General features: G+C 42.1%; 1 protein-coding gene across 1 annotated transcript; it reads right to left on the bottom strand.

The window, feature by feature from the left end:
• Nucleotides 1-43,909: 43,909 nt before the first annotated feature.
• On the bottom strand, nucleotides 43,910-44,618 carry LOC120220345 (heparan-sulfate 6-O-sulfotransferase 3; the record flags this gene model as incomplete). The annotated part of the gene is made up of 1 exon (XM_039217421.1): nucleotides 43,910-44,618. A coding segment is annotated over one exon (709 nt), but the record flags the coding sequence as incomplete, so codon positions are not given.
• Nucleotides 44,619-72,089: the final 27,471 nt, after the last annotated feature.

The following is a 72,089-nucleotide window of genomic DNA, read 5'->3' as shown; positions in this document are numbered from 1 at the left end:
TGATAATGCATTCATTAAAGGAATAATACAGAAATATTATGCATGATTTTGTGGCAATAAATTTGGCAACTTCCATAAAATAACACATTCCTCAAAAGTCATTGACCACCAAAGTTCATTCAAGAAGATAACCTAGGGCCTGGGTAGCTCAGTTGGTTAAGTGTCCAACTCTTGATTTTGGCTTAGGTCATGATCTCACAGTTGTAGGATGTGGGATCAAGTCCCATATCAGGCTCCACACTGAGCATTAAGTCTGCTTGGGGTTCTCTCTCTCTCCCTCTCTCTCTCTCTCTCTCTCTCCCTTCCTCTACCCCTCCTCCACTTATGCTATCTTTCAGTCTCAAAAAAAAAGTAACCTATCTTTGTATCTATTATAGAAATTAAATTCACAGTTAAAAACCGTCTTACAATGAAAACTAGAAGAACCAGATGGCTTCATTGGTGAATTCTACTCAACGTTAATGAGGAAACAATATCAATTCTACACAAACTTAGCAGAAAAATGAAGACAGAGAGAACACTTCCAAACTCATTCTAAAAGCCCAGTATCATGCATAAAATCTGACAAAGTGACTACAAGGAAATTACAGACTAATATTTCTCTTGAACACAGATGAAAAATGTATTAATAAAATCTTGGCACATGCTATTTAACAATATATAGAGGTACAATACATAATGACCTAGTTGATAAATCACATTAATTAGAATAAAGGAATAAAGTCACATGATCAGCTCAACATATACAGAACAACATTTTGCAAAATTTAACATCTATTTATAAATTAAAAAAGAAACTCAGAAAACTAAAGAGGGGATTTCTTCAATATGATAAAGGAGATGTATAAAAATTACACAACTAACATCATTTAAAGTCTGTGGGACTTACCATAGGACATAAGGAATTCTGTTCCTAGATATTTACTCAGTAGAAATGAAATAAGTTGTAGGGGTTTTTTTTTGGTATATTTCTTTGCAGTATTGTATCTTCTCTCACCTGAAGCTTGCATTTCTTTCTTGTAATATGACTTTTGATCAATAGGAATTCTTAATTTTAAAATAGTTCTACTTATCAGTCTTCTTGTTATTAGTTTTTATGTCCTGATATTAAAACATGATTACAAAAATGATTCTGTAGGCAAAAACTGAAAACAACTCCAAAGTCCATCAAGAATTTACTAGATAAACAGATTATGGTATTTTTACAGGACTATTACTAAACAAAGTGAAGAAACCAGGTACAAAAGAATTTATACTATATAATTAATTCTATTTATATGAAGCTCTAGAACAAAGAAAACCAATCTCTTCTTCTTACAATTAGAAGGATGCTTACAATTATCAGGGGCTGAGATGAGAAAGGGCAGGAAGGAGGCTTCTAGGAGGTTCTATATCTTGACTGAAGTAGTTGTTACACAGATACATGCATTTGTCAAATACCTTCACACTACATTTAAGGTCTGTGCATTTTACTGTGTATCTTTATAATTTAAAAGCATTTTTTGATAGTGAAATATTTATTTTTCTTTAAAAATTTTTAATTTCTTAATTAAAAATTTTTAAAAATTTATTTAAGTTCAAGTTAGTTAATATACAGTGCAGTCTTGGCTTCAAGAGTAGAACCTAGCGATCCATTTCTTACATATGATACTCAGTACTCATCCCCACAAGTGCCCTCCTTAATGCCCATCACCCATTTATCCCACTCCCCACCCACCTCCCCTCTAGCACCCCTCAGTCTGTTTTCTGTATTTAAGAGTCTTATGGTTTGTCTCCCTTTCTTCCCCCTTCTCCCCATCTATGAAGACATGTAGTAATAGGATCAACTTGAAGCTATGGCATATAAAGAACACACTGAGTGTGAATCAGACTCACAGAAATAAAAATGGAGAAGTATCTCATCTAGCTTTTTAGACCATGTGAATTTCTTACCTCGGGTACCTATAAGGAAATGCCTTCAGTAGGGAAGATAACTCATTATTGTTCAATGGTAAACATTGATCTTTTTAAAGTTTCTAGAGGCCCTTGTATAAAGGTCTTCCACTTTGTAGCCAAGAAAAAAGGGCTTGGGACTCAACAGACACTTGCCCAGCTGAGGCTTTGACGAAAAATCCAGTGTCAAGCACTACTTAGAGGAGGTGTATATTCTGTGGCCATCTAGCAAACAGGTAGAGGCTGAATGACTGCCCTTCTCTCTCAGGAGAAAGGGTAATCTACCCCTGACGTAAAATCCGATCAGGTAGGATTCCAGTGGTCCTTGCAGCATGACGGTCACATGGCTCTACAATTAGCCTTAACTGCAGGCGAGAGCACTGGTCATAGTTTCCAAACGTTCTCTGGAGGCAAATGCACTGGCTTTCAGCAAGATTTGACATGACACAGAACAAGGTGCTGTGTTATTAACTGCTTGGGAATTACAAATAGGTTTATGGTAGAACAAATCTGATTTGGAAACCGCATAAAATGGAACGATCTGTAAATTGCATTAAAACCAGAATTAAGAAAATACTATCTTGGCCTCTGTAGCTTCTGTCCTAAAGATCCAATGTACTGAGACCTCATTATTCCAGCTATACTTCAAAGGCCCTGGGTCTTCTGTCCTCAATGAGTCCCCTAGCTTCCCCAGTCAAGGAGGTGCTAACGTGGGGTGGCAGTAAGACAATGAGTGGAGATGAGGAGCAAGGAGAATTCTCTGGAGCGCCTGCTGCAAGGCAATGGTCAGCCCTTCCAGAGAAGACATGGCAAACCGCCTGTGTGATTCTGCTGCTTGGATGCAATACCATTATCTGAAGCTCCTCCCCTGCCTGCAGCTACTTTACTTATTCTTGCCGTGCGCAGAAGGCGAGCCCCAGAAAGCTACCATTTTTCAAATATGAGAACTATTACCACATGCCATAGATATGGAATGCAAATGACATAAATACTATTCATATAAAGGGCCTCTGTGAATCAACGGTAAAATACAACTAGCCCAGGAAAACAAGGCAAATAGCACAAACAGAATTTACAAAAGAAGAAATGCAAATCTCGAATCTACATTAAATAGACCCCTGTGTCACTAGTGAACAGTTTAAATCAAAATGTGCACTAGACTTCATGCCTCAGGTTGGTGAGGATTTGGAGAATAATTGTGAGTGTATGGTGAGACAGGTACTCTTAGGTACTGTTAATGGAACAGTCAATGCCATAACCTTCCAGGGAAGCAATTTGGCCACATATTGAGTGAACTGAAATGTTCTTTGCATCAGTAATTATCTTTCCATGGCATGGTCCAAAGGAAATAATCTCACCCTTGGACAAAGATGTATGTGCAAAGGTGTTTATCACAGTTAGCAAAAATTGGACATGACTTAAAGGTCTAATAAAAGAACAATGATTAATCAAGATATGCTGTATTATGGAATCTTATAAGCCCATTATAAATAATGTTCAAGGATGGTAAGAGAAAGGATTCAAGGTGAAATGTTAAGTGCAAAGATAGGATAAATGGTCAAAGCTATGAATAGACATCCCAAAGAAGAAGAAGAAGGTACATAATTCTATGCAAAAGCGTTGAAACCCTACAACAATCAGACAGATGTAAATACAAATTAAAATGAGACATTGATTTGCAGGCCTCAAAATAGCAAAAAATAGAAAAGCATATAATACAAAATGTCATTAAGTATGTGGGAAGATGGGGACTTGAACAACACTAGAAAGTTATATGTAGGCACTTAGAGAAGTTTCCTCTGTGAGGATCCAGGACCCAATAATTCCACTCACTCCTGGACATAGATCACAAAGACATTCTTTTTGTCTTAGTTTTTTTTTTTTAATGTTTTATTTATTTCTAAGAGAGAGAGAGACAGCATGAGCAGGGGAGGGTCAGAGAGAGAGAGAGATACAGAATCTGAAACAGCCTCCAGGCTCCAAGTTGGCTGTCAGCACAGAGCCCGATGCGGGGCTTGAGCCCCACGAACCGTGAGATCATGATCTGAGCCGAAGTCAGGACGCTTAACCGACTGAGCCACCCAGGCGCCCCTCACGAAGACAGTCTTATACCCATCCTTACAGGAACATGTAAAAGACATTTGTCATGATATAGCCTGGGGTGGCAAGAAGTTAGAATAATCCAAGTATTCAACATTGGGGAAAGAACAAGCAACATGTAGGAAATCTACACTACAAAATGACAAAATTTGGATTAGGTGTACATCAATAAATCTGTAAAACAAAAGGTTGAATGAAAAAAGTAAAAGCAGAATGAGATTTTAGTACAAGTGAATATTAAAGACCATATATGCAAAACAATGCAACAATATATTTTTTACAAACAGGTGGATTTATAGAAATTGGTAGGGAAGCATCTTTATCAGAAGGGAATCATAAATATTGTTACTATTATTAGTAGTTTATAGTTACAATAGAAAAGGATATTTCTATTTATTGTTTAGAGGGATATTCAGTGACGAAATAGTTCTATAACTAAAAGGCATGAAAAATTCAATGCTCTGGTACCTAAGATTTTAAAAAGAAAAGAGCAAATATTAAACTTCTACCATGTAGTTCCAAGTTTGTAATAAGTGTGCCAAAAACACTGGATGGAAAGAAAAACATTGAAGTGTTAAAATTATAACCTTTGAATGCCTCTTTTGTATCTGTAGGTGGAAGCCAAAGTCTGGCATAAGATGTGTCCAGCTGTTGGGATTTGGAGATGTTTCAGCACGTGGGGTAGGCTGAGCGAGTTAAGATCCCATTGGATCAATGTTCTCATGGAAGAAGCCTTAGGCACCAAAGGAGCAGTAAACGTCCTCTGAAGACTCATTCTTTGGACATGACTTGGGCCGAGAGAGAGGAGCCACAGTTAGAAGGCAAGATACGCTTCCCTAGTGTGCTAGGCACCCAGTAAGAAGGTCTGGCTGGAGAAGGAGTTGGAATTTGCTTTCCTCATATCTGCATGAAGCCTCAGGGGTTTAGTTGCATTGAATGTATTTTGGCAACTAGAGGAATCCAGAACTCCAAATCCTTAGGGAAGGAACTCTGAGTGGTCATGTAGAGAAGAGCCAAGGGGTCCCCTCACTCAGTTTTGTAGGCAACTGATGTCACCGAGTATGGCCAGATATGGAAGGGAAAGGAGTCAAAAGCCACAAATGAGAGGCCAAGCTAAGTTGTGGGCATCAGGCCAGTTGCTCATGCCCCTGGGGTTTCTCATACAATCTAGAAATAAGAGGATGGAGGGGACAATAATCAGTTAGGGATTCGAGAACTTGCACTAGGAGGGAAGAGAAAGAACCAGTGAAATATGAGTTATTACTATTACTAATCATTCAGGCTGATGAGTTGGGGAAATGTCACATATTTTCTCTATTTTCTGAGCATTTAACATATAAAACGATGTTTTTGTAATACAAATTATAATAAATTAGAAAATAAAAGTTTCAAGTATAAAGGAAAAATAGAGAGGCAAGGTATTTCTAAGAAAAATCCTAATAAGAAATTGTTCTTCTCATTCTGGGCTTATATCGTCTGTCTGTCTGCCCCATCCTAGGCTTCGTGTTGGAGTCTGGGAAAGAGAAGGAAAACACTGCCCTGTTTTCAAATGGCTCACAGTCTTGTTCTGGAAGGATGTCCAGGGCAGGAGAAATAAACTTCAAAATGCCTCCAGCTTGCAAATAAGATAGCGCGGACTCGCCCACCAGAATGGCTGGAATACAAAAGATGGAAAGTAACCAGCGTTGGTGAGGATGTGGAGAAATTGGGACATTTGCATACTGCTGGTGAGGAGGCAACATGGCACAGCTGCCGTGGAAACACGTCAGTGCCTCCTCTACAAGGTAAATATAAATATATTTATTTATTTTGAGAGAAGGGAAGGGTCAGAGAGAGAGAGAGAAGAGGCAGAATCCTAAGCAGGCTTTACACTGAGCGCAGAGCCCGACGTGGGGCTTAAACTCACGAACCATGAGATCACGACTGGGGCCAAAATCAAAAGTCAGATGCCTAACTGACCGAGTCACCCAGGCACCCCTAAAAGGTAAATATAGAATTACCAATCACCCAGCTATGCCGCTCCTGGGTGTACATCCAAAAGACCAGCAGTCAGGGACTCACAGATACTCGCACACTTGTTCACACAGCTGAAAGGCAGAAACAATCCACTCAACAGATGAGTGCATACACAAAACGTGGTGTATACATGCAGTACTGTATTATTCCTCAATCTTAGAAACTATCGGATAGAGGCTACAACACGGATGAAACTTGAGAACACTGTGCTAAGTGAAAGAAGCCAGGCACAAAATTGAGTGACTCCATTTACCTAGAAATGGCACATCTGTAAGACAACAGGTGGAGTAGCATCCAGGGAGAGATAAGAATGGGGAGTAGCTGCTTACTGCCTGCAGAGTTTCTATTTGGGGAGACGAAAACGTGGTAGAAATAGATAGTGGTGACGGTTATACGAAACTGAATACTGCTAATGCTGTTCAATTGTAATGAACGGTTAACATGGCAATGTTTGAGTTATATATAGTTTACCACAGTAAAAAGAAATCTAGGCATGTATATAAAATATGTAGGAAAAAGTATTGTAAAGATATGTCAGGGATAAATATAAAGTATGGCAGGGATTTTCTCTGGATTTTGTGATGTTTGAGGTAAATTTTAGCTTGTATATTTTGTAACTTGTTTTGATTTCTTTTTCCATTTGAGTATATTTTTGTATGGTTAAAAAAAATTATGTATGTATGTTTGAAAAGTGCTACTTTGGATCATAATGTGGTTGAAGAAAACCACCACAGTGCACATTCTATAATTCTTTTCTGAGCAAATATATGCCCCAGAATGAACCTTTCAGACTGAATCATGAGTTTTCTGTTGGACATAGAAAGCTGCTATCCTGTCCTGGCTTAGCCACTGACAAGTCACGGAGCACTGGAAAAGCCAGTGAGCTGCTCCGGGCCTCAGTGACAGCATCTGCGAAAGCCAAGTCGATAATATTTATGGAGTGGTCACAAGGCGCAAGACCCCAGGTGAGGCTCTGAGGGATGAGGAGCTGGTGTTGACAGGTTTGGTCTAGTGAACTCAGGATCCGGTTGAGAAGACAGGATGTAGTTGAATGGAACTGAAGGTCCATGAAAGACGACAGAAGCCAGAGAACAGAACCATCAATTCTGTCTGCGGAAGCAACACTTGATGAGGTGTGAGAAGAAAATTGATAGGCGTGTAACTGAGTCACCAGCCTTTGTGTCTTGGAGGTGGGGGTGAGGGCTGCCAGAAACAGTCAGTGCAATCGGTTTTTTTGGTTAGCTGGTTGGCTGAACCCTCTGCTTTGCTCCCTTCCATTCTCATAATCTATGGTTCCGATCTTAAATGCCTACAGGTGATTTATAGGGAGTGGGAGAGGTGGTGATCTATTCTCCATCTTTTGCATGGTCCATGAGTGCGTGCAAGCGCACACACACACACACACACACACTCCAGAAAAGGTCAAGCGTTTGCTTTCATTTCTCAGTGGTGGAGTGTCCTGTACAGAGCTGGAAATTCTCATGTGCTCATGTCTGTGCTTGTCCCAGCCCACAACCTTCTTGCACCCATCAGCCTGGTATCTCTACTGGCTCGTGGACTTTATTTAACTCCCTCCATCTCTTGAAGTCTTGACCTCCACCATTCTCTGGCTGGCTCTTCCTCACTGTCTCTCCTCGGTCTCAGAACCTTAGAAGTGCACAGGAGTTATTCTGTTTGCTCTTCCCTTTGTACCTGTGGTTGGGTTTGTCAGGAGGTGAGTGTGAAGAACTTTGAGTCTAAAAGCACAGGAAGCTAGAAGTGTCATTTTTAAAGATAGAGATTCTGAATGACAGCCTTTTTGTCTTTTCCTTTGTCATTACACTCCGAAGTCTCACTGTGTTAACTTTATTTGCCTGTTATTAATTTTTGACTTTTTCAAACTTAAACACTCAAAGGGCCATAGATAAAAGACCATCCCATTTCAGATACAAAAGAGGGAAGGGTATTTTTGGCAGAGAGAACAGAAGGAGCAAAGTGGAAAAGATGCATAGGACATGATACATCAAAGGCATGGAAATTGTCTAGTCCATCCAGTAAGTAGGGTCCTACATAGTGGTAGGAAATGAACTCTCAGAATTAAACTGAGGATTCTGTGAAAAGTCTTGAGTGCTTCAGTTAACATGGTAGCCTTCATTCTGTAGCTCAGGGAAACAACTGTGGAAAGGCTCAGAAAAAGCGATATGATTATGTCTTTGTTTTGTTAATTCGGATGGTTGTATAGAATGAATTAAAGGGGAGAGAATATAGGCATCAGCTTCTTCATTCATTCAGCAAATATTTGTAAGTTGCTTCAATGTTACAGGTATTATATTAAATGCTGATGCTAGACAGTGAACAAAATAGACAAAAATCCCTGTCTCTAAGAACTTAAAGGCTATGGTTAGAACGCTGAGGGTTTGTTGTCACTTTCAATGGAGCAATGATAGTGGGAATAGATAAGAAATAGGAAATCATATTTTGTTGTTTTTTTTTGTTTTTTGTTTTTGTTTTTGTTTTTGTTTTTTTTAAATATTTTTATTTATTTCTAGGAGAGAGAGAGAGACAGCATGAGCAGGGGAGGGTCAGAGAGAGAGGGAGTCACAGACTGAAACAGGCTCCAGGCTCTGAGCTGGCAGTCAGCACAGAGCCCGACGCGGGGCTCGAACCCACAAACCGCGAGATCATGACCTAAGTGAAAGTCGGACACTTAACCGACTAAGCCACCCAAGCGCCCCGGAAATCATATTTTGGAAGTTCAATTAATAAGATGTTGAAACTCGGAGAATGAGAGAAGGTGGTAATACAGTTGACTACTTTTAACCAACATAAGTTTCAGAGAATAAGAAGAAAGGGTTCAGAGGATAAGAAGAAAGTTTTCTATAGCTTTAAGGAGAGTGTGTTGTAGACATACTAAGTCTGCATAAACACTTAGTCATACTAAGTACTAAGTGTGAGTTTTTAAAAATTTATTTATTTTGAGAGAGAGCATGAGCTTGAGCATGGAAGGGTAGAGAGAGGGTGAGACAAAGAACTCTAAGCAGACTCTGCATTGTCAGTGTGGAGCCTGATGTGGAGTTCAAACCCACTCACCATGAGATCATGACCTGAGCTCAAATCAGGAGTCAGACAGTTAACCAACTGAGCCACCCAGGAGCCCCAAAGGGTGAATATTTTATAAGGCATCCCTGCGGCAGTATTCAGAAGGCAGCTGGAAATATGCCTGGAGTTTGGGGGGCAGGTGAGAACTACAGAAGTGAAGGGCATCAAAATTTAGGTGATAACTAAAGCCATGGGCAGAGATGGAGTCATCCAGAAGGAATACATAGGGTAAAAAGAAAAGAAAATCAGGCTCATAACTTATGAATTCAAGGCTTCAAGACAAGAAATCAGCGAAAGACTGAGAAAAAGTCACCAGGGAAGTAAGAGGAGAGGTAGGAGATATTTGATGCTTTGGAACTCAGAGGAGGGAAGTATTTTAGGAAGGGCTGAGCAGAGGTCAGTGTGGGAGGAAGCCCAAGATAACCCATGAGACAGGCAAGCCCATGTGGAAGCTTTGAGAGAGCTTCTTTAGAGCAGAAAGGTGCAGGGAGGGAAGTCTGATTTTATAGAAGGAGGGAAATAAAGGGAGTTAAAGAAAGACTATAAGGCATTCTCCAACTCTATGATTCTTAGCTTGAGTCTAGATACATTAGAAATAGTAGTTTCGATGTTCTGCGACTTACATGTTCTGTGCCACTTACATGTCACAATTCCTTGGCTATAATTGGTCCTACGAATTCAAAGAGACTAAATGTAGGCAATGCAAAAGAATCAAACTTCTTCCTAAGACCACAGGAAATGCCTGATTTGAAACAAGTCTTGTTCTCATTCCTCATAGAGCTGGGGGTGCCTAGGATTCCCTCTCCACTGTCCATAGAAAGGATTCCAGAATTAGTGTCTAAGTGCTATCCCAACATCTTAGGAGATGGCATGGACATGTTTCCCTATTTTGTAGCAGTAGTACCAGGTAGTGGCTTCAGATTAAAGATGAAATTCCCATGAAGGCTTCTTTGTGGTCAAAAAGCTGAGAAGCTTTTGACTGCAGAGCTCTTGAATGTCCTGCAGAAAACAGGGTCCCCTTGGATGTTCCAACATCAGTATTTCTGAGACACCATAAATCAGTAAATAATCTTTGGATCCGAATAAACTGAGTGAACCACAGCTGAGAGCTCTTAACTGGTCAAGGCCTGCAGGAGATTTAAGGGATTAATAACTCAAACTTCTCCCAGTCTACATGGTGACATGGCTTGATGCTGTCATAAGAACACTCGGTACCCCTCTTTATTTATTGGAGTCAGGTGCCTCTTCTTTCCCCCCATGGCAGTTTTCAGTGAACTCTGTGGCCAGCTCACACTAATTTATTTGATCAAGTCTGCCCCCTTCAGCTTTCCACAGAGGTTACAAAATTAAAAATTGTCAGTACCCATAACTGCCTGACCTTTTCAATTGGAAAAGTTCAGAGACTGGCCCACTGGGGCTACGAGGTAATTCTGCCAGAAGCAGCTGTGGCCTCAAAGAATCAATGTAAATATTTCAACAGGTAAATAATCAGTCAGAAGGCTTGGGCCAAAAAAAAAAAAACAAAAAAACAAAAAAACAAAAAAACCCCCCTACAAACGTTGAGCCAGATGCAGGATGTCAAAGGTGGAGTAAATTTAAAAGGAAAGCTACAAAAGTGACATTTCATAAAAATAAAACCTTGTCAGAAGAAGAGCTCTGATGTAGAATAATCTAAGTTCCAATAAATGGCTACTCTTCAAGGGAACAGATGGAAAAATGTATGAGGGCTTCCATTCATCTGGGACTTTGCACTATCAGTGTTACATCATCACAATGGCCAAATATATTATTTAAAAACCACACACAAAAATACCTCTTTTTAAGTTTTCGGGAGTTACTCTGCTGTTGGGTAGCACTCTAGAAAAGAAGCCAGGAAATGCTTTAGTGAATGAGGAAGGAAGGACAAAAGTATGATTACACGGCCTAAAAATCTCTCAAATGTCTTGTAACCAAGAGAAACGAGCAAAATGAAACTAAATGTGTCTGAATTCTTCACCATGAAAGTGATATAAAAATAGAGGGGTGTGAGCATTGAAAATGCACAGATAAGCCCATATATTAATGACCAATTGATTTTTGACAAGGGTGCCAAGACCATTCAATGGAGAAAAATAGTCTCTTCAATGAATTGTACAGGGACAACTAAACACCCCACATGGCAAAGAACTAAGCTGAACCCTGGCCTCACATTATGCACAAAAGTTAACTAATGGATCAACAGCCTAAATAGAAGAGCTGAAACTATAAAACTCTTAGAAGAAAACATAGGGCTAAATCTTCATGACCTTGGATTTGGCAACAGATTCTTAGCTGTGATACGAAAAGCATAAAAAATAAAGGAAAAAAATAGATAAATTGGAGTGCATCAAAACTAAAAACTGTGCACATCCTAGGATATTATCAGGTAGTTAAAAAGACAACCTATACAATAGAGGAAAAAAATTGCAAATCATCTATCTGATAAGGATCCGGCATGCAGAATATATAAAGAACCATTGCAGCTCAACAATAAAAAGATAGCCCAATTTTAAGAATGGGAAAAGGACTTCCATAGACATTTCTTAAAAAAAAAAAAAAAAAAAAAAAAAGCTATCCAAAGGCTTACATACCTTTAACTTGGGGCTCCGAGAAGGGACATTAGATAGTGACAGGCTTGTCAAGTAGACTCCTGCGATAGTATTGTACTTCTTCAAGTGGATTAATTGGACTCAATCTCTAAGGTTCAGCTTAAGTGTTACCCTAACATGAACATGAAAAATGTTTCACATAAATAGTCATTAAGGAAATGCAAATCAAAATTACAGTAAGATACCATTTCCCATCTGATAGGATGGCTATAACAAAACAAAACAAAACACCCAGAAAATAGTACATATTGGTGAGGATGGAGAGACTTTGGGATCCTTGTGCATTGCTGATGGAAATGTAAAATGGTGTACCTTCTGTGGAATGCAGTTTGGTGGCTCCTCAAAATCTTAAACATAGAATTTTCATATGGCCCAGAAATTCTACTCCTAGTAAATACCCCCAAAGAACTGAAAACAGATACTCAAATAAATGTATGACATGCATGCCATGTTCATAGCAGCACAATTCACAATAGCCAAAAAGTAGGAACAACCTCAATGTCCATCTGAGGATGGATGGATGAATAAATAAACTGTGGTATATACACATAAGGAGACTGTTATTCAGCCATAAGAAGGAATGAAGTACTGATATATGCTACAACATGGATGAACGTGAAACACATTATGCTGAATGCAAGAAGATATAAAAGGTTACGTACTGTAATATCCCATTTACATATATTCAGAATAGGTAAATGCTTAGGGACAGAAGGCAACTTGGTGTTTGCCTGGAGTTTTAGGACAGAGAGGCTGGGGAATAACTGTTTGATGGGGATGAGGATTCCTTTTGGAAGACGAAAATGCTTTGGAAATAGACTGAGGTGGTGGCTGCATGCTATTGTGAATGTACTAAATACCATTGAACGGTTTGTTTGAAATGGTTAATTTTATTCTATGTGAATTTCACCTCAATTTTTTTAAATAGAGACGTGTGGGTCATAATCCTATATAGAATGACTTGGGCTTGCTTTTTTGTTTTTTGGAAGCATTTGAGCCTAGTAATGTAAAAAAAAAAAAAATATATATATATATATATATATATATATATATTTCCATAGAGCTTAGTCCAAAGACATATATGAAGTAGCTTTTGAGACTTCTGTCTTCTCGTTTTATTGTACCAAGCCTGGGGAGGGTGAGGGTGAAGTCTTTACTTCACTGTCAAACTCACTTCCTTTCTTTACCCACCCCACACCCCAGAAGGGTCCCAAACAACCACCCTGAACTCTCAGTTTCATCCCTCCAGTCAATTTCACTTACCCTGGAGCTCAGAGACATGACACCAGATAGTGACAGGCTTGTCAAGTAGACCAGTAAATTCACTCCTGCTAGAGTACTGCACTTCTTCAAGGGGGTTAATAAGACTCATTCTTTTAGGCTCAGGTTAAGTGTTACCCCATCCAGGAAGCCTGCCCGGTGTCCGTAGGCAGAACTCTCTCTTCTCTGCTGACTAAGCTTGTTTATGATGTTGGTCTCACTGCTCCAGCCCTGCCAAAGCCCAGTGCCTAGCAGAATGACCAATGTATTAGGGATATCAATGCAAATAGATTGAAATACTTGTTGGATAATACATGTCAAACTCAGTAAAAATGTACTTATTCCTTAGCAATATATCTGTGTGTGTGTGTGTGTGTGTGATGTGAATTGGGCAGAATATATTCACTTGTGGAAGCCTTTCCATGCATCAGATGACCTCCTGCCAGTGCCTGTGGGTATATCAGCCTGCTACTACAGAATTTCTGCCCTTCAAAGAATAAATTTATGATTCAGAAACCAATTAATTTAACCTAATTCTATCTTCAAAATAAATCGGAAGCTGCTTTATAGGAGGCCAAGTCTCTGAGATGGAACTGGAGAGGGTCTGGAGGAGGGTATTTGACAAGCCATCAGTGACTGGAGGACTTGGAGGGGAACAGGGGGCAAGGGACGTCACCTGCCACTCTGCACCTGGCTGCGATTCTGTCACCAGGGACCAGCTAAGGAGGACTTGGACACAGCTGGCCTCTGGGAGGGGAGACAGGAGAAGGAGGCTGGGGTAACTCAAGAAAAGAAATGCAATCATGAAAGCAACAAGGTTTTCCCCCCAAATCCGGAGTCAACCCAATTACTTCCATTTCCTCATTATATAAACTCTCTCTGAACAATATCCGATTGCTCTGAAAGTGAATTCGGGACCACAGGTGGAATACAGCTGGTGGTTGGAGAAGAGGATTCAGAAGATAAGGGGGAGCTGCTAGGTCCTTAGCGTGTGGATTCGAGGCAACCAGATGAGGTGCTGCGTGCAATAGAGTGAGGGCCAATTAATGTAAATGAAAACACTAGGCTTAATACATAGTTGACCCTTGAACAGCACGAGGTTAAGCTGCGCGGGTCCCCTTATATGTGGATGTTTTCCAGCATACACAAGACAGGACTATAAATGCATTTTCTCTTCCTTATGATTTTTCTTAATAACATCCTTTCCTCCAGCTGACCTTATGGTAAGAATATAGTACATAATACTCATGACATACAAAAGGTGCATTTGCCACCTGTTCATGATATCAGGAGGGCTTCTGGTCAACCACAGACCACTAGCAGTTAAGTTCTTGGAGAGTCACAGCCACACCTGGAGGTTGTGACTGCACACGAGGTCAGTGCCCCACCTCCACATTTTGGAGGGCCGACTATAGCCACATTTCGCCGACACTGTTGGGCTGCCCCGCCCCACCCCATGCCATGGCACACTTTGGTCTAAGAACTTCCAAAGACCCTGAAGTGCATCCTTTGCGCCAACCCTCTAGGGAGGAGCCATACTCTGTGTGTTGCCCGTATGCTCTTCAATTGCTTCCATCGAATGCTTGTGTTGGGGTTTATAAGTTCAGACCACTGGAAATCATTTCATTGTGTGCCTTCCTCTTAGCTCATCTGGTTGGCTCTTCTTAGGAAAGCCACGAGGGAAAAACAAAATTTCATCGCGTTTGTGATATTGGTAAGAAAAGACAGGAAAAAGAAGCTGGAGACCCTCGCTTGGGAGAAACAAGGCAGAGGGAGGTGCTGGGGAAGCGGGTACATTGTTACTATACAATTTTGAAAGAATAGTAAAACCAACATAAGGTCAGTCGCATCCTTGCCACCACGTAGTGACAATTCTGAAGCACGCGGGGCAAATCAAGTCACTGGCTTGACGGTGTGACCAAAGTTAGCCTGTTCCTGAACTGGTCATTGTAAAATAATTTTGACTATAGAAACACAGAATATTGAGACCGAAAGACAGCTTAGGTATCATGTAATAATATCTTCTCATTTTTCCTTCACCCCGTCTTTCACTAAACAAAAATCAGAGTGGACCGCTGCTAGAGGTCACGGTTACCAAGACACGCCCCTGCCTTTGAGAAGCTTGTAAGTCAGGGAAAGAGGGGCTAATGACCTTCTCAAGGTCACATGAGGGCCACCAGGCTGAGTCAAAGCAGAATCCATGGTATTTTCAAATGGCCTTTCTCCCCGAGGCGGTCTCAAGAAGCAAGAGCCCAGGAGCCAGAGAAATGCCAGGTTCTTGAAGTACCTTCCAATCTACGACTAAATAAGAAAGAAGTTGAAAATTCCTGCTATTGTTTTTTTTTTCCTAAAAAATTGGTTCTGGGTTTTGCCTTTCCCCCTGGGGATACAGGTAGTTCCTGGAAGTCGGCAATGGCTTCTCCCAGCCCCCACCACTTAGTACAGGGAATTTTTCCAGCAGCACAATTGCGTTCTGAAGTTTATGCTTCAAAGCCAGTACTAACAGTGCTCTCCCTAGGTACCCCAGCTAAGGCAACTCCCCCAACACCACCTCAAATGACTTTTAATTAAATCGAACTCAGTCAGTCATGATTTATGCTTTGCGCTTCTGTTTTCCACATCTAAAGTTCTATTTATATACCGTTTAGTCATATGGGCTACTGGATTGGGAGCGTAATTAGAGCTGTATTACAGTGTGGCCGCCTCAAATATTTGCATCGCTTTGATATGAGGCAGGCGAATTAATTGCTTGTGAAGGACCGATTGTACTTCCCTTACCAGGTTTGTCTGTGGATTCCATCTCAGGATGCGCTCCCTCTAAAAACCCCAAACCGGGCACTACTCCTTGGCCGCCTCTCCCTGCTTACTGGCTGAGGGGTGCTGTTATGGAGGGAGAGGACAGCAGCCCCACCCCAAGCCTGGCCAGCTGCCACCGCAGGTCCCCGGTCGGTGTGCGGGAGACGCTGATAACCTTACAGCCTGTCGGTGGATCGGTATGGGAAGGCTTGGGCCCATTTCTCCTCCTGTCCTGGGCGAGAGCCAGGATTTAAATAAAGGAAAGAAAGAATAAGAAAAAGAAATCAAATAGAAATTCAACGACTGGAGTCAAGGGCAAGGGAAATTGATTTTAGAGGGCTGGCTTCAAGCCACAGAAACTAGGAAAGTTGAGATGGAAATGGCGCTCCTGTGCCTGGTTGAATCCTCGCCGCTGCTGAGGGAGAGGGACCCAATGGGAGAGGGGACATGAGTGCTTCATTTTTACCATGGCCAGCGCTCTGAACACGAAGACGGGGGCACGCTGCTTAAGGTTTGAGACAAACTGTCCCCAGAGCAGTTCTGTCTGCCTGAAATCTAAGCAAGAAGACACGAAAACCAGGGCAAAATGAGAGCGTGGTAGAAGGGCAAGAACAGTTTATATCTTGCAACTCTGTATTCTTCCTTTATTACTTGATTTCTCGAAGGTCGTATAATTTGCAGCATGTAAATAAGATGTCCAAGTTTGTTATTTTAATTCCACTTGTATCACCCACTGCAAACAATGTCAGATTTATTAAGAGGTGATGTTGCTTTGTGGTTAGGGGAGCTGGTTCTAGAATGCCTGTGTTTAAATATTTGCCACTTATTAGCTGTGTGGCTTCAGACAAATTGTTTGATCTCTCTGAGCTTCAGTTTCTTAATCTGTAATATAGGGATCATAGTAATAGTAAGTGTAGTACATAAAATGAGTGACATATATAAAATGTAGAGGGCAGTATTTGCACATAATCAGTGGTAAAGTGTTTGCTATTTTTGTTATTTAAGATGAATATTTTCTGCTGCCTATCCTGGTTATCTATTTAATCCTCCTCAAAAGTTATCAGTGCAGGGGCACCTGAGTGGCTCAGTCGGTTGAGCGTTTGACTTCGGCTCAAGTCATAATATCACGGTTCGTGGGTTCCAGCCCCATGTCAGGCTCTGTGCTAACAGCTTGCTTCAAGCCTGAGCCTGCTTTGGATTCCGTGTCTTCTTCTCTCTCTGCTCCTCCTCTGTTTGCAATCTGTCTCTCTGTCTCTCAAAAATAAATAAATGTAAAAAAAAGTTTTTTTTTAAATTATCAGTGCAAAATATCCAAGTGGGGAAAAATGAATTTTGACCTGGTATTATACTAATATTATATACACAAATTAATTCCAGGTATTGTAGGAATAAACAATAAAGTTGACACAATAAATCTTCTGGAGGAAAATGAAAAAATCTCTTTAGGGCTATGGTTAAGGCAAAAATAATTTTTAAGCAGGACATAAAAAGCACTAACCATAAAAAAACACTAAAAAATTCTACTTAAAATTATTTATGCTATGGAAGTTAACAAATAAATGTGCTAAATAATTTAACCCCTCAAGTCTTAACATTTGTTTGTAATCTATTCACATCTAAGTGAATTGAGCATGTGTGTGTGTGTGTGTGTGTGTGTATGTTGTTAGAATGTAAGTTCCATGAAGACAAAGATATTTGACTTTAAGACTTGCTGCTCCCTTCTCTGGCCACTTCAATAGTGTCTGATAGGTAGTAGGCACTCAATAAATATTCACTGGATGCATAAATGAATAAACGGCTTGCATTTGATAAATTAAAGGAAAGTTAATTTAATACTGTATTTGTGGGCCAGGGAAATGGAATGGGTTCCTTCCTAGGAGGTATAAATATTATGATTGATCTACTTTTATGTTTTCTCCAGCCAGTTTTTTTCAAGCAAGGTTCGTAATTGGAAGGAGTGATATATGAGTAATAGTCAACAGTGGGAACCAGTGTTCAAGGCCATGAAACATAAAGGAAATTAATTTCTGAGCCCACCGAGATATCTCAGTATCTATCACTTAACAGAATACATGCATTCCAGAAGAGATAACTCTAAAGCAATTTCTTTGGTAAAAGGAAATCTATTTTCCTATGGGAACTCTCAAAAGAAGTTGAATGAGTGTTTTCACAGGGAAAACTCTACAATGAATGAAAATTACCAAAAAAAAGTCTTTCTGTGAGAAAAGGCACAAGATTGTGGTCAGTTTCCTGACAGACTAGACATGACAGTACCTAAGACAGCTAGAGCATGCTTCTGGTTGTCATTTCCACCCTGTTTATTTATTTGCATAGATTTCCCAGTTTTTGCATTCTTTATATCCAATCATGGAACAAATTTCTGTGAAATTATGCATATAATTTTATGCATATAACAAAGCTGACATGTGATAGCATGGGTCACTTGCATTAATAGTGACATCACACTCTAGCTTCAACATCCTTCAAGTCTGAAGTCAAAGATTGTGTAAAACAAATTTTTATAGTGTTTTTTAAATGTTTATTTATTTTTGAGAGAGAGAGACAGAGAGCAAGAGAGTAGGGGAGGGTCAGAGAGAGAGAGGGAGAGAGATAATTCCAAACAGCCTCTGTACTGAGATCAGAGAGCCTGATGTGGAGCTCAAACTCACGAACCATGAGATTATGACTAAGAGTCAGACGCTTAACCGACTGAGCCACTTAGGTGCCCTGTGAAACAAATTTTTAATGTGGCAAATTCAAAATCAGGTAAAATAACTTTACTTTTCCTAATGGATGAAGTTAACTTGCATACATAGCTTCCAAAGCAATTTAGTGGTACCATCATCATCATCATCATCACCATTGCCATTTACATCCAGACAGACAGGAGGTTGCCAAGTGATGTGGGCCCAAGGGTTTTTGTCTGGATGGCTAAGAACTGGAATTGAGTTTGGACCTGAGACAGTTTAGCAGCCTGGCCTGAGGCACTGATCAGGTGGGGAGACCAGCTATTGTAGCTGCTGTTTTTGGCTCTATCGGCAAAGAACAACTCATCACCATGCTTTATAGTTCCATCTGCAAAATGGGGCTGTACCCCCATAGCCACTCACAACAGCAAGAATTTCCACACTACCTATCTTGAACACTGGCTATGGAGGAAGCAGAATTAGCAAGGCAATGGGGAGGTAAGAAGGCCCTTGGGTTGCTAGTTGGAAGCTGAAAGCTGGCTGGAGATAATTCTCTGTGATCTATTGCCTGGAGAATGTCAGGAGCCAGCTGGTCTGAGAAGATAAGAGAATTGTTCTTCTCCGCACTAGGGGGTACCATTACCTATCAAGGAGCTGGGCTAGATGCTTAGCAGGCTTTACTTTCACCATGTGCCAAAGTCTGCCCATGTTTCCTCTGGGTTTGAGAATTAAAAAAAAAAAAAAGAAAAATAAAAAAAAGCTCATGTTTTAAAACATGACTTGGAATAACTTTGGAAATAACCGTAGTTTTGCATAAATGCTAAATTGCCTCTCATTCCCTCCATCTACGGATATACCTGCTCTTACTATCACACTCTGCCTTCTCAGAAGCAGAGGCTCCACAGCTCAGAGGAAGAAGGGAAACAACTGGCTTTTACCCCTGCAGGATGGAGGCATAAGAACAGAACTGAGCATGGTGATGGGTAATTTTATGTCTGCTTGACTAGGTTGTGGTGCCCAGCTGTTTGGTCCAAGACCAATCTAGGTGTTGCTATGAAGGTTATTTTTCTAGATGTGATTAACATTTAAATCAGTAGATTCGATTCTGACATCAATTCCAGTGTGCGAGTTTTCCAAAGCCATTCTGTGATGCCAACAGTTCAACTTGATTCTCAGTTCTGACACTGAGTACCTGGAGATAAAATCCGATCAGGTTAAGGGTTCATTCCAGGAAAATTCCCCCCGCCCCAACACTTCCAGATGCCAGTTGTAAGCCCAGTTGCTACCTGACCTGTGCTCCTGACTCACAAGCTATAGGTAGGAGGTTCTCATGACCCCTCCTTTAATTAATTTGCTAGAGAGACTCACAGATCTCAGGGAAACATTGTACTTACTAGATTACCTGTTTATGATAAAAAGACATAACTCAGGAATAGCCAGATGGAAGAGATGCGTTGGACAAGGTAGGGGGAAAGCAGGGAGAGCTTCCATGCTGTCACTGAGCACACTACTGTTTCCACAGCCCTACATCTCCACTAACCCTAAAGCTTTTAAAGAAACTCCAGGAACAACAGACCAAGAAATACCACGGCTGAGACCCCTTGGCCTGAGAGGGACCCCGAGGTAGGGCCCCAGCACATGCTGGAAAGCAAGAAGAAAGCTATTTAAAATGAAAGCCAAGGGGCTCTTCATTCTGTGAATGTAAATGCAGACATGACATTAATGGCGTGATAACCCAGGAATACTAGCTCACTGCTGGTAATTAGACCTCGCACGTCTTTACTCTTTGACAGATGCAAAGGATTTCAAAACATAATTAAACCTTCCAACACCCTTGTGAGGAGGTGGCATCATATTCATTTTACAGATGGGTGAATTGAGGCCAACAGAAGACAAGTCTCTGAAAGTTAACTCCTGAATCCGGGAGAAAACATTAAGGAAATCCTGTGGTTCTTTGGTCCGCTGTGCTTCAGCTCCAAACAGCTCACAGCAGTGGTCTAGAATTTTTAAGGGAAGAATCAAGATTAAATGTTGTTAGGGAAAACTTTTCAGCCATATGTACCCACCCAAATATCTAAGGCAAATGTCTAAAGCAATAGAAGATAAGTTGGTTCATACAAGCATTTACCCCCTGTGTGAGTCTTACCCAAGGTTTCTGAAAACCTGTGTGGTCATAGGATACCCACAGGTGCTACTTGAAATGATACAGGCTTTCTGGATTCTCCCCTGGAGATTCTGATTGGCCAGTCTGGGATGGATCCTAGGAATCTGCATTTTGAACAGGTTTCCAGGTGATGTTTTATAAGTAGGCAAGTTTGGGCAACACTGGATTTGTCTTTTTCTAAGTACTTCTGAAGCCTATTACTTATGTGCCTAGCACTGTGTTGGGTTCTGTCAGATATACTCAGAGTATAAGAAAAAGCCTCTTGGGGCACCTGGGTAGCTCAGCTGGTTAAGCATCTGACTTCGGCTCAGGTCATGATCTCATGGTCGTGGGTTTGAGCCCCGCATTGGGCTCTGTGCTGACAGCTAGCTCAGAGCCTGGAGCCTGCTTCGGATTCTGTGTCTCCCTCTCTCTCTGACCCTCCCCCATTCATGCTCTGTCTCTGTCTGTCTCTCTTTTTCAAAAATAAATAAACTTTCAAAAAAAAAAAAAAAGAAAACAGCCTCTCGAGTCTCTTTCTCCCCCTTACTCAATGTCACGGAGGATGCAACAAATGTTTAATGCATGCCTACTCTACTGAAAGCCTCTGCTCTTGTGCTGGGTGCTACAGCAGTCACAAAGATCAAGAAACCAGGATGGACAGACAGCTAAACAATAATTGAGATCATGAAATAAGAATGTGATAGAGGTGTGTACAAAGTATTCTGATGGAGATAAGGCAGCAAGTAAATATAGCTGAAAGGAAGAGAGGGAAAATGCACAGCAAGAGACTTATGAGTTGGGTTTTGAAGGATGGATAGGAGTTTGTCCATTGGGAGCACATTACAGAAAAAAAAAACAGTCACATAAGCAAAGGAATATATGTTTACATGTATGTGTACACATATATTTTAATCCTGACTCTTTGGAGGAAGTGCAAGTGGCACAGCATAAGTCTGCGACAAGGTGTAGTCAGAGCTGGTGGCTAAGGGTTTTTGTTTTAGTGACCTTGTATGTCTTATTCATTCAACAAATATGTACTGGGTACCGGTTGGGTGCCAGGCAGTGTTTTAGGTTCTGTGATTTATCAGTTACAAACTAATTTTTCAAAATGCCTCTCCTTGTGAGTTAACACTCTAGTGGGGGGAGAAGATCAAAAGCCAAATGAAATATGTGGGATGTCAGATGATAATAATGGCCTTGAAGGAACACGAGAGAGGAGAGGAATAGAGTGTCCATGACAGCAGTTCTGCCTGCTCAAGGCTTTGCTCATAAGGGGACATTTGGTTTTGGCTCTGAAGAAGGCACAAGTGGGAGCCAAGTGGGGGACAGAGTGTTTACGTTAGAGGGGAAAGCAAATAGAAAAGCCTTGAGCATACAGTTTGCCTGGGGCCTCTGAGATATATAGAGAGGGCCAGCTTGGCGGGGATGGGGGGAGATGGGAGAGAGTGTTAGGAGATGAGGTTAACAGGGTGATAGTGTTGGAGACGACAGTTAGTGAGGTTTCAATAGGATGCTTGGAGTCAGAGTGAGCTATCAGGAAAGTCAGAGGCCTATCCCAGCAGCTCGCCCAAAACATAGCCACAAGAAGCCAGGTCAAACCAGACAGGCCAATTCAAAGAAGGCTGGAGACACTGGCCAAGTGAGGGAGAATAGGCATGAAACCCTGATGCCCAAAAATCCCCTCCCCAATATTAAGTACTCCACCCCCTTGGCTAACAACTGTCAATAATAGATAGAGACTCCAAGTCTAGGTGCAACTCTCCCTTGAGCTCACTTGCTCTAATATCTCAAGAGTGTACTCACTTTAATAAACTTTCCTGCTTGTACTTGCTCAACCATTGTATCTGGTCTATCCTTGAATTCTTTTCTTGCCATGGGACCCAGAATCTCCAGTGACATCCCAGGGATGGGCTGAACAGAGGCCTTAGGGTTGGGATTCTCCCCAGTCTACCCAGCAACAACATTAGGCAGAGAGAGGGGGACCTGATTTTGAAGGGCTCTCTAGGCTATGTTATGGGTTTTTGGCTTTTTTGAATGAGAAGGAAAACCACTGGAGGGTTTTAAGTAGAGGTGTGATGTGATCTGATTGTCTTTAAAGATGTATCACTCTGACTACCATGAAAACAGCACACAGGGCTAAGGGCAAATCAGAGAGGAGACTACTGCAATGATCCAAGCATGAGCTGATGGCAGCTTGGGCCTCGGTTGAAGCAGTGGAGGTGGTATAAAATGATAGAATTCTTGATGTTTTTTGAATTGTGAGAAGGGTGGATATAGGGCATGAAGGAAAGAAGGAAGTTGAGGATCTTGGTCTCATTCTAGAAACCAACGGCATTTGCAACGGCATTACCTGATCTCTGCTGCGTGAAATCTTTCTGGTTTTCACCTGGAGAACAGGCAAAAGGCTATTACAACAAGCCAGGAAAGAGGTAAGGATGTTTGAACAAGACTGGGTCTATGAGTTCCAAAGAAGGAACCATGGTGAGAAAATCTTCTTTGGAGGAACAAGCACAGAATTAGGTGACAAATTAAATGTGTTTTAGTGTGATTGGTGCATGATGGAGGCACAGAATAGCAGTCAGATTCATGGCAGGAGAGAAGATGACGTTGGCTTTGGCTTCTTGATCTTGAGATGGCTCTGATCTTTGGATGATCATTAGAAGCCCAGAGGCAATTTAGCTCCACCACTTGGGAAGGAGAATATGGCCAGGAAGTTGTGGAGATGGCTAGTAATCTTAGATATTGAGGCTAATTTTAAAGCAAGTCTTCTAGATTTTGCCAAGGATCATGATTTTTACAAAATGTAGTGCTCATCTCTCTAAATTTAAGCACAGGAGCACTTAGAAAATGCTTGGAGATGCAAATAGTCCAGTAGGATGAGCATGAGTGCTGGGGGTGGGTGGAGGAGTGTAGTGTGGGCTGCGAGAAATTCCCCAGCCTTCTCGGATTGGCCATTCTCTACAAACAGACTGCATTACTTGTGAGTTTTGTCTTTGCATAAGTGCATAAGTACATTTATAAATTGCCTTTTCATTTTTATAAATTTATTTATCTATTTTGAGAGAGAGAGAGAGAAGCAGAGAGAGAGGGAGAGAGAGAATCTAAAGCAGACTCCACACTGTCAGTGTAGAGCCAGATGCGGGGCTTGACCTCAAGAAGCGTGAGATCATGCCCTGAGCTGAGACTGAGTCAGGTGTTTAACCAGCTGAGCTTCCAATGCTCTGCTTTGCATTTTTAAAGCATATAACAGGGGGGTGCCCGGGTGGCTCAGTAGGGTGAGTGTCTGACTTCCACTCAGGTCATGATCTCGTGGTTTGTGGGTTCAAGTCCTGTGTCCGGCTCTGTGCTGACAGTCAGAGCCTGGAACTTGCTTTGGATTCTGCATCTCCCTCTCTGCCCCTCTCCCACTTGTGCTTTGTCTCTCTCTTTCAAAACTGAATAGACATTAAAAACATTTTTTAATTTAAAAAAAGCTTGTAACAGGGATCTTCAGAAAAATCCTTGAGTGGCCCTCAAAATCCCTCACATGCCCACCATGTCATCTCTTGCTTTGGCTGTTGGCTGGACAGGGACTTGCTTCTAATGAACAGAAGATGGCCAAAGTGATGAGATGTCACTACTGACATGAGATCATTAAAGACTGTGACTTCCATCTTGCCAGCACTTTCTCACCCCACCTGTTCACTTTGATGAAGCCAGCTGCCATTCTGGGACTTCCCTGTGGGGAAGTTCATGTAGCAAGTTCAGGGGTGGCCTCTAGCCAATAGCTCAGGAGACGTGGAGGCCTAGAGGCCACCGAAGCCTGCCTACTACTATCGAAAGAGCCTGGAAATAAGACCCTGCCTGGGTTGAGCCTTGAGATAACCATACCCTAGTGAGCCCTAGACTGCAGCCTTGAAGGGGCAGGGGCACCCAGCTCAGCCGTGCTCAGAATCCTGACCCACAGAACGTGTAAGATAATAAACAAGTATCACGTTAAGTGGCTAAAACCTGGGATAATTTCTTACACAATAGATAATGAATACACCGATTAATGTAGGGCAGCCTGGGATGGTTTAGAGGAAAAGAAATAAAGGGTCTTACCTAATGAAACTGGGTAGTTACCAAACATGTGCCCCTGACATGAAAGGAAAGCTAAAAAAGAGGTCCCAAGAAGCACTAGGGCAGAGAATAGAAAGAAACATGTAGAAGTTAATGAAGACCAACCAAACGAGAAAAGTGGAGGCTACTTATTCCAGAACTTGCTGGAGCAAGGGAGTCATTGACCATCACTTGCATTTGGCAGAGACTCAAAGGCAGGCAAAGGATGGGAGAGCTTCACAGAGGGGAGAGGGGAAGGCTCCGGGGGGTGTCCTGTTTGGAGGCTGCTGGCCTGGGGAAACAGGAAGCAGGCTAACTAGAAGCAGGCTGTCCTGTGTGATGAGGTAGGGGTGCAAATCTGGCTTTCTCTGGTTGGCCCCAAGCTGGAAGTGAGGACAAAAATTAGGAAAGCTGGCAGTTATTTATCGAATCCTGGCCATTTGAGGCCAGTTGTTACAGGGATTATTGTTTGGTTTTCTGGGCTGCTCTTAACGATAGTGCTCTGACTGGCCTTCTGGGCGGCTTAGCATAGATAATGGGCTGGTTGCCAGAGATTGTAGGTCAGAGTCTCATTTTTATATTATGTTCTGGCCATTTGTATACTCAGCCTCTCAGAAGGAAGAGGAGCTATGAAGAAATGGGCTACCTGAGTCAGATCCATGAGATTCCCACAAATCGACTCAGGTCATCCCTAGGCACAGAAGAGAAAGTGTCAGGAGCCCCCGCTGCTTTTTCACAGGGTCACAGACGACTCCATAAATGAATACCACGGAGAATGCTTGGCTGAACCGCGCTTCAGGAATCGGGACCCATGGCAAGTCACTGGTCCAGTTTAAATTGCTCATGACGGTGTTTTAGCCACACCTGTCTCTCCTTTGATGACCTGGGTCTGAAAGCAGGTGGCAGTGCTGTCCCCACAATCTGCCTGATAGCCTTTCACACAGCCTGCTTGCTCTCACCGCATTTCTCTCCATAAAGCCACCATTTAAGTGGACTCTTAACCACCGTGGCTTTTGTTCTAGAAACAGTCCCAGGAGAGTCTTTACTTCCATTGTCCTGAGTTGCAGCATAATTGTCTTTACTGGATGCCCTTAAATATGTTCTTTTTTCACAGTCAGACTTAGGGGAGGTTTTCTTTTCCTTTTTTTTTTTCTTTTTGCTTTGCCTTTTCCCCCGCTGACTACCTAGAAAATTACCTTCCACACAGTAAGCACTATCTCATCCTGTTGTGAGAATCAAAAATTATCTTGTAACTTTGCTCCGTTGGGCAAAAATCTACATCAGATCGACACTCCCTCTTAGCAAGCAATGACTTTCCGAAGAGGGACCAGGGTCTGGATGATAAGAGCAAGGCTTGTAATCCTCCCCGTGCTAATGAGGGTCTCCTCCTCCCTGACTTTCAGGCCTTCCGCCGAGAGAGTTACAGCTTTCCCTGCTCTAATTAGCAGTGGCTGATGGAGGTGGAAACCTGCACCTTTAAAGGTATCCGTTGCAAGTGGTTTGAACAATGCAGAGAACAATTATTTGCGGGCCCAATGGCAAAGATGGTTAATTAAAATAGTGATGATGCGGATGAGAGGCACAGCAAACGGGGGTCTGTCTTTAATGAGAATGGTCTCAATCTCTGCTCCCTTCTCCCCTGGCTCATCAGGAAATAGCAGAGCGGGGCCCCCAGGAGACTCCTGCTCAATTAGGCCCTGCAGGTAGTGGAAGCTGCCAAAGGCCCTGCGAAGAGAAAATTTAACCACCTCATTTGGGAGGGAAGGAGAGAGGGCACAGGCTTTAATGGAATATGCCACTGGCACTCCCTGGTCTACAGCTGATGGGATGTGTCTCTTGAAATGGTTCTCAAAACGGCAAGTGTGTGGGGTGAGCGGGAGACACGGGCTTTGCGGCCTTGCAGGTCTATACCAGGATCTTCATTTTTGCAGTGTCCCCCCCCACCAGCCCCCCAATCCTCCCTCCCCCCTGCTCTGAGCCTGTCTTCTCATTGGAAACCATAATGACAATGACCTCCTCGAGTGCTGGGTGAGATTACATGTGTATGTGTCCAGGGAAGAGAGAGAGAACGTACTCAGGGCTCAGAGCACACGACTAAAAATGGACCCTTCTCCTTCTTACCTGTCTTTGTCCCAAACACACCCGCGCCGACGGACTTGACCCCTGTCTGGCATCTCTTGCAAACTACCCCTTATAGCTGATAGGACCCGTTTACATTGGCCCACACTTTGTTCTAGCTGCTGTCACAGCTCTCCTAAAGAGCTTTCTTGGGCATTTTGTGTTCTTTCTCCTAGGGGTCTGCGCCCTAAGAATAGGAGCTGTTCTTTATCTTCCTTTGTCATCTTCTTCAATCCTCAACAGACCCCCACTTGTCCCATCTGAGCTGGACATCACCTCCTCCCCTCCCCCACTGCCCCCTAACAAAGGAGGGTCCTTAGAGGGACTCAGAGAGCTAAACAACCCTAAATCTGTCTCTTCCAGCTTTGAGGAACACCCCTCCCCCACCTCATTGCTAACACCTATCTTTGCAAAGCAGAGGCATCTCGCCATCTTGATTTTGTTCTTTCCAATGACCTTGTGACATTGTTTCACTTGGCTAAAATCTAACTTTTTGGAAGAGGCAGAACTAAGGCCAAATTTTCTGTGGAAGAAGCTGGAATACACTCTCCATTTTCTGGAAATCACTAACATTGGACTCCGTCTGTATCTCAGGATACATTAGGAAAATCGCAGTGGCTTAAAAATAACAAAGGCTTATTTCTCCCTCATGCTGCGTGTCCATCACAGGTCATTTGGGCTCCTGCCCGCTAAGTCACCCCTGTAATCTTCTGCACCCTGAGACCCGGGCTGATGGAACAGTGTCTCTTGGAGCATCGCTAACTGCCGGGGCTGAGGAAAAGCAAGCCTGCTAAGCATTTGCTTGATCCTAAAGCACTGGCCTGGAAGAGACACATTTCACTCCACTCCCGTTTCACCAACCATGCCTCAGTTCACCAGGGCAGGGAAGGATAACCCTCACAGAGTGCGGGGCAGAGACCCTGGTGAACAGCGGCGCAGTTTCCCACGGACTCCTTCGCTCTTTGTCTCAACTCCTCAGTGCTTTTGAAATCAGCAGAGTCTGTTCATCTACTCTTTCTGGCTAGTGGTTTTTCATACAGATGCAGGATTGTGGACCCTTCTACGTGCCCTTTTTTGAAAGCAGAGACAAAGCAAAGATATCCACAGTAGTGTTTGCTTTGGGGGAGACAAGTTAGAAGGTGATGTTTGCGCCTGACGATCAATAACATGTTTAAATCCTGGACTGAAAGTTAATATATTAGCAACTGCAAAAGGAGAAGCTATATGGGATGCGTTCCCACCTCTGGCTTCTTGCTATAGATATTGTTCCAGTCTCAAGGGGATTCAGAGCCACACGCAAATGTTTATGGCCTTCAACAGCAAGGCACTAACATGTCCACTTTTTGGGTGTGTTTGCTGAAAAGAGGAGAGAACTAAATAACTTAAGGATTTCTTTGATGAACAGCAAAAACAGAATTTTATTTATTCATTTTTATTTTTTTAATGTTTTATTTATTTCTGAGAGAGAGAGAGAGAGAGAGACAGCATGAGCAGGGGAGGGTCAGAGAGCGAGAGGGAGATACAGAATCTGAAAGAGCCTCCAGACTCTGAGCTAGCTGTCAGCACAGAGCCCGACATGGGACTTGAACCCATGAACTGTGAGATCATGACCTGAGCCGAAGTCGACGCTTAACTGACTGAGCCCCCCAGGTGCTCCCGACACAGAATTTTAAAAGTGTTTGGAAGGGATACAGCAGAAGATGGCCAGGGGCCTGGAGTGAAGGACAGGCCATGTGACTCCCCCAGTTCTAGCTGCGGTGTACACTGCCTCTTCTCCCTTTAACTCACTTGTTCATAAAACAAAACAAAACAAAACAAAAATACCAACAAAACAAAAAACAAACAACAAAAAAACCAACCCGAAGCTTCTCCTTCCAGTTTATGTAACTTGTTCCATACAAGTAAATATGAGATACATTTCCTTACCTACTCAGACTTCATACTTCATCTACTCCTTGGTGGATTTGAGGCAGGGTCTGCTTTAAACGTTATGGGAAGTAGGAACCTTGGAAGTGAAGCCAGAGCAGAGATTGTAGAGCGAGTAGATGTTTCCACATCCCTGAAAACAGCTAATGACGTGCTCAGCACTGACTCACCTCTGCAGCTTCTGGAAGCTATTGCACAACAGGATCACCCTGGCCTCTTGGGAAGGTCAGGCATCTGACAGTCCAGGTGATTATCCAGGTGAAGTGCCACTTTGAGGGCTATCCTTTCCTCCCAGGGTGGGACTACCTGTCCCCTGTCTAAGGCTTAGGAAAGACTGACTTATTAATAGCATAGGTGTGCAACAAAAAACCTATCTGTCACACCAGCCTGCTGACCAACAGTGTAGGTAGCCATGTCTCCATTCTGGTCCCTCCTAAGTCTCATGGGCAGAAAAGTGTCTGATCCATCTCTATGTTCAGATGTTATCTGAAACTACCTCAAAACCTGACCTGCCTTAGGGATTTTTGTTCAATTACATTTACCTAACGTTTATATATTGACTATATATTCAGAGCCTGGAAATACAGAGATGAGGAAGACAGAGTGTCTGAGCATGAACCCTGATCAGCAGAACCACTCTGGGACCTAGGCAACTGGGGCCCTCTTGCTTAGAGGACCCACTTGGGGCCCCCGCCAGTTGTGCCCCACCCTGTAAGGAAAGGTTCTACAGAGGGATGTGTCCAGCTGAAGACTGTGCCCCTCCTCCCTTCTACTCCATCTTCTTGGTGCCCAGCACCCCAGATTTCCCTGCCCAAACAACCCACAACAGCATCTAGTGCCAACATAAGCCTCTTCCCAAGATCTAACCTGGCCTGGTGGGACTCCGTCCAAGACACGAGGGTGGGAGAGAGTTGGCCATGGCTGGGACAGTGGGCCAGAGGTGTCCACAGACCTGAGACCATCCCCTTCACAGTGTGGGAGGGATCAGGGGCAGGGGGTGGAGCAAGAAGGTCTGCAGGCCAGGGCCTCTGTTGGAATGTTCGCCCCCGGTCCTGAAAATGTGGGGGTGACCTCGTGGCTGGGCATTCAGGGAGATAATGGTAGAGCTAGGTTGGAGACAGACAGATCCCAAGTCTAGAATGGGTTTCTTTTGGCCAGCAAGGGGTTAATCGTCCTCTATTACGTATTTCTGACTGTTTACAGGAAGATTTGATCATGAAAGGCCAATGAAAGTGTTCAAGAGTCTGATTCTTCTTGTCTATCTAAATTACCATCTCAGGAGGTAAAGCAAACCAATTTACCTTGAGGTTTTCATCAAAGAAATCCGTAGACAGTTCAGGAACCACATGCTAACAAGAGTGTGAGTCTTTAGGCAGGAAAACAAACTAAAAAGCCAAACTCAAACTAAAAGGTATTGCTTCCTGATGAACTCCCATTCATTTGGGCCAAAGAATCCAAAGATAGCTGTTTCATGGAAAATACAAATAGTTTTGTAAACCATATGTTCAGCTAGGATTATGTCTTCATAGATTTAAATTCTTATAATTTATAATATAATGTAATAATTATATTTATTATATAATATTAAAATTATACTAAATGTAATTATATCCCTTCTTCTTTGTTACTGACTTCATTAATTTGGCAGATTGCCTTTATTATTATTATTTAGATTGCTAATATGTATTTAGGGTCTATCCTCCAAAGACTGGCTAAGCCATAGAAGAGGTCCCCAGTGGTCCCCTCCTTGTTATGACTGAAGACAAGTGCGCAGGCACTTTTCATTAAAGAGAGTCAGAGACATTCCTCTGGTCGTGGTCCCCTGTGGGTAACTCATGGCTTCTCTGTTGTGATGGTACCTCAGTCTTCTCAACTATTGTCATTTTAGAGCATAGAGCTCATCAAAGAATTCTTTCACTAGAGAATTTCAGGTTTTGCTCTGCCTTCTGTGTTGGGGGTCACACAATAGTTGTCGACTCCGACAAGATGGTTATCTTGCTATTTAAGTCCCTGCACCTGAAAAATGTGTAGGTCTTGGCTGTTCTTTGACGTCTTCCCTTATATTCTTAATTAACTCCATCCGTACCCACCCAATGATCCCCTTAAGGTATTCCTCCCCTTCTCCCCCAGGCCATTTGGTAGAATTCTTCAAAATTCTGTGTAACTAGAAGATTTAGTAAAGAGCAAGATGACATGGGAGAGTGTGAGTGTGGTGGGGAGAGGCTGGCGGGCCCGAAATGCCATGCTTACTCTGTCCTAAGGTCAATGGATTATGGTTGGGAAGGTTGAACTTGGAAGTGACATGACTGGGTCTTTGAATAAGGAGAAGAAAGTGTTTGAAGGCTGAGAGAATAATCATTTCATAGTAGAATGTGAGTTTTGGGTGGAAGCAAAGCTGATCTCAAATCCTAGTTCCAATATTTATCAACTATGTATCCATTAGGTGGTTATTATTTACTTTCTCTAATAACTCAACTTCTTACTTAGAAAAAAAAAGTTATAATGCCTCAGAGTGTTTCTGTGAAGGTTATAATGGGTATAAGAAGCTCCTACTGGCAGACTGGATGAGACCAAGGAAGGTCTACAGGCTGTGGTTGTGGAAATGGAGAGTAGGGAGGGGTGCTGGAGGCAGAGTCGCCTGGAATGGTAAGAAGAGTCAGGGGTGAGCCGGCGTTCTGCTTCAAGTGATCCCTGTAAGCTGCACAGTTCATGACTGAGTGGTGGTAAGGCAGAACAGAAGGAAACAAAGAGACTATTTCAGATAGAAAAGAAGCAAATTGATTTCATTTTATGCATGTTGAATTGAGGGGTGAGTAGAAGACATTTGGGTGCAGGTGGTTATTAGTTCACCAAAGACAGGGATCTAGAGAACACTCTATTTTGGACTGGTCAGAACATGGGCCATTGTGGTCACTCTGGGATTCGCTTCTCTTGCCCAAGAGGTCAAGTTGGATTCACTCTCTCATTGATTTTTTTCACCTACTAATTCATTCATCAAATATATACTATTTACTATGTGCCTGTGTCAGTGCTATTAAATAATGATGAATGTGCAGAAGCTTGTGCCTGGTCCTCAAGGTCTTATATCTAAGTTACAGGATGAAAGGGAGCCAAGGATGCCCCTGCCCTCCAATCCTGGGCAGCCCAAAACCCAGGCCTGTGTGTGGGCTGGATGCCGGGGTGCTGAGCTGAGCATGGAACGAGGTAGAGCTGGTCTGTGGCTGTGGGTTAGGGCAGGAGGGAAGACTGTCCAGCCTGACAGTGTCTGAGAACAGAGAAAGATGCTGATCTAGAATAAACTGTGTACAACACAGGGTAAGAAAGGTGGAGTGTGCAGCTCTAGATGGTGGAGAGCGGAGAGGTTTTCTGAGGTCCGACTCGGGGCAAGCGTAGAGCCTTTTCCAGCACACCTGTCACTTGGCCTGTGAGTGCTATAGAGATTGCCGAAGACATCAGATGGGCCCTACTCTTTTAACATTAGCATCTAGCACCATGCCTGGCTCTTAGAAAGCTTAGTGAACATTTCTTAAAACAGAAATACAAAAGAATAATAAAAAAAAGGTAGAGGAGAGACATTGAAAAGAGCTAAATGGTCATCAGTCTGTAGATTGAGAAGGCGGTAAAGATATTGTGGAGTCTCTACTGACCTTCCTCCCAATCACAGAAATTATTAAGGTGGACAAAAAGTAACTAATCTGAATTTTGGGGCTGTTGAAAATTCTTAAAACCTTGCTCTGATGACTTTGAATAAAATTGGTAATGACCAACACCAAGATGTGCAACATCATAGCGTGATGCAGAATGTATCATGCACGTTTTCTGAAGTACAGAATGTCATCTAGGGATGGCTTTCTCCCCTAGAGAGCAAGGAAGCTGATGACATCAGATGGAGATTCTGGCTCTTCAGCCGTGACCGAGCTTCCTACATGGAGTGCTGGTCTACCTCCCACATGGGGAGCAGTACGGTGTGTGTGTGTATGTGTGTGTGTGTGTAATTACTGGCCGTGACTTGCAGCTGAACATGGGAATACTGTCAGCAGTGACTTCTTCGAACAGTAATATATATGCTTCCATTTGGAACTTAACTGGCAGACTTCCTCGCAGAGCTCCGGGAGTGATGCCCTGATTTGCAAAGACTTAATGACTTCTTGTCATCCAGCACCTGTAGGTACAGAGACGAGGGGGGAGGGCTTTAGCACCTGGCTGTGCCCCAGATAAAGTGAGCCGCGTGGATCTGTGAAGGCACTACCTTTCCTTCTGAGAAAATAGTTCTTTATGCAATAACTGTTACCTTGATATTAAGATTGCCAATGGTTTTACTCAGAAATATTTTAAATTATATTCTTTTCTAAAGTTTATTTATTTGTTTTGAGAGAGAGAGAACAAGCAGGGGAGGGGCAGGGGGGCACAGAGGATCTAAAGTGGGCTCTGTGCTGACAGCAGAGAGACCGATGTGGGACTCAAACTTACGAACTGGGAGATCATGCCCTGAGTTGAAAAAAGTCTGTGGTTCAACCGACAAGCCCCCCAGGGGCCCCTAAATTATATTATAAAATTAAAATAAATAAATCCCTGCTCCCTACTACAGCTCATTTAATTCGCCCTTTTATGTATATTAGGATGGGTTTAGTTAGTCATAAATTAAACTTGAGGACAATTGCATTTCTAGAGTCCTGATAAAATTTTCACTCCTTTAATTTCTTCTTTCTCTGAACAAACATATTATTCGCAGGAACTGATGACATTCTGAAAGCTAGCTGCCCCTATGGCTTTCAAACACCAGTTTGTGAGGTCCTAATTTCCTCTTTATGGTCATGGCTTCTTATTTCACAAGCAACAACTGTTTCAATAATTTAAATGATCAGATACATGCAAGCCTTACCCAGAAGTGTGAAGACTTTGGTTTTGAAAGTAACTCAGTATTTCCAGATTAGGATAAAGGTAAGTTTGCCTAATTTTTACTCTCCCATCTCCTTTTGATATAATTATAATGCTAGCTATAACGATGATATGGCAACAGCAATGACAATATGAATCTAAACTTTCAGATTATTTCTAATCCATGGCTGTTACTTCCTGTATTAAAGTAAACACTTGGAAATATGATGGGGGAAACTGATAAATGCTTGCATTTATATCAGTGTGAACATCTTCAAAATACACAGGAAAGCAAAACAAATATGATTGTATTCTTACCACTGATTCCAAAGAAATCGTAGCTTCTCAAAACACAGAAAACAAAACACAAAAGAAGCATAAGTAGTAGAAATCATAAAATAATTGAAGACAATAATCCATAAATTTTAACCATTTTCAAACAAAAAGACTATGACTCAAATTATGTGAAGAAAAGTTAAACTACATGTTAATTATAAATGATAAAAAGTTGAAAACAATATTAACATGGAAGTTGAAGGCAGAAAGGATCAAATGATACAAAAGGGGGTCATTTTATATTGAAAATGGTAGCCTCATCAATAAAGAATGTGGAAGTCATAAATACTAAATAACAAATCACCAAACTATACAAGCTAGAAACTGGTATGAAATGATACACAGGTATAGTGGGAGAGTTTGGTATGCACTGTCATTGATAAAAACAAAATACACACACACACGCACACATATACAGTAGACATATTTCTATATAATATAAATATATACATAAATTATACATAATTTATATATATACATATATACACCCTGGTATATAATCATTTAACTTGTAATACATGTATATATACACACATATACATGCATATATATTTTTGTGTGTGTGTGTGTGTGTGTGTGTGTGTGTAATTTGATAATGTAATACATTCCCTTTTCAGGTATCCTTGAAATTTTTATAAAACCTGACCACTTATAAATCCTCAAAGGAACCTCAGTAGAGTTTAGAAGCAGACACTGTGCAGGCATTTTTATCTGAACACAACATGTTGGTCAAAGATAGTAGGAATAAACAAATTTGTTTCAAAGTAAAGAGACAATTACAACCAATAATGACATACTGAAATAAGCTTTCATAGAAAAGCGAGTAAGGGTGAACTGTCAACAAAATGTCAACAAAAATGAAAGGTGAAGCATTGAGATAGAAGAAATTGGTGAGATTTAAAATAAACCATAAGGGGCACCTAGGTGGCTCAGTGGTTGGGCGTCTGATTTCAGCTCAGGTCATGATCTCTCCATTCATGAGTTCGAGCCCTGCATCAGGCTCACTGTTGTTAGTGCAGAGTCTACTTCTGATCCTCTGTCCCCCTCTGTGTCTGTCTCTCCCCTGCTTGCACTCTCTCAAAAATAAATAAAACATTAATAAAATAAAAATAAAACATAAGAAATCAGACCAATGAAAAACACTATAAAAAGTTAAGATAAAAAATACATGCATAAATGTAAGACTAATATTTGAAAATGAAAATTAAGAAGTGGGACGATAAAGTAAAACATAAGCATAAATAGGAAAAGAAAAATCCTGTTAAAGGGAATGAATATTAACAGAGAGGTTTATGGGAGGGAAGAGCAGAGGGGAAACCCCCCAAAGCAGAAAGGGAGTGAAAGTTAACCGTGAAAATCTGGAGTTTCAAAAGAGAACATGACGAAGCGGCCAGTAATGAACAAGCGATGGAAATAGAGAATCGAAGGAGATTTACAAATTTAAGAGCAGACTTGTTTCTAGAAACTTGTCAGACTGAGCTAACACGGATTCCTCTTTCAACCATAAACAAGTGGAAATGTTGGACAAAATATGCCAAAATAATTTTTCAAAACATAGCTGAGCTCCAGAGACAGGATGGGAGCTAGAAAGAAACAGAAACTCAGCCCTGGAAGCCAGACTGCGGGCAAGTCGGGTCCCTAGAGAGGAGTCTGTGGTGGAGGTGTGTGTGCAGAGGGTTCACTGGGAGCAACCGGTCCAGGGAGTTGGGGCCCCAGGAGGGGCAGAGGCAGGAAGTGAATTGAGGCGCCTTACAATGAAATCCTCAGCTGACCCTCCAAAGCGTGTGCTTTGGAGCTGAGAAGTCACCAGTTAAAAGAGCTGGCCTTTGCCTCCACAGCCACATCATTAGAATGGCCTGGCCTCTTAAAGGTGACATAAACTTGGAAGTGACAGGTGCTCCAGACAGACCCAGATGAGAGCTGTCAGCCAGCAGCACTCTCCCAGCATCCTGCAGGAATGTGTGCTTCCATCCTGGGCCAGGAAGGTGGTTCCGGAGAGATACATAAAATTTTCTTTGAGTATACGAATTTCATTTTTTCCCCCACATCTCATTTAACTGCATGTATGTTATTTTGACAATCTTGAATATGTTTCCTTTCTCAGTTGTGGAGGAGAGCCAGTCAAGCAGTCCACTGTCCTCTGTCCAACACGTGTACAAAGACACACAGATGCTACTTCTATATACATATATTCATTTCAGTGTTAGCTATAACAAGAATGCCCCCAAATATGGGAATGGTAGAATTACAAGCAGCTATTAAAGTTATAGCAGTAAGAGTGGGCAGTAAGAGGTTAATGTATGTATTTACATTATATAGATTGTATGGTTTGAATTCCCTAAGACATCTGTTATTTAAAATCTTACTCTGATTGCTAATACATAAAAAAATGAAAGTAAATAGGTCAAAATAATATCAAGATTTGGCTCTATTATGTATGCAATTTTTCTCTCATTTTTCAAATGATCTAAGATCACATAGTATGTTGTAATAAAAAATTAACATAATATATAAAATAAAGAAATAATTATGCTGAATTAGATTCTATTAATTTTCAAATTTATTTTTATATGAAAACTGACCTTGTGAAAGGGAAACCTTACTATATTGAGAACAGATTTACCGTAAAATTTTTGACACTTCTTTCAGTCTGGTCATGAACAGTATTTTCATGGTGAATAGGGGAAAGAAGTTAAGTCTTGAGTGTTTCTTAGTTCTTCTCTGCACTTGTTTGTATTTTTTTTCCTGGAAGACAGAAGCCCACAAAATGTCTATGCATGTCTGTGTGTGTGTATGTGGTGGTGGTGAGGGAAACGCCTGCATGCACACACCTGCACATTTGTTTATATTTAACTTCAATTGTCTTTTAGAGCCTCTCCTATGGCCGAGCCAATTGTTCTAGAGTAAAAGTGACTTTGCCTATGATTCCCGCTATTTAGAGGGACACAGTCATATAACATTTCTCTGAGGCTTTAAATCCCACGCACCCGTAAACAAGGAAGGAATCCACAAATCCTACTTCTAAAGAATAAAAAGAAAATGATAAAATGCACCATTCCGGGGGTTTTTTGAATGAAGGGACTTTTCTCCACTAGAAGTTAATATTCTTCTTTCTTTGCTTTTGTTATAGGAGGTAGTTATTTATTAAAGAAATCAGCGTGGACAAAGAGTACACTTTGAAATTGTGGGGAAACCCACATCAGCTGCCTTTGTTGTTGTATTTTTCTTCCTCCATTTTCCCTCCCTCGCCCCCCCCACCTTTTCCTTCCTTTTCTCTTTTCTTTTCGGTTCCAAACTCCTTCCCTCACCCTTCCTCCCCGGGCTGCTTTTCCGGGGCTCACAGTGAATTTCAATGTGTCCGGGTGGGCAAAGAACAGGAGCCACTGAAAATGACGCTTCTAGAAGCTTATGTGTTTGAGAGCCTGTGAAATCCTCCCTGGCCTCAGAGATTTTAAATTGTTTCAATCTATATTTTCTTTGTCTCTTATGCTTCTTAAGCTTCACATCCAATAGCCACATTTGTATCCAAAGCATGGATTCTTTAGAGTTTGACAAAGCCGATCCCATGCATTCGATTTCCATAAATCCCTTAAAGTATTTGACCAACTTTTCTCGTTTTGCAAAAATGTCTAACAAAATCACAGGGGAAAACGATTGTTCTTGACATCACAACAGTTTAATATGTTAACTTATTCATTAAATTGTGCTTCACATCAACGGAGATCCTCAGTTCTACAAACTATCATGTTTTAAATAGCAATAAGGGTTGATAATGTCACAATACAATCTCCTAGTACCCGAGTTCATACATATTATTGCACAGAAACGAAAGGAAATATCTCTTAGGTGAAATAATTTACTATCTACTGGATCACTATCTTTACGTCTAAAATGGGGCACCAGAGAAAAGTCTAGATTTTTCTTTCCAACATTGTTCATCTGTGATACATTAAATGAAAAATAATGCAACCAAAACCCAGAAAGCACCTCTGGGGGACAAAAGGAGAAAAAAAGGAGAGAAAAGATGGACACATGATTACAAACAAAAGGAATGGTGGCTTGGTGGAGGGCAACTGTGACAATAACTAAATCACACAAACTCTGCTTCCGTGGAACGCGGTTCTCCCCGGCAGGAACTGAGGTCTTTCAGCACTGACATCTGGCCCTTTGGTGAGTTTCCCTGGTGCAGCAGAGCACGTACCGCGCAGAGGCTCCCTTTAATGCGTCAAAGAAGGACAGGTACAGCCTTTTCCATAGACAGCTTAGAACGCAGTCTTCAGAAACATCCGGAGTTTGGTTAGGTTACCTCAAGTCCTTGCCTGAAAGTTCCGGGGCTGTTGTCTTGCAGATGTTGCTGGTGTTAGAGCAAGGCCAGTCCTCTGGAAAGCTCAGCACTTCTGCAAGTCAGGTTGGTTCTCTCAGTGTGAGGTGCGGATGGGTCCACGTGCGTCCCATCCGTGACGCTGCAAAACGCACGGGTCTGGGAACTCGCCCACTTGCCCAGAAGGGCTGATTCAAAGTTTTAGGGAATTAGTCTGGGTGTGTCCAGGTGAATGTGGGAGGAGAATAGCAGGGTTATGTCCTATGCAGGGTGGAGGAGGGGGAGAAGGAGGGTGCCTTGGGGAAGGAACGTCTCTCTGCATGCCCCCCAGAGGCGATGGCACTGGGTGGGGTCATCAGGCTCAGCAGCCCTGATACCCAGCCGGGAGACTTTCCGTTGGAGTTCTGATGACTAGTGGAGACACAATAACTATGGGCAAGGAAAGCCTTGGGGACACAGCTATGAACAGATTGGGGTATCCTTTGCCTAAGTCCAACCCAGCTTTCCCTTTGATCCAACCCTCCCAACTCATTCAGCCCTCAGTCCTGCCAATGCTCTGGTCCCGTTTCATGAGCCGCAGGTCCTTGTCATCTCTTCTGCCCTTGTTCTTGAGGACAGAAACCGTATGTCATTTTTCAATTATTTCCTGGCACGTATGTAATTCCCATTCTTCTCACTTTTGAAAGCCTGCTTCCCTTTCAGGAGCCCTATCCTCCTGTATAGTTACTCCTACTCTTCGTAAGCCCCACCCCTGCATGATCCCATTATAGAGGACTTTCTTCTCACCTAGAGGTCATGGTTAGAGAGGAAGACGATCAACTCTGTGTGAAGATGTTAGCCGATGACAGCTTAAAGCATTTCCTCTCTCTGGCAAATGTGCAAGGGGACTCATTTAACACCAAATATAACCTTTAAGAACCAAAGCAATAAGTTGCTGATAAAATTCCAGAGACCTGGGGAAGACACAGTGAGGAAGGGAGATTTTTTGAGCAGGGGTTCTATTGATCATCCCTCACACCTAACTATTCAGCCTGTTACTGATTCCCAATATTTCTAACACTGAGCCTCCCTAAGGAGTTGTGAGCATATTCCTTCGCCTTCATCTTGAATCGGGTTTTGCATTGGCTGGGGTGAACAGCCAGCATGAGGTGTTTGAACGTCGGTACTTCTCAATCTCCCCTGAAACACTGTACATCTCTTGGACATTTCACTGCTAATAAGATGATTCCTCACTGGAGGCAGGGGTTGTGAGCCAACTCTACCAGTTTCCTTGGCATCTTGCAAGTCAGTAGTACTATATGAAGGCAAGGAAATATATAAATCGATAAAGACGTAGATTTCATATTCTTGCAATTCCTAATCCTGATACTGATGCTGAACAGCACAAAGTAGTAGCAAAGGCTATGAAGTCAAGACTGGGGCTCTAAACAACTTTCTTGTTAATAAACTAGAATTGAGAAATCTTTTAGTGTCTCTCAATCCTCACGTGAAACTATCAGATGGGATGATGAATAGAGGGCTTCTGTAGCTAACATACAAGAAAGTAGTGGAGAGCAAATGGGATACTGAGTGTACAAATGTTAGGAAAGTAGTAAATGCTATACAAAGTTATGAATTTTAATCTTATCCTTAGCAAAACATATGATGGAATAGAGAACTCTGAAAAGCACTCAAAATAGTTTTCAATTCCCCTTTGTAGCAGAGACTGATAATTTTATCAGTATTAATTTTCACATTACCTCTTTAATAATAGAATCCCCCCTGTTTGTCAAGGCATATGGCAACTGATAATGAAGACATTTCCTGGCCTCCTTTGTGTTTACTTGTAGCTAATGGCTAGGTTCTAGCCCATGAGATGTGAGTGGAAGTGATATTTGCAACTTCCTTCCATGTCCTCTCGGCTGTCTGGAATACAAACAAGATGGCAGGAGCTGCAGCAGTCACCTTGCACCATGAGATAGAAGGCAAGGGTTAGTATGAAAGAGCAACAAAGAGGGGGCCTGGGCTTCTGTAACTCACCAGAGCTACCCAACCAGTTTGTCTTTTAAATGAGAGGACAACAGCTCTGATCTCATTGAAGTCATTATTTTTTCAGTTTCTCTGTTAAACTGGCCAAATGGGAATCCTATCCTATGGACTTTTTTTTTTAAATGATCTATGCTCATCTCCTTGGCAGGTCTACCTCTGGTAGACTTTCTTCCCTGTATAAATACTACCTCTACTCAGACTTGAACAAGTCCTCATATTTCAAACCCTTGATTAAACGATGACAAAGTTACCTCCTTTAGATGATAAGAAACACAGTCTTATAACTCTTTAATAGCACACATGGTATCCTTAGCTGTTGCCCAACACTGACTGCTAATGTTATTAGTTATTAGAAGGAGTATCCAAATAATTCTCAGGGCAGGTTTTGTCTGGTTACCAAGAGCAGGCTGCCAAAAATGAAAAAAAAGACAGAAAAGACAGTATATACCTTAGTCCTTGATGATAATTTAAACACACACACATAAACAGGCACACAAGGGACACCCATCCCAATCCGGGGCTCTCCTTGCCAAGAGAAGGGAAGGAACATCTACCTGGGTGTTGTAGGAGTCAACAGAATGTGGAAGCCCCTGGGGGATTTTCTCCCCCTCCGCTTGGGCTTTTAACACCAATGTACCTGGTATTGATTTGGTTTTGGATCTTAAAGCTTCTGACTCCCTGCGGATCCCAAGATCCAGATGTCTTCCACTGGCATTCCTTCTCTGCGCTTCTCTCAGCATGTAGGTATGCAGTCAATTTTTGGAGAACAAACTGTGTCCCTACCTCTTCATTTCTATCAACATAGGACCCCAGGGATATGACAAGCGTGCTGCTTTCGAATGAAATGATATGAGGGAGGAAGCCTGTGTCGGTCTTTTTAATTTGCTCAGCACTGGCCTCGGGCCAACACAAAGAGATGGCTTCTCCTCTGAACATCCTGATATCTGGCCTCAAGTGGAGCACCACACCTCGCGCCTTCAGCGGCAAAGAGCCTTTTGATATAAATCCCGAGATGCCTAAGGAGCAGTGTGAAGTTAGCAGAGGCTGCCTCCAAGTCTGAGCTATGCATGAATTCCCTGCCAAAAATTTAAAGGGAGTTTAAAAGAAACAATCCGAATGCTCTCTAACTTGTTTTGATTTTCCACATGACAAAACACTGGATTGTTAGTGTGTGTGTGTGTGTGCGTGTGTGTGTGTCACAGCAGCAAACAGAAAGATAATTTGCAGCTCTGCCATTCTAGGCAGAACATTAGATCCTAACATCGAAATGTGAAGACAGAGAGAGAGAGCTACTCATTAACTGTAGCTGCAATCTTCTTCACTCTCTACCTCAGGAACAAATCATGGGGAAGAGAAATATTACGATTTTGTGAGTCTAATTTCTACCAACTAACAAGCAATATTTACTTGGTCTCTTGAACTTATACATGTCTCAAAAAGTATCATGGCCTAAAAAGTCATCAATCTCTCAGCTTGTTGGCAGGTCAGGGATGTGGAGAGGTCGGGCTCACCCAAGGTGGCATGGCTCTGGGTCACGGCCGGCTCGGGGCTGGCACAGTTATGCCACACGCGTGGGTTAGAGACAAATCCTTCTGGGCCTTCAATAGCTGGCTTCTTGCATGATTGGCAGGAATCTTTTATCCCCCTGGAAAACATGATGGAGTAAAAAGCGCTTGCACTTTGCCGTCCACCAGATCTAGCATACAGCCCATGAGGAAGCCAGTTATTGTCTGTGGGTTTCACTTTTCCTATCTATGTAATTGGGCCTAATAGTATCTACATTGTTGTGAATAGATTTAAAGTATGAAAAGGGCCTCCCACTGTAATGGACACAAGGGAGTCCCCTAACAATACTTCCCTCACGTGGCAGATGAAGCCAAGGGTAGTGAGAGAAGAATCAAAGCTGCTTCTCCAAATCTCTCTTTGATGGAGACACTGGGCTCCCCTCTGTGTACACAGGCATGCCATGAATGCCATGGGTTGATCGACTCTCAACCCCAGAGAGAGTATTCTGGAGGCTGAGATGTGGCTTACGTAAAGCTGGCTTAAACATCAAACATGTTAGATATCAATGAAATAGGCTTTTCAATCTGATTTAGGGGTTTCACTCATTTGCCCTGAGCTCCTTGATAGGATTGATCAGATCAGTGTTGTGAAACTCTTGACCCACTCTGATCCTGCTCCTGAATGCCAGGCAAGAGCTTTCTATTCCTTTTTCCACACTTCTCCCTTTATTATTCGACAAACGTTGTGTTACTGTAGTTGTGATCAGGAAGAATTGCAAACAAGAAGCAATTGGCAATACAGCCCATTTTCACATCCTGCCTCAGACACTCCAGACCAAGCTGCCAGGTATGGCTACAGTCTAACAACTGGAGAAGATCATATGGGGGGAAGAAATTTACCAGGCTGGAGACAGTCAAGATGTTGGGAGGTAGAGTCTGTCTAAACTCCTGGGCCCATTGAGTTCCATGTCTCTGGGCATAAATCCGTTGTCATTTATTTAGTGACCCTGAAGATCTTTTGCATCTGGGCTAGCTAAGCTCCTAATCTTTGGGCCAGATTCTTTTTAAACATCTTTGCCTCTCAGCTAGCAGAATTTCAAACTTGGCAGTAGCATATCAAAGAATCTGACTGCTCCAAAGTGGTAAAACGGAAATACTTCTGAAAAAAAAAAAAAACTCTCAAAGTTCTGTAGCCTGCTTGGAAATGTTAGACATAGAGTTTCCTTCCCGCTTCCCCCAACCTTAATTTATTAGTCAATTCTTTCCGAATGAAAATAAAATCGGTAGTGTAACCTCTTTAGGCATTGTTAATAAGCACATTTTCTCTTAAATGCCCCTACCAATGTTCATTTCTTGGGGGCCTGTCCTGAGACATGACTGTCCTGATTCCACTGGCCATTCCCTAAAGGACAGGAGGGGCAGCATGTCTCCGAGCTGAGATGCAGGGACTTTGCGGGGTGTGAGCTTCTAGTGATGGTCACTAGTAGGGTGATTTCGTTTAAAAACAGCTGCAACAACAAAACAGCACTACTTATGATTTAAACCACATTCACACAGGGTTCAAGATGAGAGCCGTTGGCTAAGTGAGGGTTGGCTAAAACCTCATCTAAGGGCGGAAAGGGACTTCTTTCTTTCTCTTTCTCTCTAGACAGACCGGTATTTCCATTACAGAGGCCGCGTGAAACAGAGCAGTTTCAGCAGAACATCCAAGCCATAATTTGGCTTTTCATGTGTGCCTCTGTGGGTTCCCATGGTGCTGCAAAGGATATTTCCAAGACCTGTTTCTTTCTGGTGCTTCTCTCCTTGACCTTCTAAGGACATCTAAGTTGGATGCCTTCCTACCCTACTTAATATCATGGATTGGAAAATGTCAGGGGAGAAAAAGAAGAAGAAGACAGATCATCTCCGGCTGGGGAAGGATGAAGACAAAGAAGAAGCAGGTGTCCAAATCAAGCCACATACAGCCAGGTGGCCTCCAAACAAAATGGCCCTTCCTTCTCCAAGGTAATCGATGCCACGGAAGGTCAGCGCGCCTGCTCATCCCCTCCCCTCCTGGGGGAGGAGAGCGCAGCGGGTCACCATCTCACCACCTGGCTGTTGTAGTCCTCGGTGACCGCGCCCTCTGCGTTCCCATCCTCTTTGGGCCACTGGTGGCCCCTGTGCCCCCGCTGCAGCCTGCGCCCCTCCCGCCTCTTTTGCCGGTCCCTCTGGTGCTCTAACTGCTTGGTGTGGTGGTAGCGCTGCTGGAAGAGATCCTTCGCGTACTCGTACAGCTGCATGTCCAGGAAGTTGAGCTCCTCGATGCGCTGGCGGGCGCCCTCGTTGATGTCCACGTTGGAAGCCCGCGTGATGTTGAACTGCGTGAAGGGGGAGATAAACTTGAGGTTGAATGTCCTCTCAAAGAGGAACTGAGTCTTCCTCTGGAATTCCGTGAGGCCAAAGAAGGCCATGTTCTTCAGGTTGTTTTTCGCGCTCTGCAACAGGATGGTGTTTCTCTCACTCTCGTTCATGAAAGTCAAGTTGTAGCAGCCCACCAGGCTCAGGTCGGCCAGCATGCGCACCTGGCGGTTGTTGGCCAGGTTGTAGGTGCAGTCCATGAACTCCCGCAAGCTGACCCCAGACCAGTCGTCGCCGGGGTAGCAGGTAGGCAGCTCGTCGGGGGTGGGGCTTCTCCCATCACACATGTGGAGGGAGGTTTTCCAAGTGGCTCCTCTCTGGACGTGTTTCCACTCGCTCAGGTAACGCGACACTGGATCCCGTAACATGGTGATGTAATAGAAATTCCTGGAAGAAATCAGAGGGAAGAGCTTCCGTCAGTCGTTGACAACCACAGCTCTGGGATTCTGAACCTCCCTTGTGTTTATATCAGCACTGAGTCAACTGGCTCTTCTGCCAAATGTTCATGCGAGAGTGGCTGCCGGGATTTGCACCTATCAGGTCAATGTTCCCGTGTGCGCCTATTTCCATAAACACGCACGGACTGGTTTTCAATACCATTTGTTGGGTGTTTCCTCCCTGCTCGGTGTGGGGAGGGATGCGATGGAGGGGAATAGGTCATTCATTCATTAAGTGATTTCTTCACTGATAAATTACTGCCGAAAGCAACAATATCTTATATTAAGAAAACACACCAAGGGTTTTTGAAGTTATTCCGCAACCAAAGTCTTATTTGATCCTCACAACAAACCTTTGTAGCAGATGTAAGACTATTTGATAGGGAAAAGTGCAAGGAGGCAAAGTGATTTGTCCAAGGTTGTGGGACTAAAATGGGCAAAGCCGGGAGCCAAGGCTCCTTAGTCTTGCCTGTTTACACTGCTATTCTGGATTGCAAGGTAGGTGGGGTTGGGGGACGATATGTTGTATGCGGAGCCTGATATTTATTGAACACCTACTGCGTACTCAGAGCTATGACAGGTGATTTATGATACTAGCGCAGATAATCTTCAGCACAATTTCATAAAAGTTTCATTATCATAACTTTTTTTCCTTAAAGTTGAGACCATAAAGACCAAGCAAGGTGAAAATACAGACCAAGATCCTAGAACGAATTAATACTTGAACTGCAATGGAGTCTAGGCCTATTGATTTTAACACTTCTGTGCTTTTCTGTGTATTATATTGATATTTTAAAAACAAAAATATAATTAATACTTATTGAATGCCTATTTTTAAATATTTTTAAATGTTATTTTTGAGACAGAGAGAGAGAGACAGAGCACGAGCACAGGAGGAGCAAAGAGAGAGGGAGACACAGAATCTGAAGCAAGATCCAGGCTATGAGCTGTCAGCACAGAACCCAATGTGGGGCTTGAACCCACAAACCGTGAGATCATGACCTGAGCCGCAGTTGGATGCTCAACTGACTGAGCCACCCAGGACCCTTGAATGCTTATTAGTTGCAGGTACTGTGGTTATTATAAGCACAAGTCTTCTCTACTGGCATCAAATGGAACATTAGAAGAAACATATTTTTAAACGGTGAGCTTCAGAGTGATCCAGTAAAGATCAGGGTGCTTCTGGCTTAAAGGGGCAAGAGAAGTGTAGAGAAGTAAGAAGAGAATTAGAAAAGAAGACAGGTGAAGACACAACACAAAGCATTACAGGAAAGTAAATATTGATTAAAATGAGGAAAACCCTTCTCATGGTTTGAGCAGCCTCCCAGGAGAATGGGCCTCACTCATTCAGACCAGGAGTGACACTCAGATCTGCCCCTGAGCAGACGGATGGTCCTGGAGAGCTCGTAAAGGAAAACCGGGCTTCCCTGGGAAAAGCTAACCTGGATTTTTTTTTTTTTTAATTTTTATACCCAGCATACATTTTTAAAATTTTAATATCCAGTAAAAGCAATGACAGACATAAGGGCTTTGGGGGTGCAGTGCTTTTGGTGTTGCTTTTAAAAAGCAGTCAATGCGGTGACCGGGTGGCTCAGTCGGTTAAGCATCAGGCTTCAGCTCAGGTCATGATCTCGTGGTTCATGAGTTCGAGCCCCGTGTCGGGCTGTGCGCTGACAGCTCAGAGCCTGAAGCTTGCTACAGATTCTGTGTCTCCCTCTCTCTCTGCCCTTCCCCTGCTCTCTCTCTCACTCTCAAAAATAAATAAATATTAAAATAATTAAATAAAAAACAAATAGGAATAGATGAACTATAATATTTAAAACCTTTTTTTACTATATTCAGTTACTTTGAATGTCTAGCCAGACAGTTTTGAAATGTGCTAATGAAACTACACTATCTTAAGGAATGCAAGCTTCTCCTTAAATCAGAAAGAGAAATGTACGCACACAACCACAGAGGGGCCAGCCTGAGGCCTTGGTGTTGCCAATCACTATTTTACGTTACTCTGTTGTCTTTCGCTGTGACAGAATGACAATTCCATCAGTGGGAGAAAATTTCCTGAAAGGTCAGTAGGTAGCGCAGAAAACAACTTGATACAGCTTCCGGGCTCCACACGGAAATGTTGATGGCAAAGTTTTGTTCAGAGTGGGTATTACTTTGGTTGAATGTTGTAGGACATGTCATTATCTAATCCTGCTTTGGTTCTATCTCGGGACTTGTTATGTTTCCATTTTAGAAGCAAAGACTGATTTTCATTTCACGAGACAATTGCATAATAAATATAGAAACCCAATAATGATGATAGTGACATAACTCATTAAGGATGCCAAACATATCAAGATGGAAGAATCTAAATCGGACAGATCTTTGTCGTGGGTCAAAGAAGACCACAAATGGAAAATTTATAATTTTCCTGTTAATTAGGCAAAACAGGAAACACACACACAAAAAAAGATTTAAGGAAAAAGCATGATGGGCATCAGTTGATAATTCTTAACCTTATTCATGTGTCTCAGAGTCAGAAACAATACAGATTTTTAAAATTATCATGGGAGCTGGAGTATTTTATGACCAAGAATTATAATGGTTTGTGACATAAAGGTTTAATTGGAACCTGCTCCTGAAATTTTAGTGGCTTTTGTCTCACTTGGGAAAACTAGCCATAGAATTCCTGGGGCCTTCATTCCACTGGAAATTTACAAGGTCTCAAAGCTGACTGAAACTGACTTGGCTTTTGGTTTCAAATTTAACTGTATTCATTTTAACACCGCAGGTAACAATGACTAGCCAGGTTGTATGATGAGGTTTACATGAATAAAATAGGTCCCAAATGTCTGCAAGTTCCGCCAGCCAAATAGGTAACAGATCAATCTGTAAACAAAACTCTGACATCGAGATGCAAAAATGCACTACTAGGACATTTCCATTGACGGAGTACATAGCTGTCCCATCTCATGGTTCCAGAAAGGGGTGGTCCCCTAGCATTTCAGTATTGCTTTCGTCAGACATATTCTCATGTATGTGCCGTTGATTTGTTTAAATCCTGCCAAAGGAGTCCAGGTAGAAATTTAGAAAAATATTGAAAATAAAACAAGGGGTTGAAGAGCACTCAATCACTGGTAAAGACAAAACACGTAAAATGATCCATCAAAGCACTTTTTTTTAATCTCTCCTTTTTTTTTTTTTTTCATTTGCTTCTCTCCTTTCAGACAGAAAGCTACAAAGATCACTGTTGAAATGATATCTATGTCCAGGCCACACACCCATGGTCACTGTGTACAAGCTTTGCTCTGGTTTTATGAATCTCCTGCTCACTCCAAAACAACACGAACTCACTTTCTTCTGTTCTCCAGACCCCCAATTCGGTTTCTAGGGAGAAGTCTTAGAGGGTGCCGTGACTACTGAAATTCACAAGTTTCTTTTGTAGGCCTTACTTGTTCAACAGCACAATGGAAGGTAGAGCAGAGAACAGAGAAAGACCAGCGGCTCCTTAGCAAAGCTTGTTACGGCCACAGTGTGGAGGTCTTCATCCACTCTATCCTTCCTAACACACTCTCCTGAGCCTAGACAGAATGTCGTGTGTTTATACATCATCCTTGCAGGTGATCTCCGTTCCCCTCAGATTTTGGAAACACAAATAAGTAAACTACTATTTTCCTCCCTCATCTATCGTTCATTCATTTGTTAATTCTGCCAATCTGCCAATGTTAATCCAGCCATTTGTGTTTGCTAAGCATGGCATAGAGGGAGGGGAGGATGGGGAGGAGGCATCAGGACTCAGAGATTACCAACAGGTCACCCTCAAGGGGATGTCCAGCACCCGGTGATTTTGTTGCAGTGAAAGAATTGCTAACTACCATGGCAAGGGAATGTTCTACCAATCTCCTGGCACCAGAGCAATCTCTGAGACAGATAACTTTATTTGTCAGTGACAGTGTTCTGTCAGCAGGTCATCCATTTGCTGCCTACTGCATCAAGAGTTTGGGTGAATTCATTTGAGAATGTCTGTAAAGCAATTGCAGCCCTTTAGAATTGTCATTCTTGGGCCCCAAGGTAACGATGGCAAATAAAGGGTGTGCTCAGGAAGATTAGGGAACAAGTCACCTTGGTTAGTTCAAGGATGATTTTAACTGATAATGATCGTAGGGGTCATCATGGCTGACTAAAGGTCAGAGCCACAGAACACACACTTTTCCATGGCTGCTTTAGAACCACTTGTGTGTCCTGCTTTGCTGTGAGGTAATCACATCAAACAATTCTAAACTCAGCACAGAGGCCTGACTGCCTTCCGTCAGTCATTGCCTTGTCTTTCGCTCCTTTGTGAACTGCTGCCTGGTCTTTTCTGGCCCAACTCAAGCCGTTTCTGGCCCAACTTCACCTTGCCTGAGTTTTCCAGTCTCTGGGGTTCACTGCACTACTCACTGCACTTTTAGCCTGCATATGAACATCTTGGTCACCTCTACCCTTTAATCTCCTTTTGGACAACTGGACTCAGGCCTCATGTCCCACAACCCCTCACACAAAGTCCTGCTCACAGCACATGTTCAATATGTGATGCTACGTAACAGAAATGATCGTATGAGATTAAATGTATTTTTTATTTTATTATTATTATCTTTTAATGTTTTACTTATTTCTGAGAGAGAGAGAGAGAGAGAGAGAGACAGAGACAGAGACAGTGTGAGCAGGGGAGGGTCAGGGAGAGAGGGAGATACAGAATCTGAAGCAGGCTCCAGGCTCTGAGCTAGCTGTCAGCACAGAGCCCGACGTGGGGCTTGAACCCACGAACCATGAGATCATGACCTGAGCCGAAGTCAGACGCTCTTAACCGACAGAGCCACCCAGGCGCCCCTAAATGTATTTTAATAACTAAGGTTAATATTGTTTTTGATAAATATGCCACTATCTTCTTTCTGAAAACAAATCCAATATTATTTTTGATTGTTTAAAATGTGTGAAAAGAGTAAAGAGATACATAAACTATGAATGTATCAAACATTTGATTGTGATGGTCCATGTGCAGAGAGAGGCAATCAACACAGACTTCGGGTGAAAATAGAGTGTTTCAAGCAACAGGTAATTAGTAGCAATGAGGTGGCTTTTTAAATTTTTTTTTTTTAATGTTTTATTTATTTCTGAGAGAGAGAGAGAGAGACAGCGTGAGCAGGGGAGGGTCAGAGAGAGAGGGAGTCACAGACTGAAACAGGCTCCAGGCTCTGAGCTGGCAGTCAGCACAGAGCCCGACGCGGGGCTCGAACCCACGAACCGCGAGATCATGACCGAAGCGAAAGTCGGACGCTTAACCGACTAAGCCACCCAGGTGCCCCATAGGTGGCTTTTTAAAAATGTTAAGCTTGCTAGTTTTCTTCCCTATTGCTTCAAAAACCTGTATTTCACCCAGCAGTTTATTGTATAATTGCTCATTTCTTTAATTAGCAAGCCAGTTAATTAACACACGCTTATTGAGGGTTTGTTATGTGTAAGGATCTGCTCTAGCAAATGTGGAGAATATAAAAAAAGAATAAAATGCCCTCAAGTATCGTGTGTTTAGTAAGGACGGTAGATTAGAAAAAGGCATTGTGTAGCAAGTTACGGACTAAGGAGTGAAAAGTCAATATTTAAGAGAATAGTTACGAATGTACAGAGAGCAGAGGGTCTAATGAACCAGGAAGTTCATGCTGTGCATTTCACAAAAGGTTTGTTTAGTATCTGAGTGAGTAAGGAATCATGGGCTCTGAATACAACTGTCTATTCCTCAAATGGGAAAAGTGTTGATTTAAGAAGACTCATTTAGCAACAGTGTTCAGTGTAGACAGAAGTAGGCAGAGCCAGGAGACATATTTGGTAGCTGGTGAAGGGCCAAAAGGGGGAAGAGCCCAGAACCATCGATGTGGATAAGGAAGAATCAGGGACAGATTCCTATCATGCACCCATCTGTCTTCCTTCCCCCCCTACCTCCACATTGCCAGCTTCCTCCAAACCACCTTTTCCTCTTCTGTATATTCTTCTGCCCTTTTACCTCACTCTTCCCTTCCAAGTTCCTAAATGAAAGAAGGCAGAGCCGGTATGCCCATCAGAATGGTGGAATGCGAGTCAACATCTCTGGAATCACCCTGCCTGTGGTGATTAAAAAATGTCAGTTTTGGGGCGCCTGGGTGGCTTAGTCGGTTAAGCGTCCGACTTTCGCTTAGGTCATGATCTTGCGGTTCGTGGGTTCGAGCCCCGCGTCGGGCTCTGTGCTGACTGCCAGCTCAGAGCCTGGAGCCTGTTTCAGTCTGTGACTCCCTCTCTCTCTGACCCTCCCCTGCTCACGCTGTCTCTCTCTCTCTCTCTCTCTCTCCTAGAAATAAATAAAACATTAAAAAAAAAAACGTCAGTTTTATGAGGCTATCACTTGTCTAGCCATTGAAAACCTACAGAGAACCTACAAAATGCTATGTTCACGGGGGAGATTTAATACATGTATTTCTTCCACCACTAGATTAACCCCTGTGAAATCAAGCAACAAATTCAGTAGCTCCATGGTCCACAGTTCTGTGCATTCAGAAAAACCAAACCAAACCAAACCAAACCAAACCAAACCAAACCAAACCAAACCAAACAGCTCAAGTAGAAACCCCTGCAGCCAATCTTCTGTGATGTCCTCTGAGGAAGGTATTTCTACTCCCCTGAAACCCGTGCCACTCATGTTATCTTCATTCCAGTGACCAGTGACAGAACTATCCCTTGAACAGGTGTCTTGCCTTACTCATCTTGTATCGCTCGGAGCATATGATGCACGATCTTCGGCAACATGGATGTTCAGTTGTTCAATGTTTGTGGAATGAGTAAATATTTTATCAGCTACTGTCCCGGGGATCCTGAGAGTGACATCCCTAGGAAACTGAACTTGCTGTCTGGACCGACCAAAGTTGCCCAGGCTAACGGTTTCTCTTAGCCTAGACCTTGTGAAATGTATGGGAAACAATCAATTTCTCCACCTTCCTCTCTCCGTACAGACTTTTCAGTGAGTCCTCCCTACCTGATCAAGGTTTGCCACAGCTCAGCATCTCACAAAGAACATCGTGAACAGTTGGAATGTGGACTTGGGGGTCATCTCACAGAGATTTTTGGTCCTCCCACAAGTGGTACAGACATCTAACAAACATCCTAAACATAAGCTGATGTGAGCATTTCCGAATAGTGGAATTTAGCTCCCCTGCTGCCCTGCTGTACTGTGTGCTGGCTTCATTTTCCAAACGCTCAGAGTGGAATTAATTTCTTGACTCTCTTTAGAGCCGCACACTCATTATGGGCTACCCATTCTTCATTATCTCCGTAGAGTATTATCTGCATTATACTGTATCTGATAGGCGGAATGGTGGCAGTTAGAGCTTGGCAATCAGACTGCCCTTTGACACAGTAATGAAAAGGCCTTTTATTCCAGCCTTGAAAACAAATTAAGGAATTTAAGAATTATGTTCTAAGCAAATGGGAAATTGGGAACTCTGATTGTTAAGTATGGTAATAAAGAACTTTCGGAGGTTGACAATGGTGTGTGTCAGAGCGATTGGTTCCAAGGATGTCCAGTATTGTGACGAGAAAATGGAGACATGCACATGTGTTATCTTACTTCACACAGAAGCCACGCTCCCCCCACCAGGCTGCCACCGCTCCTCCCCCGTGGCGACTTAGAAAGCAGCCAGAGGCTTCCGGCTAAGGCATTTTTTAAAATGCACTACCCAGCGATCTTGAGGCTTTTCAGTTGGTAAGATACAGGGGGCAGGAGTGCATGCAGCCCTCCTCTCAGGAGGAGAAGCACTTCTCATCACTTTTCTTGCCGGTGTACCTGATAACTTTGGAGGAAGAATACTTTCAGATGTAGCTGGTTTGACTTCTTCTTTTTTTTTTTTTTTAAATCAGTGATTCCCCACCTTCCTCCAGTTAGAAATGCAATACATTGGAACACCTGGGTGGCTCAGTTGGTTAAGCATCTGACTTCAGCTCAGGTTATGATCTCACAGTTCATGGGTTCAAGCCTCGCATCAGGCTCTGTGTTGACAATTCAGACCCTGGAGCCTGCTTCAGATTCTGTATCTCCCTTTCTCTCTGCCCCTCCCTCACTGTGTTTTCTCTCTCTCTCTCTCTCAAAAAAGAATAAAAAATTTTTAAAAATAAAATGCAATATATTGATTTTCATGTCACTATAGAAAATATGAGCAATGCAGAAGCGCTAAAAAGAAAAAAATTAAAATTATGTATAAGCATTTCACTCAGATATAACCTCAGATAAATATATATATTTCTTTCCTTACAGATTGAAGATCATAAGTGAGCATGATATTTTTGACGTGTATCTTTAGGTCGAAACTACAGAGTGAACACTTTTTCTATTTTATTTAATATTTTTCTATAAGAGCGTAATATTCCAATTATAGAGGTGCCGTAATTTATGTGACTCATCTCCTGGTTTTGGACAATTAGGCTGATTCTGTTTGGAGGAGGATACGGGGTAAACAATAATCTGGTGAATATCTTAAGCCATAAATATTGACGCAGGGAATGAACTGCCAGGAGTAGAATTTTGAGTTAAGAGACTTGCCCCCCATTTTGCTGTCAAGATGCGACAATATAGCTGACCATCACGGTCATTGGAGAGGGCAGGGCGCTTCCATGAGGCCTGACCTCAGGACGGCCTGTGAGCCAAGCGAGGGCTATGGAAGGTGCTCCTGGCTCTGCTCCTTCCCGGTTGGACCAGAACATTCACCAAAGATGGATGTTCAAGGACCCCCGGGATGGGTTTTCTGCCAGGGTGGTGTGGACAGTTCTTCTGAAAAGATTCGTTTATTTTGCACTTGACGAGCAGCTGGACTATCAAATTAGAAACTAGACATTTGCGGAATCCAATCCCACCCCTAGGACTGCAGCTATGTTAAAGCCGACATCTGGAGCCGAAAGACGGGGGTTCCTCACCCAATTACACTGGGGCCGGTCCTCCAAGAAACAGCCTCTTCTTGAGAGGCAGAATTTCTGCAGCTTGTACGTGGCACCTAGCCTTAACTATGAGGAGCCACAAGACGGTACTAAAACAACCACACCAAAGCATGAAATAAGAAGCTTCCGGACCACACTGGTCATTTCTCAGTGACCATCAGCCCACCTTCCAACCTCCCCAGAGGAAGAGGTAGTATTTGTAAGTAAGATACAAGTTTAAGTCCTGGCCCATTGCTGCTTTATATTGACACGAACTAGGAGTCTCAGACTCACTAAAATGCCCTCGTTTTCGGGCGGTTGTCTAATTTGCTTGCACTTTCCCCCAAGCGGCCGCCGCAAGAATACATTTCAGGGCATGCATGTTCCAGGGGCTTGTTTCTTTGCTACCTTGCTGAGTACAGTTGCTTCCAGCACAGTTCCAAATGTGCCAGGCAGGGTCCTGCTCTCATGCATTATTCAGGCACCTCCGTGCTGATCTGGCTCAGCGGTGCCCTGCTCTGCGCTGCCTGGTGGGGATTTGGGCCGGAGGAAGTCTCGGGGCGCTCGGCTCCGCAGAGCTGCGGTGTATGCGTGTGGGCATCCCCCTGAAGCCCGGAGCCGCCCCGGACTGAGATAAGGCCCGACTCCGGCTCTCTGGCAGCTCTAATCCCAGCCGGGCGAGGCGGAACACCAGACAGTACACCCAGATTGCGTTATGGGGCCGTGCGTGTTCTGCTGTGCTCTCTTCTTAGCTAATTTCCCAGACGCTTTTAGCGAAAGTGAGAATTACCCACGGTGGAGGCAACGAGGTGTTTCCATTGCAATTGTTTTGCTCCAGCCAATTTGGAGAGGAAAGGAAGTAAATTGGGATATTTAAGAGCAAGGCACGTGTTTCAATATTTAGGTTTGTATCTGACAGCTTTGATACACATTTTCCTAAAATATCATAAGAACTTAAGAAAAAAATCATCTCCGGCCAGATTTTGCTGTGCTCTTCCACAACAGATTCTTCTGAGTTAGGATTTTCCTAGACTCTGCTATCAGGATTTGGCAATCATTTTAGGATATTTAACACGATCCCCGAGAGATCGCTGCTTGATTCCATCCCTTGCCAGGTCTCAAAGAAAGAATGACATGGACGTCGTCCCTCAGGCAATGATTAAGGAGCAATCTAGGTTAAAATATGCAGTTGCATGTGAAACAAATATTGATATTAATATTAATAATAATGGCTAACATTTATTGAGTGCCATCTATGTCCAAGTACAGTTTTAAGTGCTGGCTTTGCATTAACCAACTTAGTCATCAAAATAACCCTTTGAGTTAACATAGGCTTTTAGATGATGTCCATGATTTCACCAGGCTCTCACAAAGAGAGTTCTGAGGGTCTTCTCTTCTAAGAGTCAGGCTGTCTTAGAGATGCAGTTAGTGACTCAATGCTGCAAAGGCCAGGCTTTGTTTAACTCAAAGCTCTAGAAGCAAAATGAGCATTTCGGAGTAGGGGGGTTTGTGTTCACCTGTGGGGTGGGCAGCACGAAATGAGGGTGAGGCAGTACACTGTAGGGTCGGGGGGCAGAGGGTTTATCTCAGCTCTGGAGCATATGGCATCAGAGGGTCCTCTAGACAGTTACCGCTTAGAAGTTCAGAAACAATTATCCTGACCTCAGCATGCACACAAAACGGCATGACAAATTTGTACCTGAGCTGCAGAGCCTAGTGGGAAAGACTGCAGCTGCATTCGGTTTTAAACACTCCTGAGGAATCTACAAGCCAGAAGACTGTAGTAATCTCAGGACAATAATGGATGGTTGGAAATAGCGGCACAAGAGAATTACGATAAGGCAAAGCTCATGCAACGCCATAATTCTCTTCCGGGCTTTAACATAAGTCTTTTTTGAACACAATGCTACAAAATCTCAGAAATATGTCCAAAGGAGGCTGCTGGTTCCTGAAAGTGGCTTTTATTTCGGAAGAGAAGATTCAAGAAAATACAAGTCAGGCTCTCATTTGGACATAGCATGGACGCATAATTTCAAGCATGTTGGAAATGTCACCCAAGGTGCATTGGAAAGAGAATGGGTTTGAAGTCAGAAAGATCTGGACTTCAATTTTGGATCCGCCTTCCCTTTGATGTGACCTGATTATATCTGGGGGCCTTGGTTTCCTCATCTATAGAGTGAGGGTATATACATGTTTATTCCATAGAGTTGAGGGATTAAAGTAATGACTGCGAAGGGTCCAGGAGTAGCTGATGCACCACAGCTCCTTGACATAAGTGCATGCCCTCCTCTTTGACAGTTTTCCTTCTTCCATGATTATCAGAACCTCAGGAACTAGCCAAATACTGTCAAGTTTTAAATATTAAACAAGCTCAGGGCACCTGGGTGGCTCAATCGGTTAAGTGTCTGATTTGGGCTCAGGTCACCATCTTAACCGTTTTTGAGTTAGAGCCCCGCATCAGGCTCTGTGCTGACAGCTCAGAGCCTGGAACCTGCTTCAGATTTTGTCTCCTCCTCTCTCAGCCCCTCCCCAACTCATGCTCTGTCTCTCTCAAACATAAATAAACATAAAAATATTTAAGTATTAATCTGTGTTAATAATAAAGAAGAAAGAGAATGCTTCTGTATTTGTAAAACATGCTTACACTTTCCTCATCCATTATTTCATTTTATACTCAGTAAAAATTTATATCATAGTAGAATTTTCCATGTGAGGAAACTGACGTTCACAGATAGGAAAGGATAGTCCTGAGGTCAAACAACTCAGGTGCGCTGGTGGTAGGACCTCTCTTTTGATCCATCTTCAGCCACTATATTCATTTATTTGTTTATTTAAATATATTTTTTGCTTATGTCTTTCATGCCAAACACTGTGCTAAGTTCTTGGCATATAACGTACACAAGACATGGCCTGACCTCAAGGAGTTGGCCACGTAGTCATCTTTGATGATCCTACACTATTGTGTTTTGCTCCAATGTAGTTGAGTTACAAAGAAAACATGGAATTTGCACATTATTCTACAGTTTTGGAGGTTTCACTGCTGTGCATATTAGCTCATTTTCTCTCTGAAACGCACCAAAAAGGGAGACCCAGAAGAAATAGGCAGAAATGCCAAGATACGGATATACCTTTAGGTAATATTTAAAGTTGTAGAAAAAAACCAGTCTAAAATAATAAAATTCTTCTTTCTAAGGAAGCAGTGGTGTGGACCTCAGTCTGGAGCCACACAACGTCTGATGGTCTCTCTTTCTGTGATGCCAGTGGCCACGGGTGATCATTTCTTAGAGGATTGCAAAATGGCGAAATTCTATCATTTCTGCTTCATTTGTTAGCTACAATGCTTCTATAAGGAGAAACTTCCCCTTATCAACTATTTGCTCCTCCAAGGTATAGTTGATATAGGTAGGAAAGGTAAATGAATGTGTGAATCATGTTATCCATTGGTTTACAAAATAATAGATTACTTTCCTAGAATCTTCCAGAGGGGCTTTAAAAAAAAAATGTTGTTTGTTGGGGTGCCTGGGTGGCTCAGTCGGTTAAGCATCCGACTTTGGCAGGTCATGATCTCATGGTTCGTGGGTTCAAGCCCCGCGTTGGGCTCTATGCTGACAGCTAGCTCAGAGCCTGGAGCCTGTTTTGGATTCTGTGTCTCCCTCTCTCTCTGACCCTCCCCTGTTCATACTGTCTCTCCCTCTCAGAAATATAAGAAAAAAACATTAAAAATTTAAAAAAATAAAAAATGTTGTTTGTTATTTATTTTTCTATCATTGATAAGCTGTAAATCAAAGTAAATAAACATCAAAAAAATTTTAAAGGAGATGGCTGCGTGGTTCAGTCGTTTAAGTGTCTGACTTCGGTGCGGGTCATGATCTCATGGTTCCTGGGATGGAGCCCCACATCGGGCTCTGTGCTGACAGCTTAGACCCTGGAGTCTGCTTCAGATTCTGTGTCTCCCCCTCTCATGCTCTGTCTCTGTCTCTCTCAAAAATAAACATTAAAAACAATAGGTTGTAAATCTAAACATATTTAGTGTGTTTCAAGACATTGCAGATATTATACTTATTGATATTCAAATTGTGTAATTTTTGGCCAGTAGTATCTTATTCAAGATGGATCCTGAGCTCCTTTGATATGATCCCTTACATCCCTAGAAGCCTTTTATGCATATTCTTAAAGGATCTTGAACATTGTAAAAGTTCCATATTAACAAAGACCAAAGAAGATGGAGTTAGAGCTGGAAACGGGCCACCATTCCTAAAGAACAAAGTGATTGCTGCCCAGCCCCTCCTCCTGCCCAGCCCGACTCTCTGAGTCCCCACCAGGCAATGTAACTGCCGCCTGTGCTAATTACCCCTGAGCGTTGAAGGGGAAGCAGACCAGACACCATCCTTAACTCTCATATGTTCTATTTGGGCCCACACATCAGGGGTTTCCACTTTCATTTCTTTCTTCTCTGTTTCTTAAGTGCACGTGCGTGACATTTTCCTCTGTGCTTGAAACAATAGGCAGGGCGAGTGATTCGTTTGTGACTAGATGCCAATGTCACTCTACAAACTAATCTAGGAGAAACCAAATTATGCTGCAAGTAACAGGGAGCCCCTAATGAGGTTCTCTCCAAAATCCACTTATTCCCATTAGCAGCTTTAGTTCCTTCCAGAAGCCCAGCTTACCACGTGGACACTCAGTGGGACCCTCCGGCTGCGGTGAGCTCTGATGCACTGCTGTAATTCTGCCTAATTAATAAAGCAATGACAGAAATTTAGAAAAAGATATATGCATGAGAATTTAAATCTCCCAGGAAAAAAAATCAATTCGTTCTGTCTAAACTTTGCCTTGGGTGCTCCCTTTATCAAGTGTGGAGCACAGTGACCTTAAGTTGCAAATATTTTTCTTCAGGCGTCATGGAAGCATCAGAGAGGTAATAGCTTTCAACATGCATTTCTTGGACATTTAAAAACACTCAAATGAGGACACTTATTTCCCCACGTTGCTCTGCTATATGTAAATCAGAGAAAATGATCTTTAAAATGGTCAAAATAAATGTAGCTCGGGACTGCTAGAGTTAGCTTTACCTTTGTGCAGTCAATACTTGGATTAAAAATCAGAAGCAGCAAGCCTCCAGAAGCAGAATTACACAACTGTAATGCCCTTGCTTGCAAACTTCCCTAAACATCCCCCTCTGCATTTATTATTTCTCTGGGTGATAAGAATCTGAGTTTAATAATCAGAGAAAAAGGAGGCGTCTCTCTTTTAAAAATGGACACCGCTCCCATCTCCGAGTCTTCCATTGAAATGGTGTGAAATATGCTGATGTTAATCTAAAATGAAAAACAATTCAAAGCCAAATAAATGCAAGCAAACAAATGTAACTGAAAAGAGAAATAAAAAAAAATCAACCAAAAACATCAGCCAAAAAACCGCAGCTGAAAGTGGATCGTCAGTGTTTAGTTCAGCTCATTAGAGCCACAAGGGGGCTCTCAAATCTTTCCAAACACTGGGTAAGTGCTGAGAGCTGCTTTTCTAGTAATTAATTTCCACAAATCAATATTACCTTTTAACGTACACTACAGAGAAAAGCTACAGACTTCTGACACTTTATGCTCAAGTTAAAGAGAGAATTTCCTATAAAAATTCTGGGGGCCTGTAGCCATTGAAAGTCAAAACCAGAATGAGTTGCACCTGTGATTTCCTGTGTCTGCTCTAGCATAAAAAATCCCAACACTGCACATTTCATCAAAGGTTAAAACTGAATTTGAAGCGCCGTGTATATAATGGAATACATTGACCTCTGATGCATTTTTAAAGGCTGTCTGCTTCCTTCCACCACATCACACCCCCCCAAAACATCCAAGGAGGCTGATACACAAAAGTTAAAACCCAGTGACCCTTTCCTGGGGCAGGTGGAAGTTGCTAGAGCCATTAGTTCTGGAGGTTTTCAGCTCCTGCTGAGAGTTTTATGGTGTCTTTGTATTTGCAGCCTACATCACAAAAGACACTTGCAAGGAAAGAGGGTATTTTCATTCTCTGTTAAGCCAGAAGATGGAGGTAGGGTCTGGGGCAAAAAAGGAGCTTTCCACAGCTAAGGACAGCCTGAAAACTCCGCTTTCTCCAAAGCTCTGGCAGAAAAGAATACCACCTATCACTCCTGCATCAGGCAAAATATGGGCATAGAACCGACGTGCTCCCCAAACATTCTATCAGATTCATTAAAATATCAAAATCATCTTTGTACGAACTCAGAAAGCCCCTCTGGGATTTGATATGAAATGGCTTCTGATAACAGCCCTCTCTCTAATGTAAGAGTCCCAGTGAAGGGTAAGGATTGGCATTAATTTTACTGCCATAGGGCAGGAGTGTTTCCATGGCAGCTGGGGGATGTGGACCTTCTTCTTCTGGACAGCTTCCTTCCTAGAACTGGTGATGCAAGGAGGCTGAGGGGGGGGGGGGACATCAGATAGAACAGCTCACTTGTCCCTCTTGATCAGAGCTTCCACACGTTCATTTACTTCTGACATTAAGAATTACCACAGAGGGTCGCCTGGGTGGCTCAGCCAGTTGAGTGGCTGGCTCAGGTCATGATCTTACAGTTCTTGGGTGCAAGCCCTGCGTTGGGCTCTGCGTTGACAGTGTGCAGCCTGCTTGGGATTCTCTCTCTCCTTTTCTCTCTTCCCCTTCCCCACTCATGCTTTCTGTCTCTCTCAAAAAAAAAAAAAAAAAAAGAAAAACTTAAAAAAAAGAGAATTATCATGGAGTAAATCCTGGTGTAGGAAGGCCAGTGTTCCGCATTTAAGTCGGGCACCCAAGAGATATGCTATGGAAAAACAAAGTTCTCTCTCATGAAATCCCATACTGCTTGGCATATGCTCCAAATGCATATTGAACTGAACTTTGATGTAAACTTTGTAGATTTTTACCTAGCACTTTCTGGAGTTAGTGCTTCCCCAGGTATTTTTTAAATTGAAGTATAATTGGCAGACAATACATTTGACCCATCCCTGGCACAGTTGAAAATCTGTGTATAATGTTTGACTCCCCCAATACTTTACTAACCGTTTATTGTTGACCAGAAACCCTACCGATAACACAAACAGGGGATTGACACATATTCTGTGTGTTGTATGTATTATATACTGTATTTTTATCATAAAGTCAGCTGGAGAAAACAAAGTAAGAAAATCATAAGGAAGGGAAAATACATTTATAGTACTATTCACACATTTATTTTTACTTTTTAAATTTATTTCTTAAAGATTTTTTTAATGTTTGCTTATTTTTGAAAGAGAGAGAGAGAGAGAGAAAGAGGGAGGGGCAGGGAGAAAGGGAGACAGTGAATCCCAAGCGGGCTTTGTGTTGCCAGCCAGATCCCAAAATGGGGCTCAAACTCAAAATTCATGAGATCATGGCCTAAACCTAAAACAAGGGTCAGATGCATAACCGACTGATCCACCAGGCACCCCCATACATTTAGTTTTAAAAATCCACCTGTAAGTGGACCCATGCACTTCAAAGCCATGTTGTTCAAGGATAAACTGTATCATATTAGTTTCAGGTGTACAACATAGTGATTCAATATTTATATATATCATGAAATGCTCCATATGATAAGTGTAGTTATTGTTTGTCACCATACAAAGTTATCACAATATTATTGACTATATTCTATATGCTTTTCATCCCCATGATGTACTTATTTTATAGCTAGAGGCTTGTACTTCTTCATCTTCACCTATTTCATCCATCCCCACTAGTTTGTTCTCTGTATTTATGACTTTTGTTGTTGTTTGGGTCTGTTCTTTTTAAAATATATATTTCACATGTAAGCAAATCATACAGTATTTGTCTTTCTGTGCTTATTTCACTTAACATTATACCCTCTAGTTTCATCCATGTTGTCACAAATGGCAAAATCTAATCCTTTGTTATGGCTGAATAATATTTCCTTATGATATACATAACTCACAACCCCAATTTTATATATATATATATATCACACATCTTCTTTATCTATTCATCTAACGATGGATAGTTGGGCTGCTTCCATATCTTGGCTATTGTAAATAATGCTGCAATAAAGATAGGGGTGTATATATCTTTTGAATTAGTGTTTTCATTTTCTTTGGGTAAATATCCAGTAGCGGAATTGATGGATCATAAAGTAGTTCTATTTTTAATTTTTTGAGAAAATTCCACACCATTTTCCACAGTTGTTGCACCAATTTACATTCCTACCAACAGTGCATGAGGTTTATTTTTTCTTGCCAACATTTATAATTCCTTGTCCTTTAAAAAATTTTTTTGAAAAAATATTTTTATTTATTTTTGAGGGACAGACAGAGACAGAGCATGTGTGGGGTAGGGGCAGAGAGGGAGGGAGACACAGAATACGAAGGAGGCTCCAGGCTCTGAGCTGTCAGCACAAAGCCTGATGTGGGACTCAAACCCACATACCGTGAGATCATGACTTGAGCCAAAGTTGGATGCTCAACCCATGGAGCCACCCAGGAGCACCAATTTCTTGTCTTTTTGATTCTAGCCATTCTGACAGCTATGAAGTGATCTCTCACTGTGGTTTGTATTTGCATTTCTGTGATTCCCAGTTTAAGTAGCAACCGTCTCTCTTAATTTGCCTAAATAATTTCTTTTTGCAATTTCAAAAAGTGCATCCCAAGAGATCATGTTTTTTTCAGTTCTAATCCAGACTTCCGTTCAAATCCTTCTTCCTCACCACTTTGCACATTACTTTTATGCTGTCCCACATCTAACTCAGAATGCTTGCATTCATGCCACCTCTGAATGTTGACCTTCTCAAGGGATATCCTTTGTTAAAGCATTTTGGTCATGGGGCGCCTGGGTGGCTCAGTCGGTTAAGCGTCCAACTTCAGCTGAGGTCGTGATCTCGTGGTTCGTGGGTTCGATCCCCACGTCGGGCTCTGTGCTGACAGCTAGCTCAGAGCCTGGAGCCTGTCTTCGGATTTTGTATCTCCCTCTCTCTGACCCTCCCCTGATCATGCTGTCTCTATCTCTCTCTCAAAAATAAGTAAAACACTTTTAAAAAAAAGCATTTTGGTCATGACCTGGGATTGAAGTTTAGTCTAAGGCTTGGGTGTACACACAATGGTCCTCAGCTTGGTCTTGACTCAGAGTCTTATGCTTCCAGAAGGCAGCTAGGACTGAGGAAGACCTTGTGAAGGAGGAGATCAAGCAATAAGGCGGTAGAATCAGATCCTTAACTGATCCCAGGGCATTCTATTTTTAGATAAAGCATATCTAGTCAAATGTAAGTATATTTTTCAAAATACATTTTGATCTGTGTACTTAAAATCACTGAAGGTCATAAAAAGATAGAATTCCCTACCTCTAAGCAGAAGGCAAACATAGTCTGCATGTTTGTGCCCCACCCGAATTCATATGTTGAAATTATAACCCCCCCCTTAGTGTTATGTGGAAACTAATTTGACAATAAACTATTTGTAAAAAAAAAAAAATTAAAATTAAAAAAAAAAAGAAATTATAACCCCCAATGAGATGGGATTATAATGAAGGGCCTTTGAGAGGTGACTAGGTTTAGATGAGATTGGGAGAGTGGAGCTCCCACAATGGGATTAGTGCTCTCATAAGAATGAAAAGAGACTAGAGCTTGCCCTCTCTTCCTTGTGAGGATACAAGGAGACAGTTGTCTGTAAACCAGGAAGAAGGTCCTTACCAGACACCAAATTGACACTCTGGTCTTGAACTTCCCAGCCTCCGGAACTATGAGAAATGAATTCCTGTTGGTTAAGCCACCTAGTCTATGGTATCTCATTATAATGCCCAAACTGACCAAGAGAGCAAAGGTTGGTGTTTTATTTATTTATTTATTTATTTATTTATTTATTTATTTATTTATTTTTGAGAGACAGAGCGTGAGCAGGAGAAGGGCAGAGAGAGAAAGGGACACAGAATCTGAAGCAGGCTCCAGGCTCTGAGCTGTCAGCACAGAGCCCAATGTGGGGCTCAAACTCACAAACTGTGAGAGCATGACCTGAGCCAAAGTCAGCCACTTAACTGACTGAGCCACCCAGGCACCCCCAAAGGTTGGTGTTTTAGAGAAAATAAGGGAAATATTTCTCTACCATACTTCTCCTCTCAAAGAACATCCATTGCAATATACCTGACCATGCTAAAACCTGCTTTCTAAATAAATTAAATGACTACATGATCTGTCATGATGGGCTGGGGTTGGGGCTGAGATTTTGCAAGATTGGTCTTTCTCAATTTAAAATTCACCAGCCCAACTGCTCCTCTTTATTAATGAACTCAAAACCCATCACTGATCTCCCATTTAGAGATGTTATGAGTTGAATTATGTCATCCCCAAAGATGTTGAAGTCCTAAACTCCAGTACTTGTGAATGTTACCTTATTTGGAAATCAGTTCTTTGTAGAGAATCAAGTTGAGGTCATTAGTGTCTCCAATATGGCTAATCCAATATGCCTGGTGTCCTTGGAAAGGGGAGATGTCTGGACACAGAGACATTGTAAAAGGAAGACAATGTGAAAACACAAAAGGAGAAGACAACCATCTACAAGCCAAAGAATGTCTGAACATACCAGAAGCTAGGATAAAGGCATGGAACAGATTCTCCTTCACACAACTCAGAAGGAATCAACTTTGCCAACACCTTGTTTTAGGCTTCTAGAATCCAGAACTATGAGACAATAAATTCTGCTATTTTAGCCACACAGTATCTGGTACTTTTGTTACAGAAGCCCCGAGAAACTAATGCAAGAGAGATATTTATTAGAGAACACTGTGTAAGAACACAATGGTGGAGAAAGCACACACTAGCTATTCCATTAATAACCCTAGTTTTTCTCTCTCTATATGAATGGACCATTAAAGTTTACTAAACATTTGAGGGAAAGAAATAAATAAACAGAATAAATGGCTGTGAGAAATAGGCAACTTAATCAACAAAGTGTATTCCTAAAAAGTTACTGCACCCATTAAATAAGAATAGGATAGAAGGAAAAAGAACATGAAAGAGTTCTTAGAAATTATTTATATTCATATATGTTGGACCAAAACAAATCAATAGATGGAATAAGTGATAGGCTTCAGGAAACCTGGTAGATGGGGAGGGGGAAGTGTGAAAAATATGAGAAATTAAGAGACAAGAAAATGCATTCTATAGGTCCAATACCTGTCTACAAAAAATTTCCACTAGATAGTAAAGAAGGAACAAGAAATCACAGGAAGAAATAATAAAAGTAAAAGTAGAGTATTTCCTAAGCCTAAAAATACATGAATTTTCAAATTGAAAAGTCCTGTGGGATATAAATGAAATTTTAGAGCCCCCAAGATAAAGAGAAGTTCCCCAAAGCTTCCAGAGAAAAGGGATCTAAAGAGCTCTAAGATAAAATAAAAATTAAATTGCTAACAGTTTTCTTATCAGAATTCTGAATGCTAGAAACATTGGACCAGTGACTTCAAAATTCTGAGGGAAAATGATTTTAAAAATTGAATTTTCTACCTAGTCAAACTATCAATTAACTGTGGAATAAAAATACTGATAAGCTCAGAATATCTATTTCTTCTACACTTTCTGGAAAGAAAAAAAAACTATATTCTAGAAAATATCCCAACATAAGCACAAAGAAATCCCTGAAAAAGAGGTGGTATCTATGACACTGGAATTAACAGTCCATAGGGGAAAGATTTACTGGATAGTAACTCAGATATGTCTATAAAAAGAGGAAAGTGAAGCGAGAGAAAAGTTATTTTGTTTAAAAAATAACAAGATTCATAGATTTAATATTTTAGATAATAATGATGAAAGAGGCATAGAATTCTTCTCTCCACAAGATAAAAGAAGGACAATTGGCAATTCCGGGAAAAACAAAAAGCTGAAAGAGAAAGTCACAACAATATGTGAAGCAAACTAAACAATATTTTAAGGCCTAAATGGAATGCATGAAAGGAGGATCCATTTGGCTTGGTGTGATTTGGGAGAACCAGTATACATTTCCTTTTTTGTGAGTCCAATCATGCACCATTTGTAAATATTTACATGGTCACATTAGGCATGTTGTTTATTGGCTTTTTAATTTCTAATTTTATTTTTTTTATAATTTATTGTCAAGTCGGTTTACATATAACACCCAGTGCTCATCCCAACAAGTGCCTTCCTCCATGTACATGAACCCCCCTCCCCTCTCCCCCACCCTCCCTCAGCCCTCAGTCTGTAATTTCTAATTTTTAGAATCATCTTACAGAATAAGTTCAGAAGCCTATGTTTCACGGAAGGCCAGAATGCAAATATTCATAAAAGCCTTACAAAATGAAGGTAAGGCCAAAGATGTTGAAGGTGGAGTGAACTGAGGGGGCACACGTGGAATTAAATGTGCCTTAATCTTCTCATTTCCGTAAGGGAGAGTCAACAGAACGCTCTGCAACAGAGAAAGAAATAGACGTTTATACACTGAGTAATGAACTCTTATTGAGCCCCTACATAGCAGAGGCAGGGGTAGAAGCAGTACATCAGTAAAGAGGCTGTGGTCCCGGGTCTCATTCGCTATTGCGCAACGACACCATCAGTGACAGAGTATGTGTGGTGTATACCATTCTTGGGAAGGAGAGTTGCGTGTTGATGCCTTTCCCCACCCTTGCATTCAGTCCAAATTACACGGGAGAGGTTCTCTTAATGTCGGATGTAGAGTCCACACTGTAACTTTTTTTCTGTGTTTTTTTTTTGTTTGTTTTTGTTTTGTTTGTTTCTTTCCCGTTTTTGCATTTATGTCTTTTTCTCAGATCCTAGGGTAGCTGTGGATTAGGTAAAACTGCAGGCATGCCATTAGTTTTCTGGAAGTAAATTGTAAATTTATCTTGATAGCCAGCTAGCTTCAGAACCAGTGACATTATATATAGTTCCTCTACCTGGCCAGATATAAGATTAGAGAGCAGACAGGGCTGATCTCACAGGGACTGTGATCAGAGAACAAGACCAGAAGGAAACAGGCCCTGAGTCCTAAGAAACTCTAAAGATAAGAAGCTGATAACCCTATACCAGATTCCTTCAGGTTCAAATCTGCAAGAGTCACTCAAAACATGAAATCTTCCAGCAAATCCTAAATTAGAGTGTCAGAGATATGCCTTGACTGTCCAACATCAATGCTTAAGAGATGTGTGTGTGTGTGTGTGTGTGTGTGTGTGTGTTCACTTTTAAATACAAAGATAATTCCTCATATTCAGAAGGAGAAAAGACACCATATATGATACTGCGATTTGTAATTAGAAATATATATTTGGCGTTCATCTAGTTCCTGGCACAGAGCTCTTAAATCCTTGGAATTTCCTGAAGTGATGAGAGCATTAAATGTGCCTTTTATTTTGCTAGTGAGGCTACTGTTGGAAAGCTTCTAGGTAACTTAAGGATTGGAGAACAAACCATGTGAGTAGTTCCATCTGGAGCCTTCAGTTCCAAACGTGACCACTGGGGAGGAGAGAGGGGCTGGAGATTGAGTTTGATCACCAATGGCCAATCATCTAATCAATCATGCTTATGTAATGAAACCACCATAAAACAAATAAAAATAAAAAAGAAGAGGGTTCTGAGAGCTTCTGGTGTTGGTGAACCTGTGGAGACAGGCGGAGAGTGGCGTCTTAGAAAGATCAGAGAACTTTGCATGCTTTCCCCACACTTTGCCCTATGCATCTCTTACATCTGACAGCTCCCAAGAGTCATATCCTTTTATAATAAACTGGTGATCTAGTGAGTAAAATATTTCTCTGAGTTCTCTGACCCTTTCTAGCAAATTCATTGAACCCAAGGGAAACTCTAATTTGTATCCAGTTGCTCAAAAGCATGGGTAACAACCTGGGCTTGCAACTGGTATCTGAAGAGTGGGTGGTGGGGTAGGGGAGCAGTCTTGTAGGACTAAGTCCTTATCCTGTGGGATATGATGCTATCTCCAGGTGGGTAATTCCAGAATTGAGTTGAATTGTAGGGCACCCAGCTGGTGTCAGAGAATTGCTTGGTGGTGTGGGAAAACTCTCCATACATAGTAATTGATATTAGAATTATACCATGACTGGTTGACAACTTCATAATGATCAGAGCCTCACCTAAGAGTTGGAAGTAACCAATATCTCAAGGCTTGAAGAATAAAAGGTTAGCAAGCTGACAATTGTTAGAAGGCAAACTGCCCTTCTATGCAAACTTCACTGTTCTTATGTGCTAGTGAGAAGGAAAAAAATGTTGAAAGGTTAGTTTTAAGATTCAACTTCAAGATTCTTCTCAGGAAAAGATCTGCTCTAGCTTTGTGGAAGCATCATAATACAGGCTTGCAGGGGAATATTGGCCAGCAGAAAATTTCTGGTGGCAGAATGGTTGAAAGATCTGGAGAACAGAGATGACTAATATTAACTCTTAAATTTATCCCTTGCGATTCTGTATTGTTAGCCCTCCTTGCCACCCCTGAACCATTAGTAAAGTCTGGCATAAAAACAATCATCTTTTTTTATGTTTTATTTATTTTTGAGAGAGAGAGAGAGAGAGAGACAGCATGAGCAGGGGAGGGTCAGAGAGAGAGGGAGACACAGAATCTGAAGCAGGTTCCAGGCTCTGAGCTAGCTGTCAGCACAGAACCTGACGTGGGGCTCGAACCCATGAACCGTGAGATCATGACCTGAGCCGAAGTCGGGCGCCCAACGGACTGAGCCACCCAGGTGCCCCACAAACAATCATCTTGTGCAGGTATCAGATTGGGGCAATCCGGGACAAGAGGCTAAGTTCTTTCTTTAGTTGAGCCAGGATTGGAACGCCACTGAATTCAGGCTGTCAGAGCCAAAGGTGACCTTGAAAAGGAATGACATTCTCTGAGTGCCTAGAAAACTTGGGGAAGGATATGTGCTTTCCTGCCTGTCTCCCAGATCCTGATTCCAGCAGTATGAACCCATCACCCCTGGTAGAACTCAGCGTTACTCCCCAATCATGTGCACTCTCTGACCAAGATTCCCCATTACCTAAGTCAATTCTGAGCATATTCCTTTGGTCTAATAGAAATTGAGTCTTCTAGCCTGTCTGTGATTTAGGCTTGAGACCCAGGGGTTCCTGGTCGGTCCATACTTCCATCTTGAATTTCAAGCTTTGATATTCTTCATATTTTAAACAAGGCTTTCTTTGGGTATAAAAAGACTAAATTACAGTGGTAGATACAAATGGTTATTTATTATATGTGTTCAAATTTCTAATTTGTTTTTAATGAGGTCTCCTATTCATGTTTTTTATTCATTAATTCACTCAGTAGATGCTTACATCCTACTAAGTTGCAGCCACTATACGTTCTAGCCTATAAAGTAATTGCACCTTTTTGTACATTGTAACAAGTGTATTTGCTTCCCAATATAAAAAAACAAGTTGAATAATATTAAGCTTTTCTTTGGTATTCTTTTTACAAATAACGGCATTTTTCCTATTTACATAGAGCTCCAGACATTTATTGAACATTTTCCAACGATTCTTTAACACTCCAGCCAAGTGGGTAAAAAAGAATTGCTATTCTGATTCTAAGATGATTTAGGAACAGAGCCCAAATCATATCAGAAGTAGAAAAGCCCTTTAAAAATAGGACTGTTCTCTCTGGGTTCCTCTTTGCCACAGCAGAGCCGTGCAGGGTCTCGTGATGGTGTCTTACCACTCCCTAGCCAACATGCTGAAGACATTTCCTTTGTGCCCCAAGGTAAGTAGCAGGAATGGCTTTTCATTTCTGCTTTTGGTTTTACACCATTTAAAAAAAAATGCTCATTCTGCTTCATTAACAAGACAAAGATTCACACTGTCTAGGGGCCTGCTGCTTCTTCATACAGAACATTCTTTCCTTATCACCTGCCCCTAAACAGACCCAATGGAGTGGGAGATCTCTAGAGAATTCGTTTTTGGATGGCCCCTATTATTAGTACTTAGAGTATTGTTCACAGCACAGAGGCCTATAATTAAGCGGCAGGAAAACTTGAATTGTAATTGCTCATTTTTGACTAACACAAGTAATAGAAAAATTGCCTAGGCTCTTTAGCTACACGTTTGTTGTTATTTCGTTTTGTGTTTCACGGACAGCTTCCCATGAAGTAAAGGCAGAGCAGATTCCCTTACCCCAAAACACACGCCCAAGCAAATTCCCCCAAGTTAGGGCAACTGAGATTTCTCTCTATTTCAACTTAACAATTATTCCATTTTTAATATCATCCTAAGATTTGCTCACTAGCCAAAATCCAAGCCGTGACACCACTTACTTGAACAAATTATTTAACCTTTCTGAGCTTTACTTTCCTTGTGTCTAAACGGTGATAAAAATAGTACCAAGCTCACAGGGTTTCCTGTGAAGATTCAGTGAGATACAATATGGAAAAAATCTTGGCACAAAGCCCATCAATTGGAGGTCGGCTATTCTCATCATTGACAAAATTTTAGGATGAATAATAATAATAATAACAATAGATGAAAACAACCCATGCAAGTACCTTTCATGGAGCACTTCCATATGCCTGGCGAGGGGAGGAAATGGGTCTGCATCTTCCTTTTCAATTCTATGTATTTTTCTCCCTCACTGATGGAAGGAGAGAGGATTTCAAATAAATTGATTTGAGTCTAGAACATGATGGAGCCATGCTTTCCTGATAACAAGGGCTACCAGACCTTCTGAAGAAGCCACCATGGGGAGACCACCCCCTATTTGCTTTCCTCCTGTGGGGGAGCTGTGGTGTCTCACTGTGGCCTCCAGATATAAAACCCATTCCCCAAATTAGCTTTGACCTGGTTTCAGCCTTGCAGGGTATTGGATGCCATCTCAGTCCTTAATCAAGAGGAATGTTGAGTCCCACTTGGCATTTCGTCCTTGGTCGGGAACCCCAACTATAGCATTCTTGTGTGCTGGCCATGATACTATCCTAATTAATGGTACCATGATCTCATTCAGAATCCCTGGCTCCAGGCGCTATGACAAGCTCTTTGGAAATGTGACCTCATGAAAGCTCCTCAGGGAGGAAGGCGTCATTATCCTCAGCTTCCAGAAGACCATGCCAGGTTTAGGGAGGTTACAGCTTCTGTCCCAGAGCTGCTATGTGTTAGAGCCAGCATGTAAATCCAGGCCTGTTTGACTGCGAAGCCAGTGCCTGTCTTATTCAGTGCTGCCTCGTATGTGCTAGGTATTAATAATTAGTGCCAGTGATACCATGATAATTAAAACACTGTCTTACCTTCACAGAGCTTATGGTCAAGTCTGGAAGTTCAGGGTCCGTACTGCCCCACCAAGTGTGGTCTGAAGATCCCTGGATACATGACTTGACCTACTTCTTAATGAGCAGGTTCCTAGCTCCTGTCTTAATTCACTCAGGCTGCTGCAACAAAAATATCCTAGACTGGGGGGCTTAAACCTAAGCATTTATTTCTCACAGTTCTGGAGGCTGGGAAGTTCAAGATCAAGGTACTGGCAGATTCAGTGTCTGGTGAGGGCCCTCTTACTGGTTCATAGGTGGCTGTCTTCTCACTGTGACCTCACAGGGCAGAGGGGATAATAGAGCTCTCTGGCATCTTTTCTTATAAGGGCACTAATTCCATTCATGAGGGTTCCACCTTCATGACCTAATCACGTCCCAAAGGCCCACCTCCTGTTTCACCACATTGGGGTCTACATTTCCACATATGAATTTGGGGGCTAGATTTAAACATTGAGTCCATATCATATTGCTCTTCTCTTAATTATGCTGAACTAGAGTCGCTCTGAGGCAGATCTGAGGATTCTGCATTTTTTAAAAAGGTGTCACCAGGTGATTCTTAAAGTAATTAAAAGTTGAAAACTACTAGTTTTAAATTTAAAAGCAAAAGACAAGACAGACTAAGAAATAGCCTGTTCCTAGGAGATTCTCCTAAAACATTCATCCATAAGGGTGTTCTTTTCAAATTCTTAGCCTGAATAGTTTCTGGGGTTGCTTAAATCCACCAAACATAATTCTTAGTTAGGAAGAATCATGTTAGCATCGGATTACAATAAAAGTTTTATTACTAGGCTTCACTTTAAAAAAAAGAGGACATTATTACAGGGCTAACAAGGACCATTACTCAAGCGTGATGAATGCAAAATCAGAGGTTCAAGAGCTTTTTTCCTTGAGTCTAAAATATTAAGCCAATAGCTCAAATGGTTAGAGGTGAAACTGTAAATTCTGCCCAGAGTAGCATGTATTTTGTTTTGCTCGTGTGTGTGTGTGTGTGTGCGTGCGTGCAAGCACACGTGTGCACGCACAGTTTAAAAGAGAGGAATGATCTCAGTTTAGGAAAACTTCTCTTCTCTCTTCTCTTCTCCCATCCCATCTGCACGTTGCAGAAGCCTGGCTGGGCTCCCTTCCTCAGCGCCCATGGACCACTGCCTTCACATGAATCACCATAATCACTTCTCACAATAACTTCTACTCAAAATCAGTAACAGGCTCCCGAAAA

Source organism: Hyaena hyaena, unplaced genomic scaffold (genome assembly GCF_003009895.1).
Source record: "Hyaena hyaena isolate Hyena2069 unplaced genomic scaffold, ASM300989v1 scaffold_693, whole genome shotgun sequence".
Taxonomy (NCBI): domain Eukaryota; kingdom Metazoa; phylum Chordata; class Mammalia; order Carnivora; family Hyaenidae; genus Hyaena; species Hyaena hyaena.
The sequence above is the reverse complement of the archived record's forward strand: the minus strand, read 5'-3'. Positions and strand labels throughout refer to the sequence as shown.